Raw genomic sequence first — 72,089 nt, 5'->3', positions numbered from 1 at the left:
TCATATGACTGCTTTTCCCAGTTTGTTATTTATATTTTACTGTTATGATAGCTCACATATTTATGTTTCTAAATCTATTATTCTTTTCCATTTTTCCTGATCTTGTTTCCTAATCTTATTTTTCAACCTTGGTGTCATTCTGAGGAAAGTCTTACTCATCTCAGAATTATGCAAATATATAACTATGTATTCTAACTAATGATCCCTGAAAAGACATCCTGGCCCAGCAAGGTTGTAGACCTGAGGCTCCAAATTTTTGTCTCTATTTCTTCTCCTATGCTCCTCAGGACTATTTGGAAAGGCAGGATTTTGCCTATTTTGGATAAGCAGGAAGGACATTGGTGATGCCATCTAATCATTCATTTATGAATACACAGAGCACAGAGTAGGATACAAACTTGTATTCCTCTGGGGACATTTAGCTTAACAGCTTCATGGGAATAGTGGAAAAGAGAAGGAACTATTGTTTTTACCTAAGGTAACGGCCCAAAGCATGAACTCCCTTTCAGCTCCTGGAGCTTCAATCCCTGGGCTTTGTTTCTCATAGACCCTGGAGAGCAGCTTGTATACCACAGAAGAATGCCTCCCAAAGCCCTGCTGAGGCTTGCCTTCATTGGTATCCTTCCAGTCCCACAGCAGGACCTTTGCAATTACAAACAGCCTTGATAATTTCCTCTGAGGGTGGCTGCTCCGCCATAACCCAGAAGAGGGCTTGAACTCTTTGTAGGTGTATGTCAGACTAATTCAGTGAAAGGGCAAGTTTGCGTTGATCCTTGATTCCAGATGACAATGAATCACTCTCATGGGTGCACTATGTTGAAAGAGAATTTCCTTAAAAATATCGCAATGTTCCATTTTCACATTTTTTAGACCCATTCAAATTGTATATTTTTCTTCCACGGGAACTTTTGGTTGCTTTGGATTATTGCATTCATCAGCAAATATTGAACTCCTTAATGTTGAAATGGTGTTCTTCCTTTAGAAGAAAACCCTGGTCACTTATTTAAGGATAGTTTCCTAATGTAGGCTAGCTTACCATGTTTGAACTGTCGGTATCTCATGATACCAGAGAGTATGCACTACATTGGGAAACTCTTTTGTATTTTCCAGGGATCTATAGAGTATGTTAAATATCTGGATCATTTTTCAAGATAATGGGGTGATTTCCAAGTCATCAAAACTGCAAAAAGAGGATAGATTTTGTAATCAAACAGAGATTAATCTCAACAAATTTCCAGGGTAAATTTCAATTTCCCCATTTGTAAAATGGATCTATCATATGGTCATTATGAGAATTAAATGATGTAAGCATCTGGGATCACAGAGCCTCAAGTATACTAGAAGGTGTGCAATGAATCTAATTAATTGTTCATTTTTGGTCATTCTTAGCAGTTGTCCTTTCTATGAACAAAGTGTCCATGGAAAGTGAGAGACCACATTTTTCCCCAAGGCAGCTCCAGTGCACCCTTTACCCACATCCCCAGGATTTAACCTTTTTTTTGCCACCCAAACCTCCTAAGCTCCCAGTGCCCCTGAAGAAAGAAGAAGAAGAAGAAGGAGAAGGAGAAGGAGAAGGAGAAGGAGAAGGCGAAGAAGAAGAAGAAGAAAAATAAGAAAGAAAGAAAGAAAGAAAGAAAGAAAGAAAGAAAGAAAGAAAGAAAGAAAGAAGGAAGAAGGAAGAAGGGTCCAACTTCTTCCAGCCCTCCAGCCATTTTTCTTGCCAATTCAACACAAAAACAGAGCATGACAAAGGGTGGTGTGGCAAAGGGAGAGAGCAAGTTGCAATATCTCAAAAATATACAACATATATTTTTCCCCTAATGAGTAGATTGAGACTATTCCTGCTTTTTAAATGCAAATGGGGTCAACACTTCCTTTCTCATGGTCTTTTTCTTCTTAAACTCTTATTCTTGCATTTGACCTTGGAACCTCTGAAACCCATTTCAAGAATTCAAAGTTTTATGAAATGTGATTTCCTTGAAAGCAAGGGAATTGTCTTGTTATCTTATATTCCTAGTTACCAGCACAAGGCCAGGCATATTCATCCTGAGTGTGGAATATAAATGCGAGTTGTCCCACTTATTTAAGCAGAATGAACTCTTTATATGTGAACTAGAACATAACAGGGTGGTAGTTTTCATAGGAACAACAACACACATTTAAAAGCAAGCTTTTTCATCTTCATAGGGCCCATGTGTATTAAGTCCTAGCATTTTTTTCTGTAAATATGGTATGTAAGTACAAGGAATGAGTTTTCAAGTCATACCAAATAATAAGCCATAGACAGGAGCATATGTGAACCAATGAAGAAGGAGCCCAATGTGTAGGCAAACCCTAGGCTCCAGAACCCTAAATTTTTTCTCTAGACCTTAACACCTGTCACTATTGTATAAACAGAGTCTGATAGCCTAACTAAAGATAAGTATATAATTTATTTAACTGAACAACTCTCAATCATTGGTGCAAGGTATATAATAGACAGAGTTAAAAGTTAAAAAGAAGTATAAGACATAACTCCTAACCTCTTTACTTTAAAAAGGCATAAATGAGAGATTTTTGTGCTTAATTTATGAAAGCCATCTGGCCCTTTAGTTAAAGATCATGCTTCTGACCTGGTGGAGCAGCTGATGATTTCCTCCTTATTCATCTTTCAGCGGCCTATGTTTAGCAATTGGCGGAAAGCCTTACATAGAATCAGGTGAAAGCTACACAAAGAAACCTGAGCTAGTTCATTAACAAGACGGCCCCATTGAGAAAGGTAGATCCTCAGACCTTTAGGTTATAGGATTAAATTGCATCTTTCCTTCCTCTTTATTCCAGGAACTTTATGACTAATTGGGGACCATGAAAGATCATTTTCTGATGTTTATTACGTAGTCATAACCATATGTTTCTCATTAGGAAATCAGCATTTTATTTCCATTCATTGTGTACCATTTGTTCTGTGATTTATCAGCCCTTTCCTTCCCTCGTCTTAGTCCTTGTATCTGTGGTCTGTGGATGAAAGTGGGCTTAAGGAGGGGAGGATAAAGGAAGGAGGATTTGTATGGGTACAACCCTGCTAGTCGGCTTGGTCTCACTGGGAATGTCTGTCAATAACTTTGTCTTGAAAGAACGAATGTGTCTCAATATCTTCACCTTAAAAATTAAAATTATCCTAGAAAATCTTTAACAAAGTGTTTTATTTTACCTCTAAATGAAAGCCAGGGAGAGCTCAGGGCCAGATTTTTTTTCTTTTCTTTTATTATTATTATACTTTAAGTTTTAGGGTACATGTGCACAATGTGCAGGTTAGTTACATATGTATCCATGTGCCATGTTGGTGTGCTGCACCCATTAACTCGTCATTTAGCATCAGGTATATCTCCTAATGCTATCCCTCCCCCCTCCCCCCACCCCACAACAGTCCCCGGCGTGTGATGTTCCCCTTCCTGTGTCCATGTGTTCTTGTTGTTCAATTCCCACCTGTGAGTGAGAACATGCGGTGTTTGGTTTTTTGTCCTTGCGATAGTTTGCTGAGAATTTTGCGAAAGTTGTTTGACCAGGCAGAAAGATAAAGGGAACAGTGGCTTTCTTGAGCTAGGGTTCTCATCAACACATTTAACCAGTGTGTGCCCAGCACTGCCATCTATACCTCCAGTTTGGTGCTGTAAAGCCTAGGCAGATAAACATAATCATTATATCCTTATTGTGTATGCAAATCACTGTGCAAAGAATCAGTTATTATGTAGTGATTCAATATACAGAATCCAATCATAGACATTTATTATGCGTATATTATATATAAGATACTGTTCTTGGTTTTCAGATTGAATAATTGTAAAAGGTATAATCTCTGCTCTAAAGAACCTAAAAATGAAAGGGTCAGATGGACATTCATAGAGATATATATAAGAAGCCAAGTATGTTAATCGAGAATAAAAGTATACATGAAATGAAATAGTTATATAAAAGGGAATGGACAAATTCAGATCTCATCAATGCCTTTGTCAAGCTTACATTCCAAAAGGGGAGAAAGACAGACACAAAAATACAGATAACATAAATATTATGACATTTAAAAAAAAACTTAAATTGACCTTGGTAAGCCCACACGTTTGTATGGATGAGTGCAATATGCGTGTTTCTGTGTGTGTGTGCATGCATGTGTGTGTCGGGTTAAGAATATCTCAACGTTAATCTGCATGGGTGGAAAAGTAAGGGCAAAATACGATAAGCTGATACTTATACCCAAGGTAGCTGAATATAAAGATAAGGCTATTGTGTTCCCCTTGAAACAGGAAGAAGAAACTGTTTCTCATTTTATTTTCCTGCTCCAACTAAGAGATTATCATGACATGTGAATAGCTGTGAGCCAATGTGATTTTAGGATACCAAATCTGGTTGTCGACTCTGTTCCTTCCCAAGTACTGCGTGACTGTCTAACAGTTTCTAGAGGAAAGGGGTGTCTTCTGGGAACACTATTGTCCCCAGTAGTCACTAGATCATAGGGTTAGCATAGTGCTAATAAGAGAAAATATTTTGAGTACCTTAAAATTTTGTAGAGATAACCAGAAACATCATCATAAAAATAATTATTAACAAACTTCTCATGGTAACTGTTGAACAGGTATATAATCATCCAAGTTTAATAGATAAGAAAACTGAGAATAATGTGAGTTTGCATGTGTTGCCTTGGGTTACATAAAAGGTTAATATATAGGCCAGGAGCAGTGGCTCATGCCTGTAATCCCAGCACTTTGGGAGGCTTAAGTGGGCAGATCACCTGAGGTCAGGAGTTCGAGATCAGCTTGGCCAACGTGGTGAAACCCCGTCCCTACTAAAAATACAAAAATTAGTCAGACATGGTGGCGGGTGCCTGTAATCCCAGCTACTTGGGAGGCTGAGGCAGGAGAATCATTTGAACCCGGGAGGTGGAGGTGCAGTGAGCCAAGATCGCGCCACTGCACTCCAGCCTGGGCAACAAGAATGAGACTCTCTCTCAAAAAACAAAACAAAACAGAAGTTTCTTTCTCCTGATCCTGTGCCATATCCCCATCATTCTTGAATTAACTCCAAAATTCCATCCTCTTACCTGAATACTTACTATTCTTTTCACTGATTCTCCTTATGTAATCCTGTTGACAATATTTGACCATTTTCTTGTCTATGGCAGTAGACATTATTATCAGTAAAAGTTCTAGGGAAAGTTAATTGTATACTAAAATAAATTTATTCTTCATAAATGAACTAAAAGTAATTACACTGAAACATTCTCTCACAGTATTAAGTTTACTAGTAAAGTGTGTTCAGTAAAACTGCCAGAGCCTTAGAACTCCCTGAATTTGAGAAACAAACAAGCAATACTGCTTGAGTGCCATTAACAATATTTTTGTTAGGAATAAGATCTTGGTCACTTTTGGACAAGGGGAATTTATCAGTATTCGGGCAGCATTTTACCTCCTTGCTGGGAACCTTCTGAGATGGGACCTTGAGATGTGACTACCTGAAACTCTTGCTCTTTTTACACTAAGAAATGAAGCCCTGGGCCACAGGATCTCATTGTCCTCCAGATGTAGATGTATTTTAATTCATCATATCTCTGTAACCAGATGTTGGCTCCAGCTCTGAAATGCAAATCTCATTCCCCATGCCCCTGCTGCCTCCTCAGAGGTGACTTTAAAGAATACATAGACAATGCCTCTGACAATCCTTGCTTTCAGGAGATCTGAAAGGCGAAGGGCTTTGTAATCTATGCTTTCAATTCTGTTGCCATAGTCCACTCTGACTTTCACAAAACACATATAGGTCAGAGTACATTAAATTTGATTAAAACTGTGGATTTTGTTTACACGTAGGAGAGAATTTTGAGCTCACTTAATGGATGCCTTCACAACCCTGATACCAATCAGTGAAAAGTGCAGGGTGTGCTGCAAAAATCAATATACCATTCGCTTTGGACATTTCAAAAGAAAGATAGAGTTTCTGAAGTTAGAAATATGTTTGTCCCCAAATAATTCATTTTAGCTCTACTTCCAGATCTCTTTCTTTTTTTGTGGTGTGCACGTGTGCATGTGTGTGTGAGACTGTGTTGATTAACGCAAGCATTAGCAAAATGCAATCCCCAGATAGGGCACCCAGTTTAGATCAGAACAGGTGCTAAAAATGTTAAGTGAATGAGCACACATTATTTATCTTCTCCTATGACACTGGTCACGCCATTTAGCAGCAAAGGAAAACACTAGTTGCCAGCATTATTTTCAACAGTTATTGCATTATTTCTTTCCAGGAAATGGATATGTTTTCAGTAACTGCCTCTTCGAGTCCATATGCATAAAAGTTTTTCAGTTGTAAATGGCCTGATCACTGAAGTGTGGAAGGAGAGCTGATTCAGTATTGAGTACATAAATAAACAAAACTGTTAGGTAAGAAACAGTAAGCTCAAAACAATTAAGTAATATAAGAAATAACCCTTTTAGTGCAGGATAACTACATTTTTATATTTAGTAGCTTACTGCTATCCTGCTTATAAGCTTAATTTTTAGTTTGTTTGTTAACTTATACTATTGAAAAACTACGAAACACAATCACTTCTCCCTTTGAAAAGATTTTATCTTTCAGTTTTTTGCAACATCTCCTGTCAAAAATTGTTTGGATTTTTTATTGGTAAATGCAGGCCAGAAATCGAGTAAATTCTAATAACTTCATTATTTAAAAGTTACTTCACTGGAAAATATTAAGCCATTGTTTTGAACTGTCCAGATCACTGGATGAATCATAATTATTTCACAATTAACCTTATGTATTATATCACCCTGCTCCTTAGATAAGTAATAGTACCATTTTGGTAAGAATGAAGTACCATTCTGTAATATTTAAAAATGTACACACACACATATTAGTATTGAGAATATTTTAGTGTATTTTTTCTTAAAATGTATTTTTTCTTAAAATGTCTTTTTTGTGGTAAGAATGTTTGCAGAGACACTTTCAGAATGGAAGCAATTATTACAATGACTGTATCAGCAGTTAATTTGAACAGTAGGACAGTTATATGTCTTCAAACTGTTTCTTCTAGTCATTTAATATGTACTATTCAGAGCAAAAATCGGTAATTTGGGCAAAAATTAGACTATTGCGCAAAAGAGAATTTTCAGTCCCCATTATTCTGATGGACTATTTGGTTAGATTTCACCATATAGAATTTGTCAAATCTTCTTTTATTTTGCTTGGGTTAATAAACCCAAGCAAAATAAAAGAAGATTTGACAAATTCTATATGGTGCCTCCTAGTAGAAATAGGTGTAGATTTAAAAAACATTCAGACCCTGATCTTTCGGTTGATTAGACAGGATAAATATTTTCTGTCTTAAAATAGGCTTGCAGTGGAAATCCTGCTATGACATGAATCCCTCCTTACAGAAATTCCATTCAGCAAACATTTCCTCTGCCTGACTGTGTACAGAGTCTTATTGCGTGCTGTGCATGAGACATCCTACAAAGAAATCCAGGACACGACGACTCTTGTTAAATTTCTGAGAGCTTGATGGTCAGTAAATATTTCAATTTCTATATTCTAGGTGAGGAAATGAACTTGTCAAAAATTTTATGTATTTGGCAGATGAAATTGTGAGGGAGTGTGCCATGATATCCAATGCAGTTATTAACAATACTATTTAGAGCTACAGGGCCCTTGAGAAGAATTCCCAGTGAAAACCTACTGCCCCCCAAAAATGTTATCTTGTTTTCCTTAGGTTCTGTGAATGGGTTCACATTTAATTAATTTTACTTAATTTTAAAATAAATAAATAATAAATATAGTTTCCAGGATGATTTTTCTTATTTTTGGAACCTTTACTATTCCTGGATAAAAACTCACTGAAACATTTTTGGGAACAGGGGAGGGTATTAGCTAACTACACCTCTTTATATACATACTCTGTGATAGTGTTCAACCTTGCCGTTAGCAGCAAGATAAATTAGCGAATTTGGCTTTTTTTTTTTTTTTTTCTCACCTAAAGGTTAACATGTGACATGTCATATGCTGCTTTGGAGGTCTCACTCAAAGAACCATTTATTGATGAGCATTCATATAGCAGATTACTATACTAGGTTCTGTAAGAATTAAATATATATGTTAATAGATTAACAAAAATGTGGGGAGGAATGGGAAGACAGAAAACGAGAAGGAAGATGCCCCTTTTTCTGATAATACATTACATCTAGTAGTAAATATGTATGATACATATAATTAGATAGTTACAATACTAAATTTTTAATTTACCATAGATAGCAATGGGTAAGAGAGTGAGCTTTGGCACCAGATAGGCGTGAGTTTAAATTACAGTCTGTCCTTGATTAATAGCTTATATGGGCAAATTCGTTAACCTCGCCAACTCTCTGTGTCTTTACATGTAAAGTGGGATAATAAAAGTACCCTTTGTAGGTTTGTTGTGAATATTAAATAGAGGAATGCTCATAAAGCAAGTTGCCTGGAAAACACCAACCACTCAGCAGTCACAGTTACTATCAACAGTAGTACCGAAGGAAAAGAAATATTTCAAATGTTTATGAAAATTAAGAGTTTTCTCTTTTCTCTGATAAAAACCTAGTAATCTCTAATTACTTATGGGATTCAGAGTAGGTAATAATGAAAGAAGAGGTGTACATCACATTGATAACCCAGGCATCATTCATTGGTGCATTCTCTTAAGTAGATGTTGGTTGTACATCTACTATGTGGCATGTCAGGTCATTGCTAGTAGGGATGAAAAAGTGAACATGAGAAACATGATCTCCTCAATTTAGGTAATTTACAGTGTAGTCATGAGATCGACTCATTTTAAACCAGCAAATAAATAAAACAACCAGAAACAGTGGCAAGTACTATAAAGGACAGGCTGAGTGCTGAGGTAGAGAATAATGTCATTTAGGCGGGAGAGTCAAAGAAGGCTTCCCTGAGGAGGTGACTTCAAGGTGAGATCCAGAGCATGAGAAGAGCCAGCCACACACAGAGGAGAGGCCCCAGAGCATGTGCAGAGGCCTTGAGGGGAAATGCATGTAGTTTATTTCATCATTGTTATCAGTGGACATTATCATCAAAAATTATCCTGCGGCAAATAAGGAGTTGCAATTTCGATAAGTTCATGCTTGTCTAGATTTACTTTTATCACCAAACTAACTGGTATTTCAAGAAGTTATAAACCCAATGGTTTCAATATTTTTGAAAGCAGATGTCATTTGTATACTTAAAAAAATCAAACTGTAACAACAGCAACAAAACTTTTTGGCTTCTTATTTTGAGAGTTAATGAGAAAGGCAAAAAATTTATATGATCTAAAGAGAAATCAGAATATTGAGAGTTAATGTAATAAAGCCAAATATGTTGGCCACATATAGTCATTACTCCTTGTAAAGGGAGAAGCAGGACCTAAAAATAATAATACTATAAGTAGATACTAGGTTAGGAAACTTCGAAATCGACATTATCAGACCCACAGTAATATATTCTATTTTATATCATACTGTATCTGGGTCATCATACAATACCCAGAATAAATTTTTTGTCTTTGGAGAGCCACATTTAGGTCGGCCACTTTCCACTGGGATGCTAGATTGCTCCTGGGAACAAGCGCACCACAGCAGGATGAAGACCAGAGTGGGTTTGGAAATAAAAGGAGAGAAAGGAATTGGATCAGAGATAATACCCTCATCCTAACTTAAAATATGAAATGTTCAATAACTCCACAAAAATCTCCTAAAACCTAATAGCACTTCTAATGGCTCTTCTGAAATACCCATCCTCCCCTCAGGACCTAGCAATCTTGCTAGAGTTATGTGAAATACGTTTTCAAAAAGCATTGTCTAGACCAGCTCTTTTTCTACCTTTTCATTTCTGCACCACACCTTGTAAAATTGTTTCAGCTTTATAGCCCTGTCCTCGTAAATACATTCAACTCTCAATTACCCTCACCAATGAAGGGGAGCATTAGTGCGGATAATTGAAATTGGTGAATAATCTGCTCTATTGGGCTAGAGCCAGCTCCTCCTACCCGGGCTGGGTACTCTTTTGTGTGTAGGAAGAGGAGGAAAGGCCTCCGCTCTGAGAAAGAGCCTCAGCTGAAAAAGAGTCTTGTCTTCCACCTTTCTAGCTAGATTTAAGTCAGGTCTACACTGCCTGAAGACTTCTAAAGCATACTCAGAATCACTGCATGTCATACTACCCCAAAGACCTTTATCTAGATTGGAAGGTTGGCGTATCAGAGTCAAGAATGAGCTGTGTTAAGAGCCAATGATGATTTTGCAAGTAAATATCAACTGGACATGCCAACTGCTATATAATTCTTAACAAAGCTGTGACTTAGTTCAGCAAAGAAATGGAAGCACAGTCTAGCGTGCCTCCTAATTTTTACTTTGTTTTATTACTTTTCTATCACAGGATATCACAGGCAGCTATTGGTATTTAGGGCATTTTTCTCCTTGTGGAATGTCAACAGGGGCTATCTAAGTTTTAATATATTCTTTAAAAAATAATATCACCAAAGTTCTCAAGACACAACAGCTTCTTTGTGAGAGGGTCTGAGTGGTGATGAGTCATAGAAGCAAAGATTGCTGATATGAAGTGATCAGTTGGAGAATCATGATTCAATCAAGTGGTTCTGCCAGGATCATACACCCTGAGAGCAAAGCATGATCCATTGTAAAGATTATCACAGCCCTGAAACTGAGCTCACCCAGACTTCAGGATCCATCAGAATCTGTTACGTTCTCCCCAGCTGCTCTTTATCTGCTGCTGGACTAGCCTTCTCTTTTTCCCATCGTCAACCAACTTCATTTCAGTTTTACACATCTTTCCCCTTTATTCTTTCTTGGTCCTCTTTTGGATGTTATCTTTCTGTTACCTCCCCTGATTCTCATTTACTATGCTCCTCTTTCTTTTGTAAAATTCATTTCCTTACTAATTTACTCCCCAAATCTTAGGTTTAGTACTTTCCTTAGCTTTCTACCCCAATATCTTCACTTTCTTTACTCCCCTCTGCCCTGACCTCCTGTATTCTGATTAGATGCCATATGTATAACAAGGTAGACAGATGCTTTGCTGTTAAGCTAAAGGGCTTTTTAATTTACCAGAACAGAAACCACGAGCTTTCTTTTTGTTTGGGGACATCAGCAATTCATGACAAAGGGCTTAGGAATACAAATGAGGGTTTTTCTCTTCAAGCAGCATGGAGTCTCAGCATGCCTCTCTTACTCTCTCCTTATTTTACTTGATCTGCGAAGTAAAAATCTGCACATGTGATGGATTCGTAAATACCGCTAATGACACTTAGATCTTCGGACACACAGTGCTTTAAGCAGTGGGGGCAGCCAGCCGCGCAGCCTATGTCTGTGACTGTCTATGCATTTTACCTATTATCTCTCTACATATTCTTTTTTAAATCTGTGACCATCAACGGTGTTTATTTTGATGGGTTTCTCAACTTTGCCTAAACTGAAAGTGTTTTGTTTTTCTCTGGCACTCTCTGTGTAATCAGACATGGCTTGGGTACGCAGAGAAGGCCCACAGACAGCCTATCAGACCACAGAGCCAGAACATGCCCGTGGTCTGACAAACATCACGCTGTAGGGTTCTCCCAGTGCTCACTCTGATCCAAGAAAAAGGACGATGAGGAGAACAGCCAGCAATTTTAGGACAAGGCCACACAGACAAAAACTGCTCTGACTCCAGAGTGTGTTTGGAGAGGAGGCTTGCGATGAAAGGCGGCTTTTCTCTCTCCTTGGGGTAGAGTGCTTCACCTGCCACAGTGATGGTGCCCCACTGCTGATTGTCCAGCAGGTAATAGCATGGGATTCAGAAGAAGGCTGCTATGGAAGCAGAGGTATCTGTCTATGCCACACCTAGAGCCCTTCACATGGAGTGTGTATCCCCCCGTCACCAGGAGCTCAACAAATAATCCACAGCCATGAATTTTAAAATATCTGATGACATTGTTCTTGACTGTAGCTTTGCTCCTGTAGACATTTTTAACGTGACTTTGTGACTTTGCACTTAGCGTTGGTAATGTGTTGTTTTTTTTTTTTTCTTTTTTTTTTTTTTTCAAGTTACTGTATGGATTTCCCAAAAAGCCCCCAAAGGGAAATAGAGCAAGTAGTAGTTTTCATATTTTACAGATGTGGAAACTGAGGAACAGGTGAGGAAGCATCCTTTCCACACAGAGGCACTCAAAGAAATGATTACAATTGAACAGCCAGTCACATTCCTTTTTTTTTCCCTACAGGGAGAAAAAAGAGTTGATCTTTTCCACATGAATGAGATTGGACACTCTCAAGCCAAGTGCTGTGGGACTCAGACAGAAAGGGCCACCTGTTATGGAGGTGACTTAGGTCAGGAGATAATTCTCAGCTGTTCAAACAAATAAACTTCAACACCACAGGTCACTTCTTTTACCTGCTCTTTGTGTCCTCAGCACCCTGCGGTGCCGCCAAGCCGTTTACCCCTTTTAATTGAGCAGACGTGGCTTTTTTCCTGCCTGTGCTTTTTTCTGGCTTGTTACTGCCACGGCTAACAATTAACACTATGATAAAAATGAATGCTTGCTACATATGCCAAATGATATTACCAACAAGGGGGCTTGTGTGAGAACTCGCAGGTGCTGTGTAAACCCAATTTGTGGGACTCAGACTGCCCAGAATTACACAAAGATAGCAGGGACCGCTGCCCTCATGGAACTTGGCCAAGCACACTGCACAAAGGAAGAGATAGCTATTGTGTCTCTCACAAAGAACGCTCTCTGGTCAGTCAGAAGGCCCAGAAAATCAGTCCTTCAGTTTTCTAAGACAAGCAGAATATATGATGTGGAAATCTCCAGCTGTGTGGCCAGGGAAGTCCAGAAACTGGGCTTGCCCAGGGAGCAGAGTAAGATGCATTCTCCCTGGGAGCCAGCAGTGTCCCTACGGAGCAGAACCACCAAGTCACAAAATTCTCAATTCTCAGCTTGCTAAGCTATTCTGGTCGCTTTGAGTTAGCTATCTCCTTACTGTTCCTCTCCAAGAAAGCTTTTTCCACCCCCACACACTTCAGAACTTCTGTTCACTTTCAAGTTTCTTTCTTTTTTTTTTTTTTTTTTGTTCTTTTGTTAAGATCATTTCTCTTCAAGTCTTTCAAAGCTTCTTTGAGGATTCTCAGAAACACAAAGCACTCCTTTTGGATTGTATTCCTGGTTATTTCAAGGAGGTGGCTGAGAATAAGATATGTGTGTGCCTGTGTGCACACAGCCCCCTGCATCCAGAGCATGCAGACCCTGGCCTGTGAGTGTGCAGGGGCATGCCTGATTGATCCAGGGCAGATAGCCTGTGGAGTCTAAGGCAAGATAGGTTTTCATTCTTGCACTGCACTTGTTTGTCTCTGTAATTGTGTAAAAGTTGTACCGCCAATCTTCCTCCCTGTGAGGTCAAGATAATATATTGCTCTCCTCACTTCATTTTTTTTTCCACAGGTAAAAGGACTATAGACTATAAATTCTGGCAACTATATTGCCTAATCCTTAAATATTCTATGAATAAGCACATAGTGCTTAAACACACTTCCTTGGATCCTCAACACCCGCATTCTACACTTAAAGTCTACACTTAAGTGGGTGTGTTGGGGATCTAAGGAAGTGTGTTTAAGCACTTTGTGCTTATGCATGGAATATTTCTGGAACTCCAGCCCCACCACTTACAAGCCATGTACCCTGTTTCCTCCTATAAAATGGATAATGTGATACTATCCACTGCATAGGATTATCAGGAGAGTTAATGAGCAGATCTAGAAATAGCTCTCAGAACAGTGTCTGGCATCTTCGTATAGCCCCATACATGTGAACAATGATGATATTCCTCTTCAGACAACTTAGATCCAGCCCCACAAGTCTTTTTCATTCTTTCAGTACACCAAGGTTTTCTCTACCTCAGGACACCAAGGTCTTTTCACTTGCTGTCCCCTCTATTCCGATGGTTCTTTGATTGCTCACTGCCCCCTATCCCAACACCATCTCATGTTTAGTTTTATCTCATCCTTCAAATCTTACCCAGACGAAGCCCTTTCCTGACCATTGAGTCTAAGCTACATCTGCTCTCCTGCTATCCTCTGCCTCAGTATCTTGTTCATTGTTTATAGTACCTACCAAAGTTCAAAATGATTGTTTATTTCTTTAAATGCGTATGGTCTTTCCCAGTTGATTGTGATATCTTTGTGGGGAGTGACCATGTCTGTCTTATTAACTATTGGGTTTCCTTCACCAGTTCATTAACCCGAAGTATATTAATTTAGGGTTTACTTAATGCCAGGCACTTTCCTAGGCACCATTAGATATAAGAATGAAACAAACAAGCAAACAAACAAACAATCCCTGCCTTCATGGAGGTTACAGTTTAGTTGGAAACATAAAAAATAAACAAATTAAATAAGAAAAATATATAGTATGGTAGATATTGTAAGTGCTAAGGGGAACAAGAAAGCAAGAAAAGGGGACAGGGAACATAGGGGGAGGGGGTGCAATTTTAGATAGGGACTCCAGGAGAAGTCTTACTGTGGCTAGGGGAAGGAGGGGAGCAACAGGTGGAGAGAAGGGCAGCCACAGAGGCTCTGAGGTGGGAGCTTACCTGGTGGCTTTGAAAAATAAGGAGGAAATCTTTGAGCAAGTGAGAGGAGACTAAATGAGGATAGGTTCAAGAGATGCTGGAGGACCATGTGTAGCAATGTATGAGGACCTATGCTTTTACTCTGCATGAACTGAGGAGCCTTGGAGAAGAGGATTGAATGAATGACTTAATTTGTAACAGGATCATTCTGACTGCTGAGTTGAGAATAGACTGAAGAAGGGCTAGAACAGAAGCTGAGAAACTAATTAGGAGACTGTTTCAATAATCTAGAGGTAAGATAATAGAAACTCAATAAGTACTTGCAAATAAATAAATACTCCTAGAAGACTACGAGTCTCTATGGGTTAGTTTGGGTATTGGGACACTGAGGTTCTGAAACCAGGGCTTCTTATACACCCTTGTGTTTCTTTGTATTCCACTAATAATACATGACCTATCCCCGTCACCCTCAAAGCTGAGAAAGAGAAAATGTTGGCGATGATGGATAAAGCCAGAGAGAGTTAGGAAATAAGACATTCAGTCAGTGTTGCTCTAAAGCAGTGCCTGCTTTTGATCTGTGAAACAGGCATTTCTTTCTCCCTCCTCACTTAGAAGCAAAATGAGCATCATTTTCAATACAGAGAAAAAAACAGGGAGACAAAAAGAACTGGAAAAAAGGGAACAAGAAACTTCTGTCAGCATGTAGAGTGTCAGCAAGAGCCATTGGACATCAGGGTTCTGATTCAGGTGAACTGGTCTTTTTACTTTGTTATTCTTTAACCCAAGGGGAAATCTCTTACAGTTTTTACTGCTTATGAATGGCTTTTCTAGCTTCATAAGAATTTGCTAAATATTTAACTACTAGCATTTGACTCTAGTCAATAAAAACAAATTCAAGAATAACTAGGTCTTTGAGACTTCTAGACCGTAAATTCATTTTAAAATAATTATTGGCAAATGGAGAAGATCCAAAACTCTATTTAGATAAGAATATTTATTTTATCTGATGCGATTTTAAAAAAGTTCTTTAGGGTTTTATAAAATTAAGTGGTAAATATACAAAGTCATCTTAAAAGGAAAAAAATAATGCAAAGATAACTATGTACTATTTTTTAATTTATGCAACATCTCTGTGACTACATTAATAAAACCTACCATATTCATTGAATACAGACTTTCTCACCTCCAGTTTTTCTCTAGATTTAAGAGAAGAAAAGCATCCATAGGAAGTGTGTTGGCAGGTACGGAAAAAGGAGGGAGTGCAAAATAGCTCCCTGCATTGATTGCCAAAGATGAGTTGAATCTGATCTTTGCTCCTGTGTTTTGCAGCACAGAAATTTTATTTCGGATTAGAGTAAAGCTTTCTGGGCTGAAAATCATGTTTTAAGGTAAAGAATGAGATCTAAAAATGTTGTTCCTGCCAGTATTGGGAGAAAAAAAAATTTTAAAGGCAAATTTGAACCTTTAAGCCCCGAATATCAGAAAAATTTCTTCTATTAAATATACCTTTATATTTACAGATAGTGCATTGCAAAGGTCATGGTTCAATGGTATATTAGAACACAAGAATAGACAATCTTACTCCAATAATCTCACAGTTTTTATTAATTCAGTCTTCCTCAAAAGACTTGGGAACATTTCCTAAATCTTTCTTGTTCCCATTTATTTTCCATCAGCATCGGTAATCATTTACTAGAAGACGGTGATAGGTTGTAAGACTGTTCTCTGTGGAAATGACTGAGCACTACTCCAATGATGATGATGTTTCTGCCAAGCCCCCATGTGTCTTAAGTTTCCCGAATAGACATATAAAACATAATATATAGTTCTGTTGTTTCTTTCAAAAGCCTGAAGTTGCAAAATATTTCTGGTGGTAAGCATCTCACAGGTCAGTACTCAGACCCATTCTGACTACTGTAGGATATTTAAAGATCTGAAATAGCAGATAAGTGTAGGGAAAGCAATGCTTAAGAGGAGGAAGCTTAGTATAAAAGAGGACAATGCAATAGCCATGAGGACATCTAGAATGAGCAGCAAGTAGGAAAGAAGATAGGAAAGTAATAGAGATTTTTAAAAATTTGCTTTTCCATCACTCAGCGTTTTCTGAAAGTGTTAGCTTACTGGGTCAAGTGCTGAGCTCCTTTGCCAAAAACCAAACAGAATAAAATACAAATAAACTATAAAATAAAGACGCAAAATGTATTTCAAAGAAAAGAAAGCCAAGGATAAAACGAAGTAGCAGTTTGTAAGGTAACAAAACTGCAAGACGCAGGCAATCTGAGGGAGAGAGAGAGAGATGCATATAGTGAGAAAAACTGAAAATCAAGGAAAGAGGAAGAGGGACCTCTAAAAAGAAGCAACAGATAAAAAAATACAAGAAGGACAGAGACACTTATGACAGCTGGGAAGAGCTTGAGAAAGGTCACACATGCCCTGTGGGCTCCCAGCTACACAAGAGCTGCAGTGGACTGTCAGGGCAGATAATCAATGGAGAGTGGAATGGAATACAATTTACAACTTGCTTGTCATCTGGGAAGGGAGCTGAGATGAATCGCACACCCCTCTTAGGTTGTCAGCTTTTACAGGGGGACACACCTTGGCCTCATTAGCAAGCAGCAAATGGAGAAGGACATCACCATTTTCAGGCTTCCCTAGGAGGTCTGAGCTTCTGTGCTGCACTGGCTACATTCAGTCATTAGAGCCTTTATTTTCTCCCTGGTGGATGTGTGAGCTAGGTTCTGGTTAACCATGGCGAAGAAGTAATGGTCTTTGGAAAATGGGAAATTTCCAAGCCAAAATAGTTGGTTTTTCAGTTACAAGGAAAGCATAAACACGTTATCTGACTGTACATGGACTTTCAAACAAGAGGTAACTCTCTGTACAGCAAATTTTAATTCCTCATCTATAAAAAAATGAATGCAGTGAGGGTTCATGACATTATTTTCCACACCTCCAGCAGAAACTTGCACATTTAAATGATGTTTTGGATAAGGAAAAGATGCACAGATGTGTGGAATCAACAACAGAGGGTGACATTCAACAGAACTAAATTGTTTCCATTTTACCTCAGATGTGCAGTGCCTTTCTAGTTTCCACACATTGTGAACAAAACCATAATTCTCATCTTGGGAGAGAACCATGAATTTCCCAGATAGGAGGCCTCAGTGTATGAGTAGGTATGCCTCACTCGGCCTAGACTGTTCTTAAGAGGAATATGATTTAGCATCAATCATTTTAAACTTTGGTCACATTTTTGGCAGTGTGCCTGGTGCCAGAGCTGTAGCTCAGACCACTGATATTTGATGGGATATTCATATCCTGTTCAAAAGCCTGTGAAATACAGCCCTTTGTCCTGAAAAGGAATAATGGACTGGAAATAGACGTTAATTGTTCCTCAAAGGTAATGCTTTTGATTTTCTCAAAATCAGAGTAACAGAATGGCCATCCAACTATGAGAAAATATGATAACACAGTTCTTTTCCAGCGTTGGTCAGTTCTGTGCTTTGTGTGGAGTAGAAGTAGAGTGGGAAGGGCACCTGGTTGGCTTGTGACAGAGATTGGGGGAACCTAGAGGTTTGTGTCTTATTCAATATTTCATTTACGTAATTACCTGTAGATTTAAAAATCCACATGTTCCATAAATTACAGCAAAATGCAAGAAACTGTGTCCAATGAGGCTTCCCTCTGCATATCTAGGAAACATCACAAATGCCTGCTACTATTGGTTTAGCAGTTACCAGATCCTCCCCATGGAGCAATGGGAGTGATGGGACGGCAAGCATTGGCATTATTATGGAATGCTGCCATTCCACTGGCTGTTTATCATGTTCTACATTATCTCAGTGCTATCTCCACTCATTGATAGCACTGTGTATTGGAATCCGAAAAATCAAATTAGTCCTTCTTTCCTTCTAAAGGCGATGATATTTCACTAGAGCTTTTCTGCTTAACAAAATGTGTAACTGCACATGGACACAGACACATACATATGCACACTGAAGATATACACCAGTGTATAAAGGGGATTTGGGTAGAATGTATAAATGTTCTCTTTAAGCATTGCTGCTATGAGATGAGAGAGAGAGAGAGAGCAACAGAGAGAGAAAGAAGGAGAGACAGACAGAGACAGGGAGAAATGAGTTCCTTATTTGGTTATGTTCAGACTGGAAACCATGGGTTTCCCACAAGATAGTGTCTGTATCTACATGGCATCAGATATCTTCCAAAACAAGAAAAAAATCTGAAAATGGTTCAGTCATATAACGCATAGTATGGACAACTCTAGATACATACTCAGTTGGATAGCTGATGGGTTTTCAGCTCTCACCAATAGGTGTGTCATTCTTGGGATGCGTGTGTGTGTGCGCGCGTGCGCCCATGTGTGTAGCACAATTAAATTATCCCTTTTTGGGGCTGTTAAGATTTTTTTTTTACATCAAATGGATATTCTGGGATCCTCTCATTTTCAGGCCTATGTAAATAAGCTGGATAGAATTGGAATGATAACGCCAGAATGACTGTCCCCTTCCTTTGAATCTTGCTTATCTTGTGGTGTGAGACAACCTTGCCACTGTACTTCTTTTCATAAAAAGTGGAAACTGTCGGCCGGGCGCGGTGGCTCACGCTTGTAATCCCAGCACTTTGGGAGGCCGAGGCGGGCGGATCACGAGGTCAGGAGATCGAGACCATGGTGAAACCCTGTCTCTACTAAATGTATTAAAAAAAAAAAATAAGCCGGGCGCGGTGGCGGGCGCCTGTAGTCCCAGCTACTCGGAGAGGCTGAGGCAGGAGAATGGCGTGAACCCGGGAGGCGGAGCTTGCAGTGAGCCGAGACTGCGCCACTGCACTCCAGCCTGGGCGACAGAGCAAGACTCCGTCTCAAAAAAAAAAAAAAAAAAAAAGTGGAAACTGTCTAATTTTCTTTATCAGTGGTGTATATCAACATCCAAGCTCTCTAATTTAAATGACACACAAGCTAGCACAGTTTCCCTTATGTCTTCTCACTTTTTGAACAAATTCCATGAACTCTACTGCAGAAAAGGGACACAATCTCTTCTGAGGCAAGCTTGAGTTTTCTCTTTTCCTTTGACTTTGAAACTTTCAAGCTTTATGTTTTTTTCTGCTTTCCTAAATATTTACAAGTTAATGAAGATACAGGAATGGGAAGGATAAATGTGGAAAGCAAAAAAACAAAAACAAAACACATATAGACAGGAAATAAAAAAGAGATTTTTTTATTGTGACAACAGGAAGAGACAACCAGAAAAAGCTGCAGCTGCAACCAGAAGAACAAGTCAACACAACTATTATAAAAATAGAGAGCTGTGGGAGGCTGAGGCGGATGGATCGCCTGAGGTCAGGAGTTTGAGACCAGCCTGGCCAACAAAGTGGAACCCCTCTATTAAAAATACAAAAATTAGCTGCGTGCAATGGTATGCACCTGTAGTCCTAGCTACTTAGGGGGCTGAGGCAGGAGAATCACTTGAACTCAGGAGGCAGAAGTTGCAGTGAGCTGAGATCGTGCCACTGCATCAGCCTGGGTGACAGAGCAACACTCTGTCTCAAAAAAAAAAAAAAAAAAGAGAGTGGAATGGATTACAGAAGAGGACAAAGAAGATAGGGAGACAACAACAACAAAAAATACAACGCAAATGGAGGTAGTAAATGAGCCTGGGAGGGAAACTTATTTAGGGTACAGAATGTTAGTGGAAGAAATAAAAGATGCTCAAAGCCTTGTCCCTAAATATGGTTATAGGAAATTTTCAAAGATGGATTAAATAAAACAGTTTATTGTCAGGGAACAATTAAAAGTCAATAGTAAGAAACAATAGGAAATAAACTAGAGTAATCTGGAGGAAGCTGAAAAGATATAAAAATAGCTGCAAAAAGAGAGTAACCATATAACATAAATCAAGCTTCCTCTCTTCACACCCCAACTCCATTCCACTTCTTGATCCCTTTCTATGCATGGAATACATATTTTGACTTCTCATTTTGTAGATTTACATATACCTTTTTGTAGAAAAGAAAGAACTATCAATGTTTAGAAACACCCATTTACCTTAGGGAAACACCAATTTCAGCTCCTATTTAAAATATCACAAATATGAGCTTTCCTGACAGTTATTTAACCTATGATGACAGGTTACAAACTTCAAATAAGAAACAATGACTACAGGTTTATTTATTCTACATACCACATACTCTTCATAAATAAATAAGTATTTATGGAAACTCATTCCTTTGCTATTGTTTACCTGTCACTCAAACACATCTTTTTGTAATCAACTGTAATGTCAACAAGCCACAGCTTCATTAATTTGATGCCCTTTGATTTGGTGGAGGAAAAGCTGGAAATGGAAGAAGTTATTCTGTATTATATCAAATCTGGAAACCCTATCCTTGTTTTCCTGAGAGGTATTTGGCTCTATCAGCATCACGCCCTGGCTTTCCTGGGTCTTTGTAGCACACATCCTGGCTTCTGGTCAGCATCAGAGGGGCCCTCAGAGATGCCTAGTGATATAGTTTGGATATTTGTCCCTGCTCAAATCTCATGTTGAATTGTGATCCCTAGTGCTGGAGTTGGGGTCTGGTGGGAGGTGTTTGGATCATAAGGGTATATCCTCATAGCTCAGTGCTATCTTCATGATAGTGAGTTCTCACGAGACCTGGTCACTTAAAAGTGTGTAGCACCCCCCTACTTTATCTCTCTCTCTCTCTCTCTGTCTCCCTCTCTTTCTCTCTCCTGCTTTTGCCATGTGAGGTGCCTTCTCCCACTTAACCTTCCACCATGATTGTAAGCCTCGTGAGGCTGCCCCCAGAGGCAGATGCCAGTGCTGTGCTTCCTGCAGAACCATGAGCCAATTGAACCTCATTTCTTATAAATTACCCAGGCTCCGGAATTTCTTTATAGCAATGAAAGAATGGCCTAGTGCAACTAGCATCGTTGCTGGTCTGAGGACTTCAGTTTCAGTTCACTACCCAGTTGGAGGGGTTGATCACAGAGAGAAAATGCATGCCCAGCCCTGGGGTTATGAACTGTTTTGTTTTTGTTTTTGTTTTTGTTTTTTCTGAGACACAGTCTCAACCTGTCACCCAGACTGGAGTGCAGTGGTGTGTTCTCGACTCACTGTAACCTCTGCCACCCAGGTTCAAGTGATTCTCATGCCTCGGCCTCCTGAGTAGCTGGGATTACAGGCATGTACCAGCATGCCTGGCTGATTTTTGCAGTTTTAGTAGAGATGGGGTTTCACCATGTTGACCAGGCTGGTGAACTGTTTTAAAAAATGGTGCCTTCCATTGGTCCTCCAAGCCATATTAGTAACTGGGCTCTCTGGAGCTACCCCAATCTTTCTCTTTTTCTTTGAGGTATGACATAAATAAAAAGCTAGTGTCTTACAGCTGAGCTGGGAAGAAGTGGACATTCCACCTGTGGATCATTTGCATTTAAACCACTATTGAATTATAATACACTACTACAACCATTGTATTCTCCATGAGGCATGTTTTTGTGCCTGAAATAACTCACTAAAAATGCACCATAATTTATTTCTACTCAATAATATGTTAAGAGTTATGTGTAGTATTTTATCTACTCATGTATTAGCCACATCCGTCTCACCAAAATTTTGCTCTGCCTACTACAAAACTGTGTATGAGTTTGTGTTTGTATGTAAGTGATAAAGGTTTGCTTATACACATAATCCTGGAAGAAATTGTGGAAAATTCTGGCTTCTTCAGACAACTGTAAATTTTTCTAAAAGAAGCTGAGATTCTTTATCTGGAAATGGGACAGATAATATTTCTCTTAGTATTATATCTCAGAAGAGGGCCTGGCACTATTCATGAAATGGCAGTTCCTGACATTGTGATAGCTGCACTTGCCCTGTGGAAGAGCCTTTTTTCCCTGAACAGAGCAAGTATTCCCAGATTCATGGACAGACCTAGTGCTTTGACCTTTTTCAGGCAGCCCAGGTTGGCCCTCCCTCCACTCCCCATGCCTGCTTAAGCAGTGCCCTCCCATCCAAAATTGTCACCTTGTCTATGATAGTAAAACATGAGCACAGGAACCCAGCAATAAGGTATCTGGACTCCCACCTCTCAACACATTGAAAGCTGGCATACATCAAAGAAGCACAACCACCTAGGTCAAGCAAGTCAGTTGCTTCAAAAGAAAAGAAAGAAGACAATGAGCAGTATTTTAAACATTCATGTGCTTTTTCTTAGGGATATTGAAATGAGGATCTATTACCAAACTAAACTTTTGAAGGATATTATGAAATGGAGGAATGAGAACTAACAACCAGTAGTGAGAGGTAAAATCTTTTGATCAGCCAAGGAAAAAGTAAAAAAGAAGCTTCCAAGGATAGTCGAGAAAGGAGACTCTAAATGACAGATGGCCACAAGGATGCAGCAGGCTTGGTTCAGGATACACATTGACTTTAATGGAAATACACAAGCAGTTCTTTTTTTTTTTTTTTTTTTTGAGACAGAGTCTCGCTCTGTCGCCCAGGCTGGAGTGCAGTGGCGCAATCTCGGCTCACGGCTAGCTCCGCCTCCCGGGTTCAAGCAATTCTCCTGCCTCAGCCTCTCTGAGTAGCTGGGACTGCAGGCGCCCGCCACCACGCCCGGCTAATTTTTTTGTATTTTTAGTAGAGACGGGGTTTCACTGTGGTCTCGATCTCCTGACCTCGTGATCCACCCGCCTCGGCCTCCCAAAGTGCTGGGATTACAAGCGTGAGCCACCGCGCCCGGCCTCACAAGCAGTTCTTAAGAGAAATGCATCCAAAATTTTTCTTTAACTGTTTTGCAAATATATATTTCTGTTCAGAAACTATACAAATAATGAAGTCAGTTTGGGGGAAATGTGAGTGTGCTATGTTTTGTAATAACCCAACCCTGTCACACACACCTCCCAAAGTCACCCAGTGCTTAACTGCAGGGTTGTGTTAAATGGCTCCTGCGAGACTTGACTACTAGTCTTTAGTCACTATACTTATTGTGTGACCTTGTAGGAACCTCAGTTTGTCTCAGCTTTATTATTGATAGAAATGTGGTTGGTGGCAGTACTGCTCATCAAACAGAGATAACTTGAGAACTAAATGTATAACAAAGTGGGTTTAATTCTAAGATGTGAAGTAGTAAGGCAAAATATATAAAGCCTTTAAAGATAGGTACCCGGTGAAACCCCGTCTCTACTAAAAATACAAAAAATTAGCCGGGCGTCGTGGCGGGCGCCTGTAGTCCCAGCTACTCAGAGAGGCTGAGGCAGGAGAATGGCGTGAACCCGGGAGGCGAAGCTTGCAGTGAGCCGAGATCGCGCCACTGCACTCCAGCCTGGGCGACAGAGCGAGACTCCGTCTCAAAAAAAAAAAAAAAAAAAAAAAGATAGGTACCATATAAACTTCACATAGGATTGGAAGCTTGTCTATTCTCCTGTCTCTTGTAATATATTCTTTATACTCTTCTATGTTATAGAAGTCTATAAAATATTTGGAGGATATATAATTTGTATGAAAAGGGCGGCAGAAAAGAAAGATGATTCATTCTAAACATATATAACCCACAAGCCTCCCCCTCATCCCATTAAGTTGCAAGGGATAAAATCATCCTTACCTGATATACAGTATTGGACTTAAAAGTCAATGGGAATGGTTCACAGGGATCAGCAGCCAATGTATGCTTCATAATTTGTGTATTAATTTGAAAAATATTTTCAAACGGTTCATGGTGAGCAGTCTCAAGTCGATTGCAGTATCATTATTATTGGGAAAAACAGAAGACTGAATTCTGTCTCTTGTGAAGGTTAAATTGAAGAGATGCTTGCCTTGGATCTGCCTTTTATAAAACGTTAAGGGGTGAGCCTTAAAAGGCAGATAAAGTAAAAGAAGCAGTGAGCAGATCTTACCTCGTTTCCAAGGTCACATTTCACCAAAACGACTCCCCTTTTCAGGTTCCAATATAGAGTGCTTTGGGTGCTTAATGGCCTCAGTGTGGTCTGAACTTGGAATTTTTTCTAATTAAATTTTGAAGTGTTTAGTATGTTTTCATTTTGATTTTCTAATTTGATAGGTCTCATTTGTGTCATTACTATGGATTTCTTAAACCCTTGCTTTGGTTATTAATTTTTCAGTTGTCCCAGGCCAAGTCGTTACGTTTTGATGTACACATAACAGAGAGGAGAAGTGGAGAAATTATCCAGAGAATTTAATTCCAAAAAGCATGATCGTCTGAAAAAGCACCTGAAATAAAGTGGGTGGTTTTCCTAAATTACACGGGTGATCCATTGACTCTCCACTTCTCTGGAGACAGTCACACCCTTCTACATTGGGGAATTGCCTCTCATTCTAATGATTTAGAGAAAAGCTAGGCAGGGCATTTACAATATTAAGAATGCAATTCATTATTTCATTCTGAAAAAGCCCTCTCATGTCATGAAATCAGTCATCTCTATTGAGCTTTTCCATGTAAAATACAAACGAAAACATCATTAGCCCAGTTTTTCCATTCGGCACCTTAGAATACTATAGCAGAAGATGGTAGACAAGTTTGCCTGCTGACATAAATTCAGAGGGCTTCCTTCGTAATTCACGACAAATAGATTCCTAGCTCTATAGGCCAGAAAACTGGACTGACTATTGCTTATAAAAATCTATCTGATATGGTAAGTGGGCTTTGTTTGGTTTAGTTTTTTTTCTTACAGTAGACATTTTTAAAAATTTTAATTGACACAATCATGGTACATATTTATGGGATACAGTGGGATGTTTTGATACATGAATGCAATGTGTATTGATCAAATTGGGATAATCAGCATATCCTTCCACCTTGAATATTTAGCATTTCTTTGTTTTGTGGACATTCAGAATCTCCTCTTCTAGCTATTTGAAAATATACAATAAATTACTGTTAACTAGTCACCTTACTGTGGTATAGAACACTAGAAATTATTGCTCCAATTGAATTGTAATTTTGTATGTGTTAACCAGCCTCTCCCTATTCTCCCCTTTCCTCTACCCATCTCAGCCTCTCCTAACCACTATTGTACTCTCTACTTCTAGATCAACTTCTTTAGCTTCAATATATGAGTGAGAACATATCGTATTTATCTTTCTGTGCCTGGCCTATTTCAGGTAACATAATGTCCTCCAGTTACAACAATGTTGTTTTGTAACAAATGAGAGAATTTCACTCTTTCTTTTTTTTTTTGAGATGGAGTCTCGCTCTGTCGCCAGGCTGGAGTGCAATGGTGTGGTCTCAGCTCACTGCAACCCCTGCCTCCTGGGTTAAAGCAATTCTCCTGCCTCAGTCTCCCAAGTAGCTGGGACTACAGGTGTGTGCCACCATGCCCAGCTAATTTTTTGTATTTTTAGTAGAGACTAGGTTTCACCAGGATAGCCAGGATGGTCTTGATCTCTCGGCCTCGTGATCTGCCCACCTCAGCCTCCCAAAGTGCTGGAATTGCAGGTGTGAGCCACCGTGCCAGGCCATTTTCACTCTTTTTATGGGCAGAATAGTATTCCATTGTATAAACGTACATTTTCTTTATCCATTCATCTGCTGGTGGATATTTGGTTTGGTTCCACAGCTTGGCTATTGTGAATAATGTTGCAGTAAACATGGGAATGTACATATCTCTTTAACATATGTGTTTTATTTTCTTTAAATATTTACCCCATAGTGGAATTGTGAGATAATGTGATAGTTCTATTTTCAGTTTTTTGAGGGATCTCCAGACTGTTTTCCACAATGGCTGTATTAATTTACATTTTCACCAACAGTTTATGAGTTTCCTTTTCTATGCATCCTCACCAGCATTTCTTATTTTTGTCTTTTTGACAATAGACATTCTAACTGGAGTAAGATCATATCTCATTGTGGTTTTGATATTTCCCTGGTGATTAGTGATATTGAGCATTTAACACATACTTATTGGCCATTTGTGTGTCTTCCTTAGAGAACTGTCTATCTAGATCATTTGTCTATTTTAAAAATCAAATTATTTATTTATTTTGCTGTTGAATTCCTTGTATATTCTAGGTATTAAACTTTGTTAAATAATAATTTATATTTTCACCCATTCTGCAGGTTGTCTGTTCATTCCATTGGTTTTTTTTCCTTTGCTGTGCAGAATCTTTTTGGTTTGACTTAATTCCTTTTGTCTAGTTTTGTTTTACTTGCCTGTGCTTTTGAAGTCTTATTCATAATATTTTCCCATATCAATGTCCCGAAGTGTTTCCCCTAAGTTTTCTTCTAGTGCTTTCATAGATTTGGGTTTTACATTTAAGTCTTTAACCCATTTTGAGTTGATTTTTGTATAACGTGAAAGATGGGTATTTAATCTTCTGCATGCAGATATTCAGTGTGTCCAGTGCCATTTATTGAAGAGAACTTTCCCCAATGTATGTTCTTAGGATTTTTGTCAAAAATCAGTTGGCTGTAAATATGTGGATTTACTTTGGGTTCCCTATTCTGTTCTATTGTTGTATCTGCCTGTTTTTATGGCGATACCATGCTTTTTTGGTTACCATATCTTTGCAATATATTTTGAAGTCAGATAGAGTGATGCCTTTAGCTTTGTTCTTTTTGTTCAGGATTATGTTGGCTATCTGGGGTCTTTTGTGGTTGCATATGAATGCTAAGATTGTTTTTTTCTATTTCTGTGTTGAATGCCATTTGTATTTTTATAGAGATTGCACTAAATCTGTAGATCACTTTGGGTGGTATGGCCATTGTAACAATATTTATTCTTCCAATCCAAGAGCATGGGTTATCTTCCTGTGTGTGTGTTCTCTTCAGTTTCTTTCATCAGTGTTTTATAGCTTTCAATGTAGAAATCTTTCAACTCCATGGTTACATTTATTTTTAGGGTTTTTAAAAATTTATAACTATTATAAATAAGATTGTTTTCTTGATTTCTTTCTTGGTTCATTCATTAGAATTTTGACATACTGATTTCCTTTCCTGGTATAAAGATATGCTACTGTTGTTGTATGTTGATTTTGTATCTCACAACTTTACTGAATTTATCAGTTCTAAGAATTTTTTGGTGGAGTGTGTATGTTTTTCTATAAATAAGTTTATGTAATCTGCAAACAGAGACAAACTGACTTTCTCTTTTCCAATTTAGATGCCCTTTATTTCTTTCTCTGGCCTAATTGTTCTTCCTAGGACTTCCAGTACTATGTTGAGTAAGAGTAGTGAGAATGAGCATCCATGTTTTGTTCCAGTTCTTAGAGGAAAAGCTTTTAATTTTTCCTCATTCAGTATGATATTAGCCGTGGAGTTGTCAAATATAGCCTTTATTTTGTTGAGGTGTATTTCTTCTTTATCTGATTTTTTGAGAGTTTTTACAATGAAAAGTTGTTGAATTTTATCATATGCTATTTTCTGCATCTACTGAGATAATCATATGGTTTTGTTCTTCATTCTGTTGATATAATAGCATACATTTATTGATTTACATGTGTTGAAACTTACTTGCATCCCTAGGATAAATCCTGCTTAATCATAGTATATAATCTTTTTGATGTGCTGTTGGTTTTGGTTTGTTAGTGAAATGGGAAAAGTTTCCTTGTCCTCCTCACAGGGGATGTGATGAGGGTGTGGCTCGCTTCTTCAGTGCCCCACTGCTCCAAACTCTAAGGAAGCATAGAGGCAGGCAGGCTGTGGGGCTCCAACTCCACGGCAGTGTCTGGGGGTGAATGTTTACAGCTGAAGCCCCAGTGGGTGTGTGTTACAGGGTGCTCTTTTAGTTTAGCTGTCCATAGATGACTTGTGGTCAGCTCAATTAGACAAGGACAGAGGGCTTTCTGTATCCTGGGATTCTTGCCTTGGTGTACCAGAAGAATTGGATCACACATGGGCTTGGAGAAGAAGTGCAAGGTTTGATTGACCGGAAGTAGCTCTCAGCAGATGGCGGAGCAAGAAGGGAGATGGTTCTCCCAGGAATTGGGCCTCTTGGTGGCCCAACTCTTCTCCGACTGCCCCGGCCAAACACTCAGTTGTTCTGCCAGTTGGTGGCCTGCTGGAGTGCCAGTGCCTGTTGGTGCATTCCTCTCGAAGTCCAGCGGCCCATATGTCCTCTGCTGATGTTCTCCTCTCAACGTCCAGCCACCTGTGTGTCGGCCTGCTAGGGTCTTGGGGTTTTTATAGGCACAGGATGGGGTTGTGGCAGGCCAGGGTTGTCTTGGGAAATGCAACATTTAGGCAGGAAAACATAAATGCCTGTCCTCACCTGGTGCATGGGCACAGGCCCAGGAGTGGCACCCCAGCCAGGGACCACGCCCTCCTCTACCTAGCACTTCCCTTCTCCTCTTCCATATCATTTGTACATTGCTGAGGATTTTTGCATCTGTGTTTATCAGTGATATTGGCCAGTAGTTTTATTTATTTATTGTTGTGTCCTTTTCTGGTTTGTTGTCAGATTAATGCAGACCTTGTAGAATGAGTTTAGAAAATTCCATCCCCTCTAATTTTTTTAGAATTGTTGGAAAAGAATTCATGTTTGTTCTTCTTTAAAAGTTTGGTGGAATTTAGCATGATATGGTAAGCCTTAAAGGCATTTGATTTAATTTTCCTTGCCAGCTCAAAAAGAATGACTGAATGAATACCTTAGTGGCATAGTTGTAAAAATCTGGAGAATAAAACTTTTACCTCATTGTGTCTCTGGCTCAGTGTATTCTTGGTTCCAGTTGGGGACCCCAGGATCACTGCTGTCTATAGATATCTTGATGAGAACAAAATGTCTCATTTTTTTGTCAACTCACATATTGATTTTGGAGAGAGGGCCACCCCATTCTGCCCTGCCCTCATAAGACCTGTATTGTGGAATACATGTTCTTTAAGTTGTTGGGAGGAGGGATGATAATGAGTTGTTAGGGGTCTCAGATAGTGAGGCTTCTACAAGAGTAGCTTTTCCGAGTGAGCTGTGCCCCTCAAGGTGACATGAGTAGCCAGAGAAGAGGACTTTTTGGAAATAGCATCTCAAAGTAGCCAGATCCTAGGAGTAAGAACTGAGGACTGACAGCTGATGTAGGATTGTGTTATTTGGCAGCACGTGGTAATCACTGAAGGACCTCAGTGTACATAGTGAAACTCTAATTTTATGATTACTGTGATTTTATATATTGATTTAATATTGTTCAGGCTATGGAAGGATAAAAATGCTATTTAGGTATTATAAATAAAGATCCTCTAATACAAAACTTTAAACATATTATTCAGGTTTGTCCAGAAAGTTAGAATAACATTCCATATAAAAACATTTTGAGGTACTGATTTAAATAGCAAAGTCATACTGCCTATACTATGTGAACTTGTGCTACTTTTTTCTGAAAGAGGTCAAACTTCCTTATATAATATACATAGTACGTAATGTTAACATTTCAAAGTTCTACATTACTACTATTCCCCCTACCCTCCATGCAGCTAGCATAGGTCAAAAGACAATTAAGATTAGTCGATGGTAAGTTGGCAGAACCTGTAAGGCTCTCTCCCGAGTACTGGAAAGTTAATTGGATAACACCACTGCATTTATCAGAGGCTTATAGCACAAAATACACAGCACATTTGCAAACAGGGAGCTTTTCTATTTCTTTCTTTCTTTTTTTTTTTTTTTTTTTTTTTGTATTCTGGCTTTAGAAACAAATTTGATCAAAAAGGGTTGGATGTGTTTGGGCATTATTAAGTCCCTATAATTGCCCTCAGGCAATACCCTGGACACTGGATACAAAGATGATGAAGACACAAGCTCTACCTGTTATCAACAGAAACAAAATAAAAAACATTACATTCTTGAATGGTAAGACTGAATAGAGAAGCATTCAAGGTACAGTAGGAGTCCATGGTGAGGGTACACATCCAAATCTAAAATGAGGTGTGGGAGAAGTAGAGGGGGGGATAAGGGAAGACTTCATAACAGATGAGAATCTTCTCAAGAATGTTTACCTACTATCAAGGATGGAGTCACACATGGGAGGTCAGGAAGTGGAGAAGAGAATATAGGGTATTCATTCAAGTAGCTTCTCCACGAAAGAAAAGGAGAGAGAAAACAGGAAGGTGGAAGTGAGGGTGGAGTCTTTTTCAAGAGAAGAGATTCTCGAGTATATTTATATTCCAAGAGGATGAAGTCAATAGAGAGGGTAAGTTTGAAGCTAGAGGAGAGGGAGAAAAGAGGTGGTGCAAACAGATCTGAGAAGTGTTGGAGGGGGGAGGATTCTGAATGAGGCTTAGCTTTTGACATGCCTGACAATCTCACCTCCCAAGGCCAAATTAGTTGCAGCACTGTTCACATATACCTGCCATCCCTCTGTAATTTTTCACCATTGTTGTAAATGTATCCCAGAAATTTGAGTCTGTGAAAAGGTTTCTTGTTTGTCACTTGCGCTACAACTGTGTCTAAATAATGCCACCATCTCTGCCAGAATAAGGAAAGTAATTACTGTTGGCTGTGGACTTAGATTTATTGATCTTCTCCGATAATATTCATGGATGCACCATGGGCTGCAGCTTCCATATTGGGTGCTTAGAGATAGGCTAAGGGAAGAAAAATGGACTCCCTCGTGATACCTATTCCAGCAATCACAGGCAATTATTACAGACACAGATAGAACAAAAAGGAAGTTTAACATGAGAAAACAGACATACACCTTTTAAGGAAGGATAATGTCACAGTGTTCAGAATATTATGCCCTGGCTGTGAAATGTATTCAAAGAAAAATATCTGAATTTATTTAAACTCAGAGTGCATAGCTTATCTTATGAAATGCCAGTTTGCTGGATGAGGAGAGTAGATATAATTTCCTTTAAAACAGCATGCACCATGTGAGAGCTAGATTACAAACTGTGAGTCTAAAGCTGCCATTTTTTTGGTTTGTAAGGTTAACCCTATATGGATAAGTCACTGCATTAACCCCTGAAGGTACAGGAACATGCAAGTGTCAAGTTTTCAGTCTGGTGTTGGTTTCTCGAATTACAGAGAATTATGAAACATTGCTTTCCTATAAAATGCTGATAGGCATTTGATCAGAAAAGGTATTTTATGGCCCAGCACAACATACCCTATGGCATTTATTTGACTAAATGATTTAATTTGCTGCAGAATTTTTCAAAGCCTTTACTATGACATTGGTCATGGTGAAACATAAAGAGGAGGATTTCCTTCTTAATATACCTATAAATTGATTAAACGTGGAATTTTCTTTAGCAAAGAACTCCAAGCAACATCTTTATAATACTTTCCTAGACTACAGACAGTCATGCCAGTGTAATCCTTACCACCATATTGGCTGCTTCACCATGCATGGGGCATGGTTTCCATGGGAATACATCTCTGTGTTTATCACAGACATTCAAAGCACACAAAATTTTATATTAGGTCAAGGCACATAAAATTGCTCGCAGTTGGCTATTTTTGTCTCACAAATATAACAATGTATGGTTGAACTAACAACTCACAAAATGGCCATTGTTCTTGCAACTAAAGATAATTAGTATAATAAAATGAAATAGACCACTGTCTAGTAAATTTTCTAAAATAAATATCTAATTTAAATAGTTCAAAGCATTGTTAAGAAACATTTTCTCCATGACCGACTTTTAAGCTGAATAGTCCCAAATTTTTACTTGGCACCTGAGGACATGGTATTTTTCATAGCCTTTTTGATCAAGGACCACAGGAAGTTTGCAGATGAAGCCTATTGAGGTTGAAAGCAAATATAGCCATACAGAATAACAAACAAGTGGGAATCTCAGGTTGTAAGACAGTTGGTCTGTCAATATCTGTTCATCCCTTCCTTGCACTGAAGTCCTGAAGAGGTTTCGACCCTATGGAGAGTCTTGTTCTAATTCAACTCCTCTGACTCCCACAATAAACTCACTGAAAAATAGGGATATCTGGCTTGCAAGTAGAGTAAAGTAAGCTATTTTAAAAAGCAAATATTCATAAACTGAAAAATTTTATTCTTTTCATATTACTGAACTTCAAGCTTTCACGTTTAACAAGAAATTAAATTTTAAAATGAATTGGCAAATTCTACATACCATATCAGCTAAGTGCCACTCAAAATATTAAAGTTTGTCTCTGGTAGTTTTTTCTTTTTTCTTCCAAACTGTATATATCCATTAAAACTCAGGAACTGTCCTACCAGAACAAGCCAATGGCCCACTCAGTCTAGAATCCTTCCTCTAACAGCAGTTAATAGTGAATGCTTCAAAGGAAGATGGAAACATTTGATAATGTTCTCTATGCAGTGGAAAAATCTCTTCCTCCTGCAGAATGAATACTTAGAGATAGCAATGAAATGTGAATGAATCTGATTTTAAGCAGGTAGTCCCATCTTTAGTCAATACTGTACATTATTTTGAAATGTATTTTTATTCAATTCAGTACACAATCAATGGTGCAAACTTGATCCTAATAGGAGCCAAGCTATTAACCAAAAGCTAAATGATATGAACTTACTAATTCTTTTTAGAAGATTTTCATTCTACTTCAGGACTTTTGGTGGTGGGTACTCTGTCTTATTCACCTTTGCAACTTCATCCACTATCACAGTTTTATGGAGCCAAGATGTACTTGCAGAATTGCATCAAATATGATTTACTCTTAAATACAGAGATATATTCACTGATTCAGTTCTTCATGTCATATATGTATATGTAGATATATGTGGATATGTATAAAGTCCATACATGTATATAAATATTTGGACTTTATATATACATATAAATATATATGCACATTCCATTCACACCCATAATGTTTTAGTGGTTTCAATATCAGCCTCCGGTTTAAACATAAAGTTATTTATGCTTTCTATAACTTTATTATGAGTGGTGGGTTTTATGAGTGGAGGAAAGAAAGACAAGAAAAAGAGAAAAAGTTGTTTCTACTCATATGCATAAAGTTCGGGGCATGATAGAGCTCTTTGGTTTCCATTGTGAAATGTGTTCACGTTATTATATATCCCTGGGACCAAACAATTCAATTAATCCAAAACTTATGCATTGAATCTGACATACCCGATGGTCCTCTTTGAGAAATAAATGTTGAAAATGTCAGTTCCATAGTGTGGTAAAACCTGATTTCTCTCTATTTAAGGCACCACAAACCATTTATTGATTTTTTTAAAAAAACAGAAATAAGAAGAAGCATGTACCAATTGAATAGGAAGTCAGACAATCCAATTACAGTTATGAAACTGAAGCATTGACTCTGACAGGCCTACTGATGGCAAACGACTGCTGGAAAATGCAAGAGAATAGCTGCCCACCCAGAGATGCACATACTTGAGGACATGCCTCATGGGGTTGTGAAGTAGCTGAAACCAGTAGTCACGGGAGGTCAAAGGCCAACATTTTATTACCTGTTTAGTATAGTCATATTGAACTGTATTATATATTTGAACGTTTACCAGAGGTCAGTGGCCTCTGAGGGAATTTGCTTTCAATTATGCTCTACTGTACAATGATCTGACCATCAGAAATCTGCACATAAAATAAAATTATTATTTATTGTGCTTGATAAAAACTGAACTCTTTCAGCTCGACAACACAGTCTTTACTCTGTGGCTTAAACTTTATCCATCATCATCCGATATTTATTGATTGTCCATTTGATTCATAACATTATATAACAGTGCTTCAACAAAAGCTTCTTGAAATGAATCACAGAAAGATTGGATCCTTAGACTCTGAGAAGAGTAGGAGCTTGGTTAAGCAGATAACCTAAAAGTGATGATATTGAGAGAAAAGAAACATTTCTGAAATATATAGGTGATAAATTTAATAGTCTTCCATTTTCTTTACCACCTGCAAGGTAAGAGGGAGAGTTGAGTACTAGCCATGGACCCTGAAAGTGATGCTAGAGAGATGAGGACTCTCTGAATGATGCCCTTTCTGGATGGTGGGAGAACACTTATGAATTACTGGCATCATCTGAAGACACCCTTAGACAAAGTGATATTTGCATTCTTAATGCAGCATATCCCCTCCTGATATGTGCTAGTAGCTATTGTAGGAACAAAAGAGGAACCTCTTTTAGGTGGCTTACCCTTTAGGTTGGTCGGGCTCCATTTGCACAGTAAGAAGTCAGGCTTGCCTTCTATCTGTCATCTCTCCAGAGTGGTAGAAAGCTTGTAAAGATATTTGATAACAATAAATAGAAGTTCAGTTTATAACACATCTGAGTTCAGGTCTCTGTTTTCCCATTAATACAGAGAGGCTGCTGCCACCATGAGATACAGATAGGGAAGAAGACCAGTTGAGAGTTTAGCAAGGTCCTTAAAATCCAGAGGCTCAATGTCGCTACATAAAATTAACTGGAATCTCCTGCTGTTCTTGGGATGTGACAACCATTGACTATTTTCTCACTATCTATCTGTAGTGTCCAAGGAGCTGTGAAGCAACAACTTTTTGACTCCAGTTCCTAATGTTGCCTTGTAGACATCTCAGATACTGCAGGAAACTAGAAACTAAAAACCATTCTTTTTAAATCTTATAACCTAAGTTTAGAAATACTTTAATTATTCTAACTTTTTTTTTTTTTTTTTAGATGGAGTCTCATTCTGTCACCCAGGCCAGAGTGCAGTGGCACGATCTCAGCTCACTGCAACCTCTGCCTCCCGGGTTCAAGTGATTCTCCTGCCTCGGCCTCCCAAGTAGCTGGGATTACAGGCTTGCACTACCATGCCCAGCTAAGTTTTGTGTTTTTTAGTAGAGACAGGGTTTCACCATGTTGGCCAGGCTGGTCTCGAACTCCTGACCTCAAGTGATCTGCCTGCCTCGGCCTCTCAGAGTGCTGGTATTACAGGCGTGAGCCATCATGCCTGGCCTATAACCTTTTTCTTGACCCCCTGGTGGCCCACATTAGCTACCTAGAAGGATACTGCCTTTTGTTGTACACCAATCATTAACTGTTAGCTCCATCCATGAAAGTTCAGTGACAGAAATTTAGGACAGATTTGCCTCTAGAATATGAAGACTAAGGCTGTGATCATCACCAGCAGTCATGTCCACTGTAAATAATTCGATAAAAAGGAGACTTAGGAAATAAAACAATACAGCTCCAATTTAGCTTTTACTCAAAATACAAGAGAATTGTAGAGATTTTTAAAAATACCATGGAGGATTTTAAAGGACTCTTGTAACTGCCTAAAAATTGGGAAACAGGAAGAAGTTACTAAGGAGAGAGCTCATTTAACTCCTCATTCTGGGAGAATCAGTTTTCATAACAACTGCCCTTATTTGTTTATTCACATTCTTATGTTATATTTTCTTGTCACTCTTACAACCTCTTTTGCCACAACAATAAGTAACACAGAAAAGGCAGCCAGATCTTGTAGGTAAGTCACAGCATCTTTTGCTTTGCAAGCAAATGCACTATTCTTTCAAAAGGTTTGTAAAAAATATACAAATAACAATTGGCCTGGTGATATTTTGCTATCAATGGAGATACTGATTTCTTCAATTACATAAAATACATACTTTAATTGCTTACTCAAAAATGGTAAAAGTAAATAATACTCCCTAAAGTTAAAGATGCATCAGGAGGAAGAGCTCAGTTTATGATTTTTATGACTCAGTGACGTATGGGAGCATTTATTATTTTAGTGGATGTTGACCCCACACAGTTTTATCAGTCTGTCTTTCTCATATTAGCAAAGGTGAGAGAAAAGAAACTAGCGTGGTGTTGGAAGATTTGCACAGTCTGAATTCTCCCTCAAAATATGTCATATTATCACCATTTTACATGAGAAAATTAACTTGCAGAAAGAATAAGCTACAGCCAAGCCTCATTAAAGGGAACAATCAGATTTTGAGTCTAGTTTTTGGTTCCAAAGCCTCATTCTTCTAGTCCACCTTGCTGAAAACCATATAATTTCCCTGCTATTGTAACTAACACCCTCCTAGATATATTGTGTTTTACCACTGGCTTAATTAAGTCATTAAAGTTTATGGTATTTTTACTTGTGAGTATGTGGAAACTATAATTTCTAAGGTGAAAGTTGGTATACAAGTATCTTTGTCATTAGCTTGTTTTTCCTGTATCCAAGTCAGAGAAGCTGATGAATCAACAAACAGATATCAAAGTTACTCATGTAAAATGACCCCCTTTAACAATGTTGCAGCATAGGTGAAAAAGCTAAGATGGCAGCCGTGAGCACAAAGTGAAAAAATATTCAGACATAAAGTAGATTTCTGTTCAGATCGTAACTGTTTTGAAGATCATCTTAACTTTATTTTTTATTCCATCATAAACTTCTAAAGGAAATGCAGTGTTCAGGTTGAATCCTAAAGCACATGACACAATTGAGCACACAAACATACAAACATGCATATTTTCTTTCTTTCTTTCTTTCTTTTTTGAGACAGAGTCTCACTCTGTTGCCCAGGCTGGAGTGCAGTGGCACGATCTCAGCTCACTGCAACCTCCACCTCCCAGGTTCAAGTGATTCTCCTGCTTCAGCCTGCCAGGTAGCTGGGATTACAGGCATGTACCACCACGCCTGGCTAATTATTCCATTTTTAGTAGAGATGGGGTTTCACCATGTTGGCCAGGCAGGTCTCAAACTCCTGGTCTCAAGTGATCTGCCCGCCTCGGCCTCCCAAAGTGCTGGGATTACAGGCATAAGCCACCATGCCCGGCCAGCATGCATACTTCTTAAACCATCTTGCTTGGCATATCACAAAGGAGGACACAGAGCACGAAGAGGTGGAAAACTCCACCCAAAAATCATAGGCTACACATGCATTCATAATGCATTTGTTTATTTTTAAGCCATTGATTTAATTAGCAGTCAGTCATCTAGTATATCAGTCATCTAGTATGTTAGCTGGGACTGGAGAAACAGAATGAAATAATTTGTTTTTGGTCCTAAAAGAGAATACACCCTAATGGGGAGACAGGCATACAAACAGAGTATGACTTCAAATGTACAAACTGCAATGAGTGCAAATCATGCCTGTGTTCCCTCATGGTATAACCCCTGTACATAGAAGATGCTCAGTATCTATGCATTGACTAATTTGTATACAAATATGTGGTTTTATCTGTACAATATCCCTTTCTTCTCTTCATTGATTTCTATATGTCTGCAGAAGTATCTAAAAACCTGAAAACTATTGCTGAGTACAGTGGCATGGTGACAATCAGGCCCTGGGTCATAATAGTCAGAGTTCTAGAAACAAGCCTCATTTCATATTGTTTGTTTTCAACCCAGACCCTGGACCCATTGATTCTTCATGGAAAATTTCAAGACTGGAGAATTTAGTAGTACAACACCTCTCTCTCTTCCTTGTCTGGCTGATGATACTTTGTAACTCTCAGCTGAATATCGTGCAATGTTTTGACACCTTTCTCTGCTCAATGCTTAATTTTGCTGCATTTGTTATGAAATTTTCACTTCCTGCCAAAAATGTAAAAAAATACCTTGCATTTATGGAGAAAAGAAAACTTAAATTTTCTTGAAATGAAAATTTTATTTTTCATATATCGATTACTGAAAGATTTATTTTTAGGATACAGGTAATAATCCCTATCATTTTGTGAAAACAATCCTTACAAATAAGATAAAATAATAACTGATGCCTATATGACTGAATCAGTACTGATACGGATTGGCTAACTGGTGGAAGCTTTCAGAGAGAAGTCAGAAACTAACCAAACTGACATAACAACAACAGCAACCGCAACTTCTCACCTCTAGGACTATCATCATTTATATCCACCGAAGTATATAATGGAATGTAAAGCATTCAGATGAAGCTATACTATTCAGAAACATGTATCTAAATTTCATCTCCAGTATTATTAAAAACAAAAGGATGTATAAAAAATAGAATGCATACTGAAGAGCATATTTTAAAATAGGAGTAAGCAGCCGTGAAAAAGAATGAAATGTTGTATTTCCTAGCAACATGGATGGAATTAGAGGTTTTTATCGTAAGTGAAATAACTCAGAAACAGAAAGTCAAATACCACATGTCCTCACTTATAAATGGGAGCTAAATACTGTGTACACATAGATACCGAGAGTGGGATAATAGACATTGGATACTCAGAAGGTAGAGGGTGGTGAGGAATGAGAGATTACTTAATGGGTACAATATATATTATTTGAGCAATGAATACACTAAAAGCTCAGATTTCACCACTATATAATATCTCCATGTAACAAAACTGTGCTTGTACCCCCGACTCTGTAAAAATAAAAAATAAAATAAAAATCAAAGAAAATAGGAGTAGAGAAAAGGGATCATAAAGAATAGTAAAAAGTGGAATAGTGTCCCTGAGGAAAAGAAGACTAGAAAATGCCTCCTCCACCTTATAAAAGGATTGCTATGAAAAGTGTGCAGACCAATTGTCCTGTGTATCTTCTAGAAACACAAAGGCTTTTAAGCCTGTAGCCTCATTGATATGAAAAGTAATTATAATGACAACCAGCCTACCAAGAGAGATATTTGAATCATCATCTTAAAAATGTCAACATACAATGCAAGCTGCATTCAGCTCAAGACCCCATATTCAAGGAAAAGATGCTTTTCTTTATTCTAAATACTTGAGATTTCCAGTTCTGGAGAAATTTTTTTTCTCTCTCTCTGTAGTGAAGCTCTTAGAGAAGTAGGCAAGAGCTACCACCTTGGAGTTGTGACCACAACTCACAAACACCAGCAATCTACCAGGATTTGGGAAAAGTGTGGCAACCAGTTTAAACATCACTAGTGTGACTCACCTACTTTCAGTTGTCATTATCAGTATCTACCTAAACATCTTGATATTCCTTTCAGTTCTAAATATCTGAAATGTCATGATGAAGTCTATTGATCCTTATTCAAGATCAAAAACTATTATGCTTTTTAAAGAAATTATTTTCATTTATGATATTTAAGGAATAAAAGCATGAGAGACAATAGGGATATATGTTGATAAATAAAAAAATTACAAGATAAATATTTGAAATAGGACTCAGAAAATAAAATTTTAAAATTCAGAATTGCCTACAAAAAATCAACTTTTGGCCAGGAGCAGTGGCTCATACCTGTAATCCCAGCACTTTGGGAGACCAAGGCTGGAGGATCACTTGATGCCAGAAGTTCAAGACCAGCCTGGCCGACGTGGAGGAACCCACATCTCTGCTGAAAATATAAAAAAATTAGCCAGGCCTGGTGGTGCACACCTATAATCCCAGCTACCAGGGAGGCTGAGGCATGAGAATTCCTTGAACCTGGGAGGCAGAGGTTGCAGTGAGCCGAGATCATGCCACTGCACTCCAGCCTGGGTGACAGAGCGAGACTCTGTCTCAAAAAAAAAAAAAAAAGAAAGAAAAAAGAAAAAGAGAGTCAACTCTTTAGAAGATATATTCTGAAAGATCTACCATGAAAATATTTGGTACTTTCTATATAGATGACATCAGAAAAATGGTAACAGGTATACAATAACTGTGTTGAGAACTAATAATCACACAGGTAGATTAAATTTTGTTACAAAAGTAACAACTGTTCCTTCAACATTCCTAAACTCTGAGAACTAGTCCAGGAATAGGTTGATCTGTAGGAGGAGACCAGACTGGAAAGGGTTTAAGAAATCAAAGAGCTAAAAAATTGATACTTCATAGTCTCTTGGGAGTCAATGAAGCCTATTATTTGAATCTCATCCACAAGCTAAATCTAAATGTGCATTTTCTAGGGAAGCTGTGAGTAAGACTACTCAGGGATCATGGAATTACATAATCTTACCTCCAGAGTTTGAGAATGGAAACTATTCTCTCTAGTTGGAGTGCAGTTTTCATGGTTAGAACCTGAAGAGTGAAAAAGAGAGATTGATTAAATATGTTGCTTCCCATCCCAGCCATCCACAATTTATCAATTTTAGCTACTGTGATTATTTTGCATTCAGCACAAAGATGGCAATCTGGCAGGTTTGTGAGCCTTGAGACCCCAGCAGATTGGGGCCAAATTCTTGCTTGTGTGTCAAGGCAACAGAGCATGCTTCTGCCAGTCAATATGCCTTTTCTTGCCTTGTGGAAACTATTTCTACTCCATGCCAGTGTCAATTGCATTTCCCAGATATGGCTGCAAAATATTGTAACAAAGGTTGCTATTTAATTTGAAGTTGTTTTGGCAGGTGAGCTCTGCTATTGCAAATTGTGATTTGGAATCTGTGATTTACAGAGTAAAAACCCCTTATTGAAATATAAATGCTATTTAACTGTTAAGAAAAATAAAAAGCTATGCAGTCAGTCATTTAATCAATCTGATGGCATTATTTCTTGAAAACCTTGTATACGCTGAAACCATAACTTGTGCTTTGAGGAAATACAGAAGAAAAATGTTGATGCATTCCCCCAAGGATTTTTTCCATGTGGGAAGGTATAATTTATCCAACTAATTAAGGAGATCTTCAGCATTAACCAAGTTTTATGAGAAGAAAAACAGTGAATACAAAATACCTGAATAGGCCAGGTGCAGTGACTCACGCCTGTAATCCCAGCATTTTGTGAGGCTGAGGTGGGCAGATCCCTTGAGGCCGGGAGTTCAAGACCAGCCTGGCCAACATGGCGAAACACCGTCTCTACTGAAAATACAAAAATTAGCCAGACTTGGTTGCGCATCCTAGCTACTGGGGAGGCTGAGACATGAGAATCGCTTTAACCCGAAAGGAAGAGATTGCAGTGAGCTGACATCATGCCACTGCACTCTAGCCTGGGCAACAGAGCAAGACTCTGTCGCAAAATATTACCAGAAGATGGTTTATCCTTGAATAAAAATATAAACTGGTGGGTTAAAGCCAAGGACATTGTATAGTGACAAGGATTTTACTACTAGGTTTCTATATCATGCGCCATATTTATGGGTTTTGCAAATATTATGAAAGAATGAATATAAATAGATACATCTTTATCTTACAATTGAATAAAGCTGTATGTATTCTGAGTAGTTATTTTCTGTAAGCGCCTAAAATTTTCTTTGGTGTGGTAAACATCTGGTAAACCAGATGCCTGGCTGAATATACCATTTGGCATAACAAGGCAGAAGAGAGGTGTGAAGATATACAGCGTGATCCCCTTACCTTGTTGAAGCAAAAGTGAAGATGTGCCAGCTTCCCACTAAGCTCCATAGCCCCCCAGATAGTTGACTGCCACAGTGTTGAGGAGAACACAGCCATCAGTAGATAACAGAGCATAGCATATAGGTTGCTTCTGTGTGCATCATTTTCCTATGACAAAAGTTAGAGTGCTGGCTCTAGAAAGCAATCCATACTTGGCATGAATATCTCTGTCATACAGTTTTTGTGTTGGGGAGGCAAGAAGACAAGGGAAAGGAAGAAGGAAAGAGAAAATGGCTGTGTTTTGTCTCCCCTAAGAGGTTTCACTAATAATCTTGTCTTCCTGGAATGAAACTAATCAGTGTGGTAGATGTTTCTCATCCTTGTTCACCATTCTTATTTATTTCCCAAAAGCACTTCTCTAACTTTTGTCCACTGAAATTTTTGCTTCCCTGCTTTCCAATACAACTCTTTCTTCTTCATTCTTATTCAGTTATTTCCCTTGTTGAAAACTTGAGTGATGAATCTTCTGAGTCTGTTTTCTGAAGTCAGGATTTAAAATGCATGGTTACCGGGGGCAAGTTATCTCAAATGTCAACTGATACCAACAGATGGGGATTCTTGGCTGAGAGGAAGTAAATATCTGGGTTCCTCAGGCATATCAATCTTATTTGGCCCTGTTTGAAAATGTCAGGGCTTTAGAGAATGTTCAACATGTAATGTGATTAGCAAATACAATGAAAAGTGGACCTGATTTAGGAATTCTTCCCTGAAACTGAGACCATGAGGGGACCATATGTGCTTGAGTGGTGTCAAGATTCTAGTACTTCTGCAATGTTTCCTCTCCAATGCTTATGTGATAAGTGAGGTATTTAATAATAATGTCTTACCTTATTTACATTTCCTTACAAATGCCTTACATTTCCCTTTAGAAAATGCCATCAGATCCATAATCTGCTGCTGATTTTGATTCTTATCACATTCTGTATAATAAGTAAGATAACTATTATCGTTGTATTGTAAATAAGGGGAAACAGCCTCAGAGAATTAAAGTGACTTAATGGGTTATATTCAGAATCATATGCGATTGTTGTTCCCCAAGCATCTTTGAAGTACTGGGCAATTGCTAAATGCTAGCCCCTTTATGATCTTTCAGTTATTGTTCATAACGACCCAGTGGAATTTGTGGTATTACCTGCATTGAACAGATAAGTTTGAAGGCATGTAAGCCACTGTTGAGAATCATGTAGTTATTAAGGAATAAAGCTGAGATGTAAGCCTGGGTTTTGTGAATCCAAGTCCACTACACTTTACCTATGATGTTAAACGTAACACTTTAAGCTACTACTGTGGTATAATATTTGGGCCACATAAGTAATTACTCAAATTCTGTTCTGTTCATACTGATTACCTTTTAGATCCATATTCTAAAATTCTGTTTTCATCATGCCAGCCAAGCAGTAGGAGGCACAAACATAGGTATGATAATTGTGTTAACAGCAATAATAAAAAAAACTACCATTTACTGTACATCTACCAAGTACACTGTGCTAAATTCTTTGTATAGGTTAGTAAAGAGTCTGACTTCATTTTTGTGTTCAACTGCTGACAACTTTCAAGCCCCACCACTTACCTTTACCCTTCTGCCCCATATCTGGGCAAGCTAATAAGAAATTCTAGGGGGCTCCCTCTGGTACCTGCAGGGGGTTCAAACCATGCAAGCCCTGGTCTTTGCTGGACAATCTGTTCCTCAGCCTCACTCCCTAACCAACATAACACCCCAAGCCAGGGGCCTCCCCTGATCTCTAGCCATTTTTTGAACCTACTTGTTAGCCTATGCTGCTCCTTCCAAGGGCCTCATTATGTGAATAATAAACCTTTTCATACTCCATTGGGGTATGTGTGGCATCATTAGTCTCAATATTTGGACCAAATTTTGGGTATGAGGTCCATCCTACTTCCGTGGAGCCCTCAACACATACATTACCACTCAGCACTCATCCTGAAATCATGCAGTTATTGTCATCTACATTTTACAGATGAGGAGCCTGGAACATAAAGAACTAACTCTGCAGTGTGTGCGTGTGTGTGTGTGTGTGTGTGTACAGGGTGATAGAAGCTGACTTGATGTCTACAAGAAGAAACTGAGAAGAATTATGTTTTTATAAGCTTAAGAAAATACTTAGGTTTCCCTGAGAAACAGTGACTTGAAATACCAGGTGACTAATGGTTGAGTTAGATAATGTTTTGCAAAATTTTGTAAGGTCCTTGGTAGGTGCTCCCAAAATATGATATTAAAAATTGATATTTCACAAGTTTCTGCCTGTTCATAATCAAATTGTGTCCCTCAGTTATATAATAGCTCACCCTCAAAACAGTCTTTAGGTATGTTCCCTGAAGAAAGAAATTGGAAAATAAAATACTAGCTGAATTTTCACTCCCTGCTGATTTGGAGGAAGCGTAATTAAAACGTGTTACTTCTAGAATCTCTCATCAGAGTTTCAGTGAAAGTCTTTCCTCTTCTCATCTTTCCTGCCCTTTCCCCAACCCGAGGATCTAATCAGAGCACCATACTAAGCTCCTGCTTTCATTAGTATCTCTGCTGCCATTGTCTGGCAGAAGCAGGCATCAATGCTGAGAGCTCCAGGCCTAAAATGCGAAGATTTCCAATCATTTTCAAGATTAGGGAACCCTCAAAGTATTTTGACCCTACTAAGTGAGAGGCATTTGCTATGTAGACCGTAGAGGTCATAATTAGTAAGATACATTTCCGAAAACTCAAGACAGAGTTCATGAAATGCTGCCTACTTTTACATTTTTTCCATAGAAAATGATTCCACAGGTGTCTTTTTAAAAGACTGCGTATCAGGAAACATTTTTCTAATGTATAACTCATTCTATTTTATACTATTTGCCATTTGTTACTGTTAAAACCTAGCTTTATTTCCTAGGCAACAGTTTCATTTCAAAGTATTAAATTCCTTTAGTGATGCACATTTCTTTATAATTGCTTTCTTACACAAATATCATTTGCTACAGTAATAGATTTTTTTTCTTTAACTATGATGACTATCTCTAGTTTTTATCTCTGTATGCACACTTTTATTCTACAAACAGTCTTTCATCCTATCTTCTCTTTCTGGATACTCTCAACATGTCTAGTGCATGTCTCTCTTGTTTGTCTGCCCTTGCACATGAAAAATGCTCTTCACAGGAGATTGTAATGATTGAATAAGATCAGTAAACAAGCCAGAGTTGTATATAGTGGATGTCTGATTATAGCTGATAAGGAGAGATGGAAGACAGACAGGAAAAGCTTACTTCCTTGAGTTTGGTTTGAGAAATCTGACAAAAATACATTTAGTTTCACAGAAAGTGAAAATAGAGATGTCCATTAAAAACCACACTATTACGCTGAGTAGTGCCAAAGTCAATCATTGTACTATACATGTAGTTTTCCACCTGTGGTATAGACTGCGTTACTCAAGATCTCCATGCACTCACTGTAGGAGAACAAGCATCGAAACCTGACCATACATGTAGTAAACTAGAGGACGTTATGTAAGAAAGTACTGCAGAAGAGGCTAAAGACAGCATAGCCTTTCAACAATCAGGAAACCATGTAAGAACCTAGTCTTGGGCATGCCTGGAGACCTTAGAAAATAAATATTGATTCCCTGCTAGTGACTTGAGAAAGTTCTTTTAGAAAACCTTGGAATATTGGGTTTGGGAATAGTGTTAGGCCTTTCTATCAAAGTATTTTATGTTCTTTTTAATCAAATAAATGTCAAGTAACTTCCATTAATCTACTTCCAGGCATTTCTGGGGGTGGGGGGGTGGGGCGGGGCGGGGGGGGCGGTTTAGGGAGTAGACATTTAAAGTTGAAATTGGGATATTTGGATTTATGTTGTATCTCTTTATTTAGTCTTTGTATAACCCATAGGCAAGTCACTTAATTCCTCTGAACCACAATTTTTTTTTCATCTTTAAAATGGGCATAGTGTACTTTACCTATTTCATAGGATCAATATAAGAATTGAGATAATGCTTTGAGACTTGCTGTGAGTCTTTGAGATGACGAAATCTATTAAAAAGTTAATTATTATTATTGTTCCCTAATATAGACTATTAGAGATTGAATCAACTGCCTATTATTTGGAGAGTCAATCTTGACTGGATACAAATTTTTGTCTCTTTATTCGATTTGTTGGTAGTGAGGATATTGCTGGAAGTGATGGTGTTTTAAAGTATTATTTTTAGGCTGGGCACGGTGGCTCACACCTACAATCCCAGCACTTTGGGAGGCCGAGGTAGGCAGATCACCTGAGGTCAGGAGTTTGAGACCAGCCTGACCAACATGAAGAAACTCTGTCTCTACTAAAAATGTTACAAAATTAGCAGGGCATGGTGGCACACGCCTGTAATCCCACCTACTCGGGAGGCTGAGGCTGGAGAATTGCTTGAACCCAGGAGGCAGAGGCTGCAGTGAGCCAAGATCACACCATTGCACTCCAGCCTGGGCAACAAGAGTGAAAATCTGTCTCAAAAAAACAAACTAACTAACTAACTAACTAAAGTATTATTTTTATAAAATGTAACTAAGCAACTAAACTTTTCCTTTCTCCCTTCATTTTTCTAGCTATGTTAAAATGGGGCCTGAAATGGATAATAGGGACAAATGCCATGGCCTAAGGAAAGGGCATATAAATCCTAGGCAGCAGGCTTTAACCTGAAGCAGAGTGCACCTTCTTTATAAAGCTATGGCAGGATTAATTAAAGCAAAATTTAATGAGCTGAAAAAGACTTTGTACCCTGTGGACATAAATACTAAACATCTAGCCCCAAGCTATTAGTATTTAAAATGCCCTGAAGATCTTAAAATTATTAGCAAATATTGGTGAGGTTATAAATTTACTATAGCAGCACCTCACTTAAAAAATGATTGGTGGGATTGAGGTAGAGGAAAGAGATACTTATATTGACTCTCATCTCACAGTGAAAATGAAAACACTCAAATGAATATTATTTTTGACACTTAAAAGTCAAAGTACAATGGGTTCAAATCAGCTTTTCTTTGAGAGGACCAAACATTCAAACCAAAAAAAAAAATTAATAATGCAATTCATTAATTAAACTTACAGAAGTGGTTTGATATAATTCATGGGGTATAGTGTAGGGAAGAACCAAAATCATATTTCATTAGTGTCAGATAAATGTGTACTTTTTCCAGGAAAAGTTTGAAACATGAAACTGCTAAACCTCAATCCTTTATCTACTTTAGCCTTATGATTTTAGGTGTTCAGGGTATTATTATCACCTTAAGGATGAAGCAACAATGCCTAGACATGTGTACTGACTTTGTCAAGGAGATACAGCTACCAAGTTTTATTTTCTTTATTTCTTCTAAAGAAAAACAAAACAAAACAAAACAGGAAATGTGCAGAATGTGCAGGTTTGTTACATGGGTAGATGGTTACATAGGTATATGTGTGCCGTGGTGGTTTGCTGCACCTACTGACTCATCCTCTAAGTTCCCTTCTTTCACCCTCCAACCTCCAATAGGCCCTGGTATGTGTTGTTCCTGCTCTGTGTCCATGTGTTCTCAATGTTCAACTCTCACTTATGAGTGAGAACATGTGGTGTTTGGTTTTCTCTTCCGGTATTAGTGTGCTGAGGATGATGGCTTCCACCTTCATCCATGTCCCTGCAAAAGACACCATCTAATTCTTTTTTATGGCTGCATAGTATTCCTTGGTGTATATGTACCACGTTTTCCTTATCCAGCCTATCATTAATGGGCATTTGGGTTGGTTCCATATCTTAGCTATTGTAAATAGTGCTTCAATAAACATACATGTGCATGTGTCTTTATAGTAGAATGATTTATAACCCTTTGGATATATACCCAGTAATGAGATTGCTGGGTCAAATGGTATTTCTAGTTCTAGATCCTTGAGTAATTGTCATACTGTCTTCCACAATGGTTGAACTAATTTACATTCCCACCAACAGTGTAAAAGTGTTCCTATTTCTCCACAGCCTCGCCAAAATCTATTGTTTCCTGACTTTTTAATAATCACCATTCTGACTGGTGTGAGAAGGTATCTCACTGTGGTTTTGATTTGCATTTCTCTGATGATCAGTGACATTGAGCTTTGCTTCATATGTTTGTTGGTTGCGTAAATGTCTTCTTTTGAAAAGTGTCTTCTTTTGAAAAGCATCTGTTCATATCCTTTGTTCACTTTTTGATGTGGTTGTTTTTTTTTTCTTGTAAATATGTTTAAGTTTTTTTGTAAATTCTGGATAGTAGACCTTTGTCAGATGGGTAGATGGCAAAAATTTTCTCCCATGCTGTAGGTTGCCTGTTCACTCTGATGCTAGTTTCCTTGGCTGTGCAGACGCTCTTTGGCTTAATTAGATCCCATTTGTGAATTTTGGCTTTTGTTGCAATTGCTTTTGGTGTTTTGGTCATAAAGACTTTGCCTTTGCCCATGTCCTGAATGGTATTGCCTAGGTTTTCTTCTAGGGTTTTTATGGCTTTGGGTTTTACATTTAAGTGTTTAATCCATCTTGAGTTAATTTTTGTATAAGGTGTAAGGAAGTGATCCAGTTTCAGTTTTCTGCATATGGCTAGCCAGTTTGCTAGGTACCATTTACTGAATAAGAGATCCTTTCCCCATTGCTTGTTTTCGTCAGGTTTGTTGAAGATCAGCTGGATGTAAATGTGTGGTGTTATTTCTGAGGTCTCTGTTCTGCTCTATTGGTCTATATGTCTGTTTTGGTACCAGTACCATGCTGTTTTGGTTACTGTAGCCTTGTAGTATAGTTTGAGGTCAGGTAACATGATGCCTCCAGCTTTGTTCTTTTTTGCTTAGGATTGTCTTGGCTATATGGGTCTTCTTTGATTCCATATGAAATTTAAAGTAGTTTTTTTCTAATTCTGTGAAGAATGTCAATGGTAGTTTGATGGGAATAGCATTGAATCTATAAATTACTTTGGGCAGTATGGCCATTTTCATGATATTGATTCTTCCTGTCCATGAGGATGAAATGTTTTTCCATTTGTTTGTGTCCTCTATTATTTTCTTGAGCAGTGGTTCATAGTCCTCCTTGAAGAGGTCCTTCACATTGCTTGGTAGCTGTATTCCTAGGTATTTTATTCTCTTCATAGCAATTGTGAATGAGAGTTCAATCAGGATTTGGCTCTCTGTTGTTGGTGTAAATGCATGCTTGTGATTTTTTGCATATTGATTTTGTATCCTGAGACTTTGCTGAAGCTGCTTATCAATTCAAGAAGTTTCTGGGCTGAGATGATGGGGTTATCTAAATATAAAATCATTTCATCTGCAAACAGAGACAACTTGACTTCCTCTCTTTCTATTTGAATACCCATTATTTCTTTCTCTTGTCTGATTGCCCTGGCCAGAACTTCCAATACTATGTTGAATAGGAGTGGTGAGAGAGGGCATCCTTGTCTTGTACTGGTTTTCAAAGGGAATGCTTCCAGCTTTTGACCATTCAAAATGATATTGGCTGTGGGTTTGTAATAAATAGCTCTTGTTATTTTGAGATATGTTCCATCAATACCTAGTTTATTGAGAGTTTTTAACGTGAAGGGATGTTGAATTTATTCAAAGGCCTTTTCTGCATCTATTGATATAATCATGTGGTTTTTGTCTTTGGTTCTGTTTATGTGATGGATTATGCTTATTGATTTGCATATGTTGAACCAAACTTGCATCCCAGGGATGAAGCTGACTTGATCGTGGTGGATAACTTTTTTGAGGTGCTGCTGGATTCACTTTGCCAGTGTTTTATTCAAGATTTTTGCATCGATGTTCATCAGGGATATTGGCCTAAAGTTTTCTCTTTTTTTTTTTTATTTGAGTTAGGGAGGAGTCCCTCCTTTTCAATTGTTTGGAATAGTTTCAGAAGGAATGGTACCAGCTCCTCATTGTATTTCTGGTAGAATTCAGCTGTGAATTTGTCTGGTCCTGGGCTTTTTTTGGTTGGTAGGCTATTAATTACTGCCTCAATTTCAGAGCTTGCTATTGGTCTATTCAGGGATTTGACTTCTTCCTGGTTTAGTCTTGGTAGGGTGTATGCATCCAGGAATTTATCCATTTCTTCTAGATTTTACCATTTATATGTGTAGAGCTGTTTATAGTATTCTCTGATGGTAGTTTGTGTTTCTGTGGGGTCAGTGGTGACATCCCCTTTATCATTTTTTATTGTGTCTATCTGATTCTTCTCTCATCATCTTCTTTATTCATCTAGCTAGCAATCTATTTTGTTATTTTTTTCAAAAAGCCAGCTTCTGGATTCATTGATTTTTTGGAGGGTTTTTCGTGTCTCTATCTCCTTCATTTCTTCTCTGATCTTAGTTATTTCTTGTCTTCTGCTGTCTTTTGGATTAGTTTGTTCTTGCCTCTCTCGCTCTTTTAATTGTGATATTAGGGTGTTGATTTGAGATCTTTCAAGCTTTCTGATGTGGGCATTTAGTGCAACAAATTTCCCTCTAAACACTGCTTTAGCTATGTCCCAGAAATTCTGGCACATTGTCTCTTTGTTCTCATTGGTTTCAAAGAACTTCTTGATTTCTGTTTTAATTTCGTTATTTACCCAGGAGTCATTTAGGAATAGGCTGTTCAATTTCCATGAAATTGCGTGGTTTTGAGTGAGCTTCTTTATCCTGAGTTCTAATTTGATTGCACTGTGGTCTGAAAGGCTGTTATGATTTCAGTTCTTTTGCATTTGCTGAGGAGTGTTTTACTTCCAATTATGTGGTCGATTTTAGAATAAGTGCCATGTGGCACTGAGCATAATGTATATTCTGTTGATTTGGGGTAGACAGTTCTGTAGATGTCTACTAAGTCCACTTGATCCAGAGCTGAGTTCAAGACCTGAATATCCTTGTTAATTTTCTGTCTCATTGATATGTCTAATACTAACAATGCAGTGTTAAAGTCTCCCACTATTATTGTGTGGGAGACTAAGTCTCTTTGTAGGTCTCTAAGAACTTGTTTTATGAATCTCGGTGCTCCTGTGTCAGGTGCATATATATTTAGAATAGTTAGCTCTTCTTGTTGAATTGTTCCCTTTACCATTATGTAATACCCTTCTTTGTCTTTTTTGATAGTTGTTGGTTTAAAGTCTGTTTTGTCTGAGACTAGGATTGCAGCCCCTGCCTTTTTGGCTTTCCATTCTTTTGGTAAATTTTCCTCCATTTCTTTATTTTGAGCCTGTGTGTGTCTTTGCATGTAAGTTGGGTCTCCTGAATACAGCACACTGATAGGTCCTGACTCCTTATCCAATTTGCCAGTCTGTCTTTTAACAGGGGTGTTTAGCACATTTACATTTAAGGTTAGTATTGTTATGTGTAAATCTAATCCTGTCATCATGATGTTATTTGGTTATTTTGCACAGTAGTTGATGCAGTTTCTTCATAGTGTCATTGGTATTTATATTTTGGTGTGTTTTTGCAGTGGCTAGTACTGGTTTTTCCTTTTCATATTTAGTTCTTCTTTGAGGGGCTTTTGCAGCGCAGGCCTAGTGGTAATGAAATCCCTCAGCACTTGCTTGTCTGGAAAGAATTTTATTCCTTCTTTCCTTATGAAGCTTAGTTTGGCTGGATATGAAATTCTGGGTCAAAGATTCTTTTCTTTAAGAATGTTGAATATTGGCCCCCAGTCTGTTCTGGCTTATAGAGTTCCTGCTGAGAGGTCTGCTGTTAGTCTGATGGGCTTCCCTTTTCAGGTGACCTGGCCTTTCTCTCTGGCTGCCCTTAATAGTTTTTCTTTCATTTCAACCTTGGAGAATCTGATGATTATATGTTTAGGAGTTGATCTTCTTGTGGCATATCTTAATAGTGTCCTCTGTATTTCTTGAATTTGCATGTTGGCCTGTCTTACTAGGTTGAGGACGTTCTGCTGGATATATCCTGAAGTGTGTTTTTCAGCTTGTTTCCATTCTCCCCATCTCCTTCTGGTGCTCCATTTAATCATAGGTTTGGTCTTTCTATGAAGTCCCATATTTCATGGAGGCTTTGTTCATTCCTTTTCATTATTTTTTGTCTCTATTCTTTTTTGCATATCTTATTTCAGTAAGGTGGTCTTCAAACTCTAATATCCTTTCTTCTGCTTACTCGATTCAGCTGTTGATACTTGTGTATACTTCACAAAGTTCCTGTGCTGCATTTTTCAGCTCCATTAGGTCACGTGTGTTCCTCTCTGAATTGGTCATTCTAGTTAGTAATTCCTCTAAACTTTTATCAAGGTTCTTAGCTTCTTTGCATTGGGTTAGAACATGCTCCTTTAGCTCAGCAGAGTTTTTTATTACCCATCTTCTGAAGCCTATTCTGTCAATTCATCCATCTGATCCTCCATCCAGTTCTGCACCCTTGATGAAGAGATGTTGCTATCATTTGGAGGAGAAGAGGCACTCTGGCCTTTTGGGTTTTCAGCACTTTTTTGTTGTTGATTCTTTCTCATCTTCGTCTGTTTGTCTAGTTTCCGTCTTTGAGGCTGCTGACCCTTGGATGGGTTTTTTGTGGAGGCCTTTTTGTTGTTGTTGTTGTTGTTGTTGTTGATGCTGTTATTGTCAATTTCTGCTTATTCGCTTTTCTTTCAATAGTCTGGTCCCTCTTCTGTGGGGCTGCTGCAGTTTGCTGTGGGTTCGCTTCAGGCCCTATCCATCTGATTCGCACCCTGGAGATGTCATTCAAGGAGGCTGGAGAGCAGCAAACTATGGGTGCCTGCTCCTTCTTCTGGGACCTCTGATCTTGTAGGGCACCAGTCTGATGTCAGTAGGATTGCTCCTGTATGGGGCGTCTGACAACCGCTGTTGGACGGTCTCACCCAGTTGGGTGGCCCGGGGAGAAGGACCCATTTAATGAAGGACTTTGTCCCTTTGTTGGGGAGAAATTCACTTATCTCGGCTGCCTGGATTCCTCAGAGCTACCAGGAGGAGAGGCTAAGTCTGCTGGTCCACAAATTCTGTGGCCACCTCTCCCACTAGGGGCTCAGCCCTGGCAGATCCAAATTCTGTCCATGAGCCTCTGGCGGGAGTTATTGGAGATCCTACAGGGAAGCCCTGCCCACTGAAGAAGGATGGGTCGGGGTTGGGCCTGAAGAGGCCCTCTGGCCACAGACTGCCACAGCCAGTGTGTTGGGCTGTGGCAGCCCAACAACTCTTGGACAACTCTTGGGACCAACAACTCTTGGACAACTCTTGGGACCAAGCCGTCCAGCCCTCCTGGCTCCAGCAGGGGAAAAGCGCAACATGGAGCTATAGAAATGGGTGCTGCTCTTCCCCCACCCAGGGAGCTTAACGTGGGTGGTGTTAGGTAGTTGTGAGTCCCAGTGCTGGCTGCTGCTCCTCCCCCAAGGAGCTCAAACAGCTTAGACACAGGGCAGTGTCAGGCAGCCCATGCTGGTCACCCCTCCCTGCGGGGGAGTTGGACAGGCTTAAGCAGACTCCAGCTAAAAGGCTGTAAGAATCTGTGCTCGGGGGTTGGGATGCTAGGACCCGGTGGCGTGGGTTTGCAAGTGGGATCTTCCGATCCATGGATTGCACAGTTCCAAGGAAAAAGCAGTTTCCCTGGCTGGGTAGTGTGCTCATTCACCGCCTCCCTTGGCTGGGGGGAGGCGGCTCCTCTTACCAGCTCTCAGGTGGGCTGCAGCACAACACTGCTCTTCCTTCTCTTCGTGGGTCACACAACCTTCTAGACAATTTTGATGAGAGAACCTGGATACCTTGGTTGCCTATGAGGATTCACAGGCTCTTTATGTTTTTCTCCCTCCGAACGCAGCTGCTTCTAGTCAGCCATCTTGGCCCCCCACCCCCCACCCCGCACAGCTACCAAGTTTCATAATCGAGTGTTGGAATTCAACTTTTCTGATTCTAAGTAATGCCATCCGTCTTTACATTGACAGAATTTTAAATAACAGGGAGATAGCTGGTTTTCTTAACTAATTTCAATAATAGCCTTCTCAGAAGGCTATCTTCCCGGGAGATTCAGTTTGCTTACCCTAGGGAACAATGAAACATTTGCCTGGTAACCTGCGTCTGTGGCCTGACCAGAAATGAATGCAGCTCTCTTAGACTGTATGACATGCCCTCTGACTAGCAAGCTGGTAACTGCTGAATGCCAAGCTCTGCTTTCAAAATGCCCATGTCACAAATGCCAGTGGATGACCTAATATCATGACCAATGCTGCTTTGGTAGAGACACTTTCCCTGATTTGTGATCTTTACACAATCTCTCTCTCTGAAGAAACCTTAGAGAAATCATTTTAGTACTGTTATCTGTAGTTAAATCATGTTGTGCATGCAGTAAGTGTTTTAAATGAAAGTAATTTAAAACAACTCTGTGTGTTTAACTCTGGAATTACACTTTTTACTGTACCTCAATAGATTTCAGACAAATGTGTGTAAAATGTTCACATTTATGTTTTTTTCTTATTAAAATACATTGGATTTATGCTTCTAATATCATGTTTTAAGAAACTAAGTGGATCATACTGAAGTTGAACTTATTTCTCTATCCATGCAAAAAAATGGAGCTATTACCAAACCACTATTAAAAAGGTATGTGAAAAAAATAAAAATAAAAATACATATAAAATGTTATTTTACAAAAATGAATGAATGCTTGACTTTAATTAATCGTTCAGGCAAGAAGACTTTGCCCTGTTTAATACTTGAATTCAGTAATAGACTCCCAAGTTAAACTTTAGAAGTCCCAAGTTTTCATTTTCTCCAGTGCTGTTTCGTTCTTTAGAATAGTTTGTTATCAGTGGTGAATAAGACCCAAAGCCCAATTTGGGGTGAAAATGAAGCCTTCGTATTTCTTCAAGTGTCTGTTAACACAGGGTAAAGGAAAAGACAGACAACTACTAATAATTTCGGCTTAAAAGTACCTGAGTCTTTCTCCCTTATAAGGGAAATACATTTTGTGGGGAATTTTTTTCATAATTTAAACATTCTGAGCAAGTTTTCTTTTTGTATGTCAAGAAGCATTACAGAACTTGAAGCCAGTAGAAATAGATGCAGCACTTGATGGAGTGGTGTGATAGTATAGCACAAGGACAAGATCAGAGGCTTGAATGAACTGAGATCAAATCCTGGCTGTACTGTTTTCTAGCTGAATAATCATGAGCACATTACTTAACCTCTCAGAGGCTTAATTTCTTTATCTATACATGGGGCCAATAACGTTCTTGTGTTGAGTTATTGTTACAGCTAACTAGTACTTGACTTAAATATTCAGTACACAATATTATTATTTGTAAGTCTAAGATTAGGTCTTCCTTATAAAACTATAATATTACAAATCACTCCAAAAATTAGCAAGAGAAGAAAACCTCCATCCATCACTCCCTCTTTTGGAATACGAATGACTTACTGAATAACCACATGCAAAACCTCTCTTAAGTAAGTACTGATGTTTAGAATAAATTGTCCAAATCAAAGTGATGAATGCTTTGGCATAACAGTTATTTTCTTCTTTCTTATGAAAATAGCAACACCTAGGTTTAATTATTTTTGAAACTGCTGTCCTAAAAGCTATTAATTCACCTGCCAGGGTGAGTCATAATCAAGAATTAGTTTAGCCTTACTGCAGGCATTTGTGGCACATTGAGACAAGTGAGCACAATGGGAGGTGTCAAACACAAAACCCTGAAACTTTGAGCCCTATCTCCAAACTGTGTGAGGAAAACATAGTCCCATAATCTGCCTTATCCATTTGAAAAGGGCCTGAACAAACCCTTCCTAATAGAGAACAGACCTAAGCCTCCTGAAAAGGAGCAGAGGCCTTTTCCTCTTGCCCCCTCCCTCTGTCCTTTCTCCCTTCCTCCTGAGCACAGGTACCTCAGTGAAGCATCCTGCCACTTGGAATTCAGAGTAAAAGTGGCTTCACATATAGGGCAATAAACATAAATGATACCTGTGGGTAATAGGTTTGAAATTGCTGTTTTCCTAGGTAACTGGATATAATTACAAGTACTCTGGATTCCAGGGGGCTATGGTGTAATTATCACTCTAATTTCCAGAATAAAAAGAAAGGATTACAACAGTGTTGCCACAACTCAATAACGTGAGAAAAGAGATCTTGCTAGAAAGATAATAGTGTTTCAGCATATTTTTCTTGTGCTCATTTCACATTGGGAGCATATGTTTTTATAAGGCTAAAAACACACACATCTATGTGATTAAATTGGTATAAGTTACAATGCATCACCAGTATAGTAAGGCTACTGCAGGCTTTCTTAGTAAGTTACAAAAAAAAAAAAAAAGGAGCGGGGAGGGAGAAGTAACGAGTGATATCACCACATTCTAACTGTGGGCAGGTGATCATATATTTTGGAAGTAATTAAAGACGATCGAGTGATACTTCCCAGCCTAATGAGTGATTCTGCCACAGCCTCACAGCAGGGAGGCCCCTGTGTGTTACTGCGCATTTCCATAGTATTTACTGGGGTAATGAGTGTTATTGCTGTGGTGTAACAGCAGGGTGCACTGCTCCCTGTGTTTCCTGAGAGTGCTGCCATAATTAGAAGGCAAAATGTGATTGCTGTTTTTCTAGACACCAGTCATGATCTATTCCTATATTGTTCTGTAGTAATTACCAAATGACATAGTGCTATTTCCCAGGGTATTTACTTTGGACAAACAAAGAAGATTTTTTTTTATATTAAATTAATTAATTTTTTTGCCATTGAGGCTTAATGACATTGTTTCTAATTTGGTTATAGAATGTATAATTGCAAAATTGTTATTGACTTGTAATCACTGGCTCATCTACCATCTTTGCCGTTGTTTGTCTTGGGCCTCGGCAGCAGGGTTGCCGTTGCATTGGCAGTGTTTTTGAAGCTTCACAGGGCAGGCAGGAGGGAAGAGATGGCAAAAAGAATAACACAGGCCTGTTGCATATGCTCAGCCTTTAAAATTTACTCGAACAGTTATATTTGAATACTCTGCATTTATGTGACCGTTTTTCATTTCTAAAATTAGTTCCAGTATATCAATCAAGAGGACATGTAGTCAGCAGAATGAAGCCTCAGATCAGTCAATAGTTATATTTTGCCTCACATGATATAAGTATGAAGATCTGTCTTGGTTTCAAACGTTTTTATTTATTCTCTACATCAATGACCAAAATGTCCCATAGATTCTGCTATTTTACTTTGGATTCCATCAGTGTCTGTCTTGTTGATTTTAATTTGGGAGAATGTAACCTATGTATGCACAGGAGAAGAAGTACTTTGGATGGTAGAGGCAAAGATGGTATCTGGAGCCTCTGGCTCTGTGTAGCTCTACCCTTATAAAGGGTTCACTTGATGTTGAGAGCACTGGTAAAGGATATGTGTGCTGGAGCCCTACTGCCTGAGTTCAAGTCCCAAATGTACCACTTATGAGCAGGTGATCCATGGAAAAATGTTTTAATTCCTCTAATACGTGATTTCCTCATTCATAAAAAGTGGAAAATAATAGTACTGGCTCATAGATCTGTCATAGATTTCATGAGATAATGTATATTAAATGCTTATAAAAATGCTTGTACCAAGAAAGTTTGTATTAAATGTTAGATATGATTATTATTCATCCTATTGAGCCTCAATAGGAATGTGCTATCATTTTCTCCTTGAAGGCCCTTGTAGTTCCCTAAATCTTAGATATTTTGTGTTTGAGGCTATGTAAAAAAAAAAAGCAGAAAATACCCATATGAATATGTATGGCTCATTCCTTAATCCTGACCTAAAATATCTTGTTTCCTCAGTTCTCTGCTTATATACAAGATAGGCAATAGATTTGAATTCTAGCTGTGGTAGAAACAAGAAAGGAAAGAACCTCAGATTAATTAAATAGGAAGAGAAATCTATGCACGAGTACACTGGGATTTCGAGCACTCCATATGGAATTAAACTCAACAATGGCAGCCAGATGAGAGAAAGGCCTAATGAGGTAAAACCAGTGAGGTGGGTGAAACACTCTTCCTCTAAGAATTTGTGTGAGGAGTGTTAAGAGTTCACTGAAGAAGGAAGAGTTCACTGAAGACTTTTCTGAAGAAAGAGTTCTATATCTATCCATTTTTACCTATATGCTCTTTAGTTCCCTCGTAGATTTCTTTACTTGAAACTGCTTTATACCATCAAAGATACTGGCTAAAAGAATTCTTCTCATTGCTACACATCACGGAGAGACCAAAATGAATCTCTCAAAACAGACTAGAACTCTAGGCAGTTCTTGGGAATAAACTGCAGTCGGTATTGTAGGAAGTAAGAATAGGAGAGTGAGCCTTCTGTATTAATGGTTCTGTGCAAGGATAGACTTTAGGCATTTGACGGAAAGGTCCCACCTGTGTAGAACTGGGATGCTTGAAGAATGACTGAATTCCCAGCAATTAGTGCTAAAACTCCTTAAATAGAGAAGCCAATGCTGACAAGCAAACAGCACCAGAATATTAAGAGAGCTGGCAACGACATAAACTGGGTAGATCAGAAAGTTAGTAGAAACCAGATATTATTCTCTCAAGCCTCATATCTATGGTTTTCACCAACCCATAATGTATAATATCTACTGTTCTGTGTATATAATAACAAGAATATTAATTGTTCAGTAAACTAGATACATTTGTAAGCCCAGCGAGTAGATTCTTAGAGTAGGAGTTAACCCTTTTATTCCACTTATAAGACTCCCGGTAGAATGGTAAATCAAATAGACTAAGATGATAATTGCGGATAAGAATTCTTACATGCAGAGATGTCAGGCTTGGTGGGAGGTATTCTGCAGAATTGTTCCTCCGCATGGCTTATTTCTTGTATAGGTAGGCCACACAGCACATGTGGTCCTGCAAATCTATTCTCTGGTAATGCTGTGTCCTCCATCATTTCACCATGGCATGTCCGTCCATCTTTGTGAGCACAATTTTTTATTAATCAGCGAAACGTTTGGGCCTTTGAAATTGAAATGGATTTCAGTCTTCTTTATATATTAATTATTGATAAATGGAGCCTGGGTGACAAGGAAGAAGCCTAGCATGATTAAAGACAGATAGTTTTTAATTTTATGTCTCTTGCAGTGACAGAGAAATTTAGTTTAATAGGAGTAATTTTTCAAAGGAGATGCAATCATGAAGGAGGATGTATAGAAAATGGGCAAAGCATATTAAAAAAGAAGGAACTTGTGGACATAGGATATTTCCACAGATTACCTAAAAATTTCCTAGAAGACATTACCAAGATGTACGGATAGAGGTTTCATGGAAATTTTATCTGTACTTTTGCTAATATAAACTGTAACCCTAGAACCAGACCCATATCACTATTTAAAAAATGCTTACATGTCCAACTAATACAATTGTATCTTTTACATTATTTCAGAGTCTCCCAAATTATAGAAAGTCTCAAACAGCCTTAATTATATAATGTCCCACACATCATATAAAAATATCATGACATATAATAATAAAAAAAACTTACCAAAAGGATTGCTGAGTTCCAGCCTAGTTCTATCATTTACTAGCTTGCCTTAAGGGAGTTGCATAACCTTCCGTAGTCTCAGTTCCTCCATATGGAAAATAAAGATACTATTTCTTCCACAGGTAGATTTTGAGAATTAAATTTAACAAATAACCTGAAAGTTTCTGAGGATCTTCTTAGTTCAAAAATTGTAAAATTTTCTGATAAAAATGAAATAAGTTTTTATAAAAACAGGTGAGGTCAGCATGAGTCCATCAGTTACCAATTATTCCATGCCAACATATTTCTTTTTGGTTTTCCAAATATATGATGAATCTAGTTCACCATCACAAATATATTCGAGCCCTACCATGTTCTGAACTCTGTTCTGGAATCTGAAGATTAAAGAACAACAAGAAGATAGAGCCACTGTCTCTATCTCTAAGGATTCCACAGATCTTACTCCAAGGTAGAGAATCTGTATTTTATGGGCTGCCATGACACTTACGGAATGCCATTCCTTTCCTCAAGTTTAACACAAACAGTCTTTATTATTGTGTTTTGAAGTCAACCAGGAAGGGAAAAACATTAAGATGGAGAACACAGGAAGACTGAAGTAGAAAGAGGAGGAAGAGCGTTGGCTTTTGCTTAAAAGTGTGAGAACAGCCCTGGGCTGAGGCTCCACTATAAGTATGTAGACTTCAGATGTGGCTACCTGGTTGGTAGAAAAAAAAAGGCCCTATACAACCCTCCCTTGACTAGAGTAGTGATTCTCTCTTAAGTGGCTTTCCATATTAATCTAACTAAAACCATTTCATTATATTCTTATCTTGCTCAAAAGCCTTCAACGGCTCTCACTGGCACCACACTAAATTTACCTTTCCATCCTTTTTTCCTCCTCCCAATCTCTTTCCCTCTTCAATTCATTTATGTTTGGATGTGTTTCATATCTCCTCACTAATATTGCCAGCTTTCTTAGAGTATAAAGGAGGATTGCCCTGTCCCTTGCATAGAATAAGGAATCAATAAGTGTTTTTAGATAGATTATAAGCCCATAATTTAGCACTTGGTCTTACAGCTTTATATTTCCATCTAATTTTCTTGTGCATAACTATTTTCATACTAGACAACAATTTTTTACGAATATTAATGTTGTCCTAAACTTTTTATCCACCTAAGGGTAATATCAGCTTTAGATTTTGAAGAGGTGTTTTCTAATTGATCAACAATAAGGTGTATTTTCTTGCCAATAAAGCCAATTTTCTTAGTGAAGTTCACAGAAAATATTATTATATGACATTCTTTCCAACTTTACACCTTTCCTTTCTACTAGCAATTTAACATATATTTGTAGAAGCACATACACACAAACCCAGCCAGGAATTGTTAGGGCTTTATCTGTTGTGTAGAAGGCATTACAGCCCTGGTTTTGCTGCTCTGGGCACTAGAATCTTTACTGCTATTAACAAAGTTCCACCCAGCCTAAGTATCTGCCCATAACAGCACCTGAAAGTATACTTTTTTTTTTTTTTTTTTTCCGAGACAGAGTTTTGCTCTTGTTGCCCAGGCTGAAGTGCAATGCCGCGATCTTGGCTCACTGCAACCTCTGCCTCCCGGGTTGAAGCAATTCTCCTGCCTCAGCCTTCCTGAGTAGCTGGGATTACAGGCATGCACCACCATGCTTGGCTAATTTTATATTTTTCATAGAGACAGGATTTCTCCATGTTGGTCAGGCTGGTCTCGAACTCCTGACCTCAGGTGATCCGCCTGCCTCAGCCTCCCAAAGTGCTAGGATTACAGGCATGAGCCACTGCACCCAACTGAAAGTATACTTTAATGGAGGACTTCATGACAACACCAAATACAGTAGTTGTGAAAGACTCAAACCTATACATGTAATGAGAAGTGCACATAGTTTATCACATAGATAGCTTATATATATAGCTAGTTATACACAGTGCTTAAAACTCGTAAACAGAAATGAGCAAGAGATTAATTGCCCCTCTGGTCCATTTTTGGTTCCTTCTATTATTTAGGTTTTGCATATCCTTAGTATGGAACACCTTCTTCTTGACCCCTTCCATGTGTGCTAGAATTGGTCAGATCTTTGTACTGAGTTCTTATTACTATTTTCAGAAAATTCTAATTCTTTATCACTGTTTTGCCAAGAAAGCTTTGCTTCCTTCCAGTGAGCTTTGCATAATGTTGGCTGCCAGCCTTATTAGGCTTTACTGTGCCCCGGTTCACCCTTTCTTCTAATCCGAGGATTCTGGATTCTAGCCAGCAGCATCTAGGCTCTGCTTTCTTTTCTTTCTTTCTTTCTTTCTTTTTTTCTTAAGTTAGGTTGGGGTTAGTTGGAATATGAGCTGAAAATGAATTCTACCACCAGACAGTTAGATACAAATGGACTGCTTCTGTCATTCAACTAAACAACCTCTGCTGCAAATGTCTGTGTATGTTGAGGATGGGGACAGAATATGGAGAGATACCATTTAATTGTGACTTTTGGTATGGGGCACAAATATATGTATGGAAAATTAGCTCTTTGTGAATTGCCAACGTAAGTCAGTTTCTAAGGACTCTCAGACTTTGAAAGTAGACAAAGCATTTCTCATTACACTGAATTCTATCCCTGAGGCTGAAGAAAGAAGCATAGGCCCGAGAGAAACTCAAAGTTAGAACAAGGAATGTAGGACACTTGGCTCATTGATAGTTACAGGTTCCACTTAAAAATACAGATGAAAGATAACCTAGGTCCAAATGGCACATTGTAAGCTGAGTCACAGTAAAAATTGTGAACGGTATCACTGACTTGCACATTAAACTATACATAATGCCACGTTTATATGGAGCCCAGTGAAAGATTAGATCTGACTCAGTAATTTCAAACACAGTTGGCCTCTTTCATTCTTTAATTATTCTCACCAATTTCAAGAATTAACTTTAACTTTTAATTATGCAAGCTTCCTCTTTTTGGATTTGTGTTACATTTGTAGGCTTATCTAAATGTTAGATCATAGGGATTTGTTTTGTTTTGTTCTGTTTTGTTTTTCTCTTTTCGCTGAATAGAGATATTTGTTCCCAGTTATGATTGTCACAATGACCCTGCCAAAAAAATAATAATATTAGAGGCCATGAGGGTCTCCAACCAGGCTATTGTGGGACCCCTGATGCCAGAGCTAGATTGCCTGGCCAAAAATCATATCTCAACATAATTGGCTGTAGTGACTAAAAGAGAGTGAGAAAGAAAGAAAGAGAAAGTCAGCAGGTCTGATAGGAAGGTTTCAGGCATTCATATCTAAATGGTCTCCAAATGTGTCATTTTGCTCCTAATGACACAGGATTAGGAGTGAAATATAATTGAGGATTTAGCAAATGTTCAAATAAAAGGTCTCGCCACCCCCTCCTCTCAGTACCTCTTTTCTACCACGTATAGATATAAGTGAAATGGAGTTTAAAGGATTAAGAGAGCAAATTTAGCAGAAGTTTGGATGTATTTTTTCATTTTCTTTTACCCTTCTCTGCTCATAAGATAATAAACCTTTTGAATAGACTCCCTTGCAATGCTGGCTAAACCACTCTTCTTTTTTTTCCATTACTTAATGTTTTTAGTCACAGCTTGACCAGATATCTTGACAAAGAGACAGATTTCTGGGAATTATGTGCATTTATTCAGGGTGCATCAGTGGTCTTTTGAGGACCGGCAATGATATCTGAGTGTGACACATTTGACACATGGGGACATGTGATCATTTGCAAGGGAGCTTCAAGGCCTCTGACATGTAAGCACTTGCTTTCTTTTCTCCCTTCTCTTCACTAGCCAAACATTACCACCTGCCTCTTCTCCTAGCCAAATACTGCTTTTGCTCTTCCTACAATTTCCCTTATGTTTATTTCATTTACTTCTTCTTTTCTCTCTACCAGTCAGTTCCTCTAGGATTACACTTCCAGGTCTTCCAACTCCAAGTGGTATCTTTCCCCCACTCATCCCTGTGCATTCCCTCTTATTTCTGTATACACAACTCTCATAACAACTCTATCAAATTTATATATTGATTTTTTAATATGCTTCTGTCTTCTATTGGTTGTGTTCCTTGGCCTTCATTCACTGGTATTTGTCACCAATAATTAGCATAATGTATAGCATGTAGTAGGCCCTCACAAAATACTTGTTTAATCAGAAAATTAAGATAACTTCAAACTCTGCTGGAGCTGTTGTCTTACTTACTTCTCATGCACCCACACTTAACATTAGTGATGGTTCTCCAACTGCCCTGAGATTATAGAACAGGTACCAGTTGGAGGTGCCTACCAGTGTGTTTTGAAGACAAGGGTATATCATTTGAATTTTTCTAATACATTGATTATACCTATATCTTGGTAAGATACTCTCCTGTATATTTCCTTTTCTTTATGGGCATGCAATCTTGTTCTTTTCTTATAAGTCATAGCTACTAAGTTTAATTCATTTGCACGTAAGTGAAAAAACACTGACAAATATTTTCAAAGGTGAACAGTTTGATACATTATATTGGTATCTGCTATCATGACCATAAGAGTTTCTGCACTGAGTGTGACAGTATGTGTGAGGCTGTGTGCATATATATTCAGGTTTGCCCAGAGTATCTTGGATCTTGCCACTTTGGAAACCTAGAACAATTCCAGGATTTGGAGAAGGAGCCCAAAATGGAATATTTGGTATAAACATGATTATCCCTTGCAAATAAATCAGCCATGTGACTTTAGGCAAGTTGCTTAACTTTCCTAAAACTTTCCTTTTTCTTCAAGGGAGGCTAATGGTACTGACTATAAAGTTCTAGAAATAATTATGAGGCAAGGCAATGACAAGTTATGAGCCCATTTATAAAGCTGTGTGATCAGCCATAGTGTCAGTATGAGGAATTCCATGCTGGTGTGCAAAAATGGCCTTCTTGTGAAGCACTCTTATCTCATGTTCTGGGGAAGGGAGTAAAGACAGAAACTAAATATTTAGTGGATGCCTATTTTTTCTCTGAAACTAAGTGACAATGAGGCAAATCAATGAGTATGTGAATGAGGCACTTTTTCTGGGACATTAGGAAATTTCTTGCTGAACTTTCAAGCAATTCTACATAAAGATAGTCCACTTATTAACATGCAGACTGAAGTTCTAGGTTTTTGTTTTAATTCTTTACTGTGCTAAATATTAGTGCATCCCACCCTAGTACTAATAGTTGCTTAAGTGCTAAATGATGGTAGCTGTGCCCAAGCACTCTGTTACATTTTAAAACTGTTTCTTGATATAAATTTTTTGAAATGTGGCCAGGGACCGTGGCTCACATCTATAATCCCAGCACTTTGGGAGGCCAAAGGGGGAGGATCACTTGAGCCTAGGAGTTCAAGAGCAGCCTGGGCAACATTATGAGACCCAGCCTCTACAAAAAAATGTTTTAAAGCAACTGGCATGCTAACACACACCTGTAGTTCCAGCTACTCAAGGGGCTGAGGTGGGAGAATCACTTGAGCCCAGGAGGTTGAGGCTGCAGTGAGCTGTAATCACGCCACTGCACTCCAGCCTGGGTAACAAAGTGAGACATTGTCAAAAAAAAAAAAAAAAAAAAAAGAGGAACTTTTTGAATTTCTTTTTACTTTACAAATGTGTTGGGAAATGCACGGTCAGGTCCTTTAAATGAGAGCATTGCAATGAGTGCCACTTAGTTACTGATTGGATAGAAGTGGAGCAAATCCAGATGTCACTATATTCCAAAGTAAGATACTCTAGTCTTGGAACATGAGAGAAAGAAAATGAAATTAACATCTTCTCTGACCCACTTTCCTTTTGTAACTACTGCTGCTTCCTGTTCTCTCACAATAATAGTAAAAGTGTACGTATTTTATCCCATGGTGCGGAGGACCTCATGTTTTTCATGTGGGCGACTTTTAAAACTTATTTTCCATTCTATGATACCACAGATTTGTATTTCTCTTCTTTGCATCTCCAACATTGATAACCCTAACTATCTCATTTTGGATAGAGTTTAGTTTCATTTAGATTGCACCCACAATTACACAGATGGAATTAACAACCTGGAGTCATTTTAAAAAGTTGAAAGATGCAAAGGCATGTGGAGAGGAAACAAAACGAAGTATAATTATGAGGCAAGGAATCTTATAAAGTTGAGGGGTAGTCAAAGATAAGATTAAAGGTGACGGGTGGTCTCTAAAAACTGCAACCAGGCTCCAGGCTCCCTCTGGGGGGTGGAGCCAGACCCAAGCAATAAATGAACGGTCCAATTCTGGGCAGGCTCTATAAAGTTTTGTCACAAATATTTTCCCAAAGAGAACAATATGAACCAACGAAACAGTCCTTAAGTAGAACATGAATTTCCTGGCATTTGCTTCAGCATTTTCAGTTAATAAATATTCCATGCCTGAAGGTAATATTTTGATAAAAATTTGTTCTTTTATTTTTGTATATGTATATGTACACACACACATTTGTTATATGTAAGGCGGTGTGCTAAACAGCTTGGAAATTAGAAAGATGAATGACATAATCCCTTTCCTCACAGTTACAATTTAGTAGCTTCTCACACTATTTGCATAAAATGGTTGTTAGAGCCATGGAGTACATAATGTCCTAGTGAAAGAGTAATATGGAAAGAGCAGAAGGTGGAGGTCAGAGCCACAGGGGTCACTCCATGTTTAAAATACAAAATGGAGGGAAAGCCAGCGAGAGAGAGAAATGCAAAATGGCTGAAATGATGGAAAGACGATCACTGTAGTGTCTGAAATCTGATAAGAAGAGAGTTTCCAGCAGGATATGGGCATAACAAAGTTTCAGAGGGGCCAAAGAGAATCAAGACTGAGCAAAGTCCATTGCATTCTTCTAGTTGGAAGATGCTGTTATCTTTGAGAAACGTGGTTTTTAGAGATCATGAGAATGTAGCTGAGTTGCACAGGTTGAAGACAGTGTTTGGTGGAGAAATAAATATGATAAGTAGATTATTTGAAAAAGTTTGATTTTAAGGGGAAAAAATGTAGAAGAAGCAGGACTCATCTGACAGAGTAAAGGCAAATGCATACTTTGCTGTGTAGCATGACATAGGTGGGCAGCATAGTTGTAGCACAGATGTAGTTTGGGAGCAGAGTGTTCTGTGTGTGTGAGAGGGAAAAAGAGGGAGGGTGAGAGAGAGGAAAGGAACGGGGAAACTCAAAAGGATAATGGAATGGTTGATGGAGCCAGAGCCTAGAAATGAAGGGATACAGAGTGAAGATAGAGGTATTTACATATATTTTAATATTAGCTTTGGAATTACATAGGAAGTCTTAAGAAAAGATCATGACAGGACAGCCACATTTGGTAAAATGTCAGGGCAGCCAGTGCATGGCCCTCCTGGGGCTCCTCAGTTGACAGGTTTATGTCATTTCCTGATCCCCCTGCCCTGGTTTGAGGAATGCATACAGTATGTGAAATGCCTGTGGTATGAGTTGCAATGGTCAATCAACCTGGGTAAATCCAAGATTAATGATTAGTTCTAAAGATCCAGTTGAAGTTCTAGAGTGAGAATTTTCAGTCAAGCAGTTCAGCACATTTTTATGCCTGCTCCTCTAATAATGATAGGTAACAAATAGTTGTGTGTACACAGCTAGGAGTATAACCAAATCTAGAGTTCTTGAGTCTCATTTAATAAATAAGTATTATGAGTACCAAATGCATATTTCAGGCACTGCATTTGACTCTGTTAAATACTGATTCCTTATGACAGCCACATTAGATAACATTAATCTGATCAATAAACAGCTTGACTTAGAGAGGTAAAATAGCTTGCCACAGGTTACCCAATTAGTAGGTAACAGCGACAGAATAACAGTGCAGTTAAAATCTTAGAGTGGAGACTAATTGCGTAAGTTTGAATCTCAGTTCTGCTATGTAAATTTGGGGGAGTACCTTAATTTACCTGAGTCTTAGTCTTTATATCTGTAGAACGGAGCTAATGATATTACTTAATTTGCTTTATGTGAGATTAAATGTACTAATATATGTAAATCAATTACAACAGCATTTGACATAGTTGACATACTTAATAATTTGCTACTAATACTATTAGCAACAGCATTCTGATTTTCCAAGTTGAAATTCAGTGTTTTCTTTTTTACTTTACCATAATTTACAATGTTGTGCTCTGTAAACCATAAATTACCTTAGGTGTTGTCAAGTTAAAAAAAAAATCTCTATGGCCCCCAAAAACTTGGCAAATAGAAATGAGACCAGCTTCATCTATATTCTTTACTGCAAATAACTTAGAATTGTAATAGGCTAATATATACTGGGACTTCCAATTTGGGAATATGACAAAAATAATACTATTTAGCTAAAACATATACAGAACTTATTTTTCCTCTGAAAACACCTATTAATATTTTGATCATTATTTTTCCTGTTGAACACACTTGCAATAAATGTTACTCTGCACTTTGGCTACACAGCGAACAATATTGAAATGACCAATCCATGCTTGGCACAAGAATGTGTTGATAGGAAAGCAAAGCTGGAGAAGAACCGATGAGTTTCTGAGGATTGTCAGGGTTTGATAGATTCTGGCTCAGAAGTAGGGCAGAGAGCAGATTCAAGAGATGGCAAAGGGTAAGAGAGGGAGATGAGAAGGTGAGAAAAGGGATAAAACTATAATATCAAGACCTTGGAGGTAGATCTATTCTTCATAACAAAACCCACTGCGTGTGGGATTGTGTCTCTCAGTTATTTTTAAAGGAAAAAAAAAGTCACTGATGTTTAAAAGGCCAAGAAAGTATGAAATCAGAGTTCCAAATAGTTAATCATGTGGATACTAATGCATTATGTACACCTCATATTTTATACTTTTGCAATAAATGGAATCAGAAGACAGAGAGAAAGGAGAGAGAGAGAAAGAAGTGGGGAGGGTTGACTTACACAAACGTATGAAGACACAAAAGCAAAACCACTATTTGAATCCTGCTAATTATTGTAATCAAGATATAATAAAACATATTTCTCATTTTTGCAGCACTTCCTTTTCTTTAAGCAGTTGTTTTCTTTGTTTTTGATTCTAGAGTAATTTTTAGATTGAGGAAATGTATTTGAAAGCACTTCACATCAAGAATCCAAAGAAGTTGCTTTTTTTTGCATGGCACTGTATGATGTGAAATGAAGATGTTGGTAGTTACGTGAAGAGTTTGAGAATGTATATATTCAAAACAAATCTTCTCAATTCTCTGAGATAATTTTAGCAAATAAGGTAGTGCATAGCTCTGAAAGGTGTTAGTTTATTTTTATGGTTAATCTACTGTAAACAAAAACAATGTGAGGAGCCAGTGACAAATAGGACAACTTTATTTATGTCTTTATTTTCAACAACTACATCTACCCTAGAAATCTTTAGCAATGCCTGAGATATCCAACTTTCTGTTGTTTTGGCAGATGTGCCTATTTTCCTATTAAATAATTTGTTGTCCACATATTTAGTCAGAAAGCAAACAAGCATGGACCGAATCTCTAAAAGCTACAGAATTTAGAAATGACAGATATTTATTGAAGTGTACCAAAAATGAAAGGCTTTTCTTGCATCCTTCCAATAATCCCTTCCTTTTTCCTGATTATCCACTCATCTTATACCAGCTCTGGACCAAGAACTGTGCTGTATAACAAAGATCCAAAAATGAATAAGACTTAGCTCCTACTCTTAGGAACTCAAAATCTAATAGGGATTATGTCTGATTTAATTCTCTCTACATTTACTGAATGCTGTCTATGCATCAGGCAATGTTCTAGGAGTCTGAGATGCTAGATACTAGTATTTATTATGAAATACTATAAAGGTTAAAATTAAGGCATCAAAAGTTAAGGAAAAATAGAGAATAAATGCCTAAATTAACTTTGGAAAATTAATAAACTTTACTTTTGAGTTTCAAAAAGGGTATAAGCAAAACACATAGACATCAAAGAGCAAGGTATATTTTGGGAACTGCAAATAGTTCTATGAACCTGGAACAAAGGAAAGAATGTGGCAGGAAGTGACAGGAGATGAGGCTGAAGCCCTGGGAGTGGCCAGAGTGGGGCAGCTGATATGGATTGGGATCTGGCTAGAGCAAAGTATCTTTAGAGAAGGATAAGAATGAAATTCACAATGAGTGAAAGGGATGTAGAAAGGCTGAACGGAGAGGGAAGACTATAGAGAATTACTTGAAAAAACCCTGCCGGGCGCAGTGGCTCACACCTGTAATCCCAGCACTTTGGGAGGCTAAGGTGGGTGGATCACCTGAGGTCAGGAGTTTGAGACCAGCCTGGCCAACATGGTGAAAACACGTCTCTACTAAAAATACAAAAAATAGCTGGGTGCGGTGATGGGCACCTATAATCCCAGCTACTTTGGAGGCTGAAGCAGGAGAATTACTTGAGCCTAGGAGGCGGAGGTTGTAGTGAGCTGAGATCACGCTATTGCATTCCAGCCTAGGCAACAAGAGTGAAAACTCCATCACAAAAACAAAACAAAACAAAACAAAGGAAAAGAAAAAAATCCTGGCTGTGGAAAAGTGACGGTTACGTAGTTGTGTAAATTAAGCTGTGTGGAATAGAGGACTCCAGATCAGACACAAGAGAGAAGGATGTATTTGAGAGTCATAGACCAGACAGAGCAGGCCTTGAAATCCACAGAGTAGAGATTTGACTTCATGAAGTGGATGACAAGGAACTGTTGGTGGTGTGAGAAGAGTATGGTGGCTCTGAAGTGGGGTACTCTGTGTGCTAGTTAGATTCTTCCCCTGCCCGACGTGCACTGGATGAGAGAACAAAGTGTCAGTCAGCAGCCTAACTGGTGTGTGAGAAAGTTGGAGAGAAAACATAATTTGAGCTATCTGCCTAATTAATTCCCCAGGGCAAGCCCAAATAAACCCCAAGGACTGATACTAATCTTTAAATAACATTAACATTGGCTTGTGTCAATTAATTAGGGAATTAATGAGCAATTAAAGTGCCCACTCTTAAACAATTGGTCATTTGTGATGATTACTATGTTGCATGCTATGATGTACCAAAATAGTGAATTTTGAGCGCTAAAATATACAATATTCAAGATAGCAGTAGCCACTGAGAGAAATTTTCTGCCATAAAATTATCATCTGGGAAAAAGTATCCACTTCTCCAATAATTATTACCAAATGTCTTAACACAAGCTTGAAAATAAACCTTCTCCTACTGGCTTAAAATGCATAACTATTTATTTACCCTGAAAGTATAGAAATAAATTTTGATATTATGTGCTTTTCAAAGTTAGGGAAGGACAGAATGATCCTTATCTCTCTCCTCACCAACAAATACATGTACCAATTACTGTATGTCGCTCAAGACTAAATAACATTCAAATAACCATAGTTTTTAAGAATCCGGCATACACAGACACATAAGTAAATAACTAATTTAACTGTGTGAACTAAAAATGAAATCGCTACTCATGGCCCTGATGGCTCTAAGTTAGACTTTCACTTATGATCTAGGAATTTCACAGCAGGTGAAGCCCTTGCTAGGCAACAGAAAAACTGCATGATGTTGTTACTAAAACAATGGGCTTTCAGTATTTTAGATTGAAAAGAAATGTCATGTGTTTACAGTCTCATAGAGAGATAATTACGTGAATAGATCTGCTGTAGTGCACCTCCCAGTCACTAACCTGGAGTGATGTACCTATAATTGCGTAAGGACTATTTAATAAGACTGCAGAAATCTCTGTTGTCAGTTTCTATAAGATGGCAGGGGTACTTGCAGGTTTGCCCTACTGATTGACTATAACAAATGTCAGGTGACGACTTCGACGTTAAAAAAAAAAAGAATATTTGTTAAAATGTTATGTAGTGAATTTTAAAAATCATGCCAAAATACTTTTGAAAACATTCTTAAAAACGAATGTAGAAAATACTCAGGATTAAAAGAAAGGCACTGTGTCGACGTGTACTCAGTTACTAGATTAGGCATCTAAAGTCCTAGGTATTCTCCTAGCCCTGCCGACATTCATTTATGCAATGCATTTTGCTATGTCCTGGGCTTTGATTATAAATTAGTAATACATATGTTTTCTGGGATTAAAAAATATGTTTGGGGATTTAATCCTTATTTTAATACTCACTCAACTGTAGTTCAGAAAAAGAGGGTCTTTATGGGGGTAGGGGTTAGCCACTTGTACCAGTCACTATGTTAATGTGAAATGATGTGAAAGGTAAGCATATGTATATGTCCAGAACACCTAGAAATTTAGGTCAGTTTGAAGAACAAGAAAAAAGTAGCCTGTAACTTTTCTGTCTGCATTTCTGATTCTTCTCTTACTTCTTTGCCCAGTAGAAGAGGGAATTTAGGAAGAAATAAGTCCCTCTAGGTGGAGGGAATGAAAGAGAACATGGAAATTTAATATAAACATAAAATATAAAAATTTATGAGCCTGCCTCAGTCTCCCTGCAAAAGCTAGAACAAAGCTGGTAACAACTGTCTAGGTGGCTAGGAAATTCCACATATGCTTCTAGCAGCAAAACTTCCATAAACTGATCTCACTTCATATGATCTCTTTAGAGGTGAAACTCAATTCTTTGTTCCTTTTTCTCCCTTCATCCACTTTGGGGAAATAGGGAACCCTGTCAGCGTACTGAAAGGTTTATACTTGTCTAGCCTATTACAATGGTAAGAGTACAGAGACTTGATTAACAAACAAAACAAGAAATCCTGGAATGACCACTTCAAACTTGTAGGGAGGTTATTTCTTTCCCTGTCATCTGCGTATTGCCTGGGTTTTTAAAAACATTTGATGATCTTTATGGCTGATGCCCAGTACGCCAATATTTTTTAAATTTATGAAATGTGAAGTCACTTTTCAATTTCTCAGGGACTAAGAGGTAACATTAAAATCATGTAATTTCCTTATGAATTGTGCTAATATGAAGGGCTGTGTTACACACATTATATAACATAAACACTCGATT

General features: G+C 38.3%; 1 long non-coding RNA gene across 1 annotated transcript; it reads right to left on the bottom strand.

The window, feature by feature from the left end:
- Positions 1-34,651: 34,651 nt before the first annotated feature.
- On the bottom strand, positions 34,652-53,774 carry LOC129471667 (uncharacterized). Its single transcript, XR_008653683.2, has 3 exons — positions 53,675-53,774; positions 40,338-40,399; positions 34,652-34,735 (listed from the first exon to the last, which is right to left on the bottom strand). It is a non-coding gene; the product is annotated as an uncharacterized lncRNA (long non-coding RNA).
- Between the last annotated feature and the right edge of the window lie 18,315 nt (positions 53,775-72,089).

The sequence above is a fragment of the Symphalangus syndactylus genome, chromosome 21 (genome assembly GCF_028878055.3).
Source record: "Symphalangus syndactylus isolate Jambi chromosome 21, NHGRI_mSymSyn1-v2.1_pri, whole genome shotgun sequence".
Lineage (NCBI taxonomy): Eukaryota > Metazoa > Chordata > Mammalia > Primates > Hylobatidae > Symphalangus > Symphalangus syndactylus.
The sequence above is the reverse complement of the archived record's forward strand: the minus strand, read 5'-3'. Positions and strand labels throughout refer to the sequence as shown.